The 57,799-nt window shown below is 39.7% G+C and overlaps 6 protein-coding genes and 1 pseudogene across 8 annotated transcripts; 3 read left to right on the top strand and 4 right to left on the bottom strand.

The window, feature by feature from the left end:
* Window positions 1–910: 910 nt before the first annotated feature.
* Window positions 911–9,854, top strand: LOC140940571 (putative E3 ubiquitin-protein ligase UNKL). The gene is made up of 13 exons (XM_073389563.1): window positions 911–1,068; window positions 1,149–1,358; window positions 1,478–1,746; window positions 2,478–2,613; window positions 3,031–3,148; window positions 4,153–4,237; window positions 4,840–4,889; window positions 5,419–5,634; window positions 6,075–6,152; window positions 6,487–6,864; window positions 7,191–7,520; window positions 8,625–8,786; window positions 9,304–9,854. The coding sequence occupies exons 1-13, from the start codon at window positions 962–964 to the stop codon at window positions 9,478–9,480; spliced, it is 2,316 nt and encodes a 771-aa protein (XP_073245664.1). The 5' UTR covers window positions 911–961; the 3' UTR covers window positions 9,481–9,854.
* A 1,806-nt stretch (window positions 9,855–11,660) lies between these two features.
* LOC140940569 (uncharacterized) lies at window positions 11,661–20,303 on the top strand. Of its 2 annotated transcripts, none has more exons than XM_073389560.1 (5): window positions 11,661–11,999; window positions 12,752–13,055; window positions 14,394–14,531; window positions 18,358–18,728; window positions 19,103–20,303. In XM_073389560.1, exons 1-5 carry the CDS (start codon window positions 11,704–11,706, stop codon window positions 19,548–19,550), a joined length of 1,557 nt encoding a protein of 518 aa, XP_073245661.1. In that variant the 5' UTR covers window positions 11,661–11,703; the 3' UTR covers window positions 19,551–20,303. The 2 variants fall into 2 exon arrangements, with proteins under 2 accessions (XP_073245661.1, XP_073245662.1); XM_073389561.1 differs by having other exon boundaries at window positions 18,373–18,728; window positions 19,103–20,287.
* Window positions 16,809–17,644, bottom strand: LOC140940570 (androgen-induced gene 1 protein-like). The gene has a single exon (XM_073389562.1). It carries the CDS (start codon window positions 17,538–17,540, stop codon window positions 16,860–16,862), a length of 681 nt encoding a protein of 226 aa, XP_073245663.1. The 5' UTR covers window positions 17,541–17,644; the 3' UTR covers window positions 16,809–16,859.
* Window positions 20,304–21,147: 844 nt separating the features above from the next.
* On the bottom strand, window positions 21,148–21,879 carry LOC140940567 (uncharacterized). The gene has a single exon (XM_073389557.1). It carries the CDS (start codon window positions 21,793–21,795, stop codon window positions 21,241–21,243), a length of 555 nt encoding a protein of 184 aa, XP_073245658.1. The 5' UTR covers window positions 21,796–21,879; the 3' UTR covers window positions 21,148–21,240.
* A 22-nt stretch (window positions 21,880–21,901) lies between these two features.
* LOC140940568 (uncharacterized protein SYNPCC7002_A1628-like) lies at window positions 21,902–28,593 on the top strand. Its single transcript, XM_073389558.1, has 6 exons — window positions 21,902–22,085; window positions 22,393–22,695; window positions 24,723–24,916; window positions 26,315–26,582; window positions 27,261–27,403; window positions 28,024–28,593. The coding sequence occupies exons 1-6, from the start codon at window positions 21,902–21,904 to the stop codon at window positions 28,045–28,047; spliced, it is 1,116 nt and encodes a 371-aa protein (XP_073245659.1). The 3' UTR covers window positions 28,048–28,593.
* Window positions 28,594–29,170: 577 nt separating this feature from the next.
* Window positions 29,171–44,162, bottom strand: LOC140940565 (inactive rhomboid protein 1-like). 2 transcript variants are annotated; one of them, XM_073389555.1, is made up of 15 exons: window positions 43,798–44,162; window positions 43,352–43,516; window positions 40,838–41,147; window positions 40,100–40,231; window positions 39,708–39,877; window positions 39,392–39,568; window positions 38,799–38,910; window positions 38,292–38,375; window positions 37,825–37,986; window positions 37,067–37,137; window positions 35,800–35,866; window positions 35,069–35,242; window positions 31,046–31,146; window positions 30,524–30,677; window positions 29,171–30,210 (listed from the first exon to the last, which is right to left on the bottom strand). In XM_073389555.1, the coding sequence occupies exons 1-15, from the start codon at window positions 43,977–43,979 to the stop codon at window positions 29,776–29,778; spliced, it is 2,496 nt and encodes an 831-aa protein (XP_073245656.1). In that variant the 5' UTR covers window positions 43,980–44,162; the 3' UTR covers window positions 29,171–29,775. The 2 variants fall into 2 exon arrangements, with proteins under 2 accessions (XP_073245656.1, XP_073245657.1); XM_073389556.1 differs by lacking the exons at window positions 43,352–43,516; window positions 43,798–44,162 and adding an exon at window positions 42,650–42,982.
* Window positions 44,163–52,065: 7,903 nt separating this feature from the next.
* LOC140942292 (uncharacterized) overlaps window positions 52,066–57,799 on the bottom strand; it is an 8,938-nt pseudogene continuing 3,204 nt past the window's right edge.

Here is a 57,799-nt window from a genome sequence, read left to right as displayed (position 1 = left end):
GTAATTAACGGAGCTCGTTCACTTCTGATCAACTGAAAAACATTTAATTTTGGTCACGCAATGCTTAAAACTTGGAGTTGCGTTACTAAAAATTTACTCAGCAACAGACCGAGGAAATTTACTCAGCACCATGTAGTTCCAGGTCCCCCTCCAATTTTCCTCCCATTCTCCTCCCATCTGCTTTATGGACGGTAAGTCGCTGTCTGTTTGTATTAATAATACCATGACATTAGACAATTTATACTTTTATTTTTACCGTAGCAATCCAAGTTACCTTATTTTATCGGTATCATTTTGTCATGTTTCTCGCCAGACTATTCAAATTTGGAAGTTGTTGATCAAAGCAGGTATGGTGAATTGCTGAATTATGAGTGTGCCAGTGAGCGTAATATGCAGTTACATAAATTGGGTTATAAATAGCGCTTTGTTTCTGATTTTTAAATTTTCATATTTTTTTCTAGTTTGGGCACTTTATCTCTTTTGCATCTGGGTTTGGATTATGAAAATTTTTTGAGTCTGTTATTTCACCCTTTGTTCAAGTACATGAGATGTTGATGAAGTCGAGTTAATAATTTCAGTGAAATTCTTGACCATTATTGGTAACAAATTAACTTTACTAGCGACGGGATTGAAGGGGTAGTCGCTGCGAAAATCTTGACTATTCGGCCCATTGTGGCCGGCTTCCGTATTGAAATTTTTCATTTTTTGATAATCAAATGCCTGAAAGCGGTAATCTTCATCATGCAAGAAATATGTTTAAAAAAATACTATTTGGACAAAAAAAATTTTCTGTGCTCGCAGCCTGCTCAGCATATTTGCCGGTTTTTTCTTGAGCTGATATGACAAGTCACGTGGTTGATTGAACCAATCACGTCGATTCCTCCTGTACCCTTCCCATGATGCTCTGGTTTGTCTATGTTGTGGTGCGCGCGCGTTTGGTTTTTCACGTCCCCAAAACAACATGTCGTCCTCCGATCCTGTAATGACTTCTCCAAGTACCATCATTTCTTCCGACAATAAATTAGCTGTCTTTTCTCAAACTCAACCTGAGAAGCCTTTCCACTACACGTAAGTGTGTTCGAGATTTTCTGTGTCTAGCTTTCGCTAGTATGTGTTGTCATAATTTTTTTTCCTTTCGAATCGTCCAGGTACCTGAAGGAGTTTCGGGTCGAGCAATGTCCGCTATTTCTACAACACAAGTGTACAGCTCACAGACCGTTCACCTGCTTTCACTGGCATTTCATGAATCAGCGGAGGAGGAGACCGAAAAAGAAAAGGGATGGCACTTTTAACTATAGTCCTGATGTCTACTGCACTCAGTACGATGAAACATCAGGGATTTGCCCTTCGGGTGATGAGTATGTACCAGGGATTTTCTCTTGCTTTTACCTCGTTTATTTGCAGAGTGAAAACGAAATGGCCGCTTGTTTGTGATGTGATCGATCAATTTGTGAATTAAGTTCCTTTTCTCTTTCAGTTGTCCCTACTTACACCGTGTAGCTGGCGATGTGGAACGTCGCTACCATCTTCGATACTACAAAACTGCAACCTGTGTTCACGAGACCGATACTCGTGGATATTGTGTAAAAAATGGCCCGCATTGTGCGTTTGCTCATGGACCTCTTGATCTAAGGCAACCTGTGTATGATATACGAGAACTGCAAGCCATAGAAAAGGAAGAAACTGATGTTGGACAGGCAGGAATCGAAAATAATAAAGCAGTTCTAGAAGATCCCCGCTGGCAAGGTCTGTAAAGTACTGTACGTTGCTTAAATGTACACAAGTGCTATCTCTTTTACACTTTCTTTATGGTTTGTTTAGCAGCCGTAAAATATACAGTTTAAGTCTTTTCTCGCGGGTATCCATTTTTTAATGTGTTAAATAAGTTTAACCTTTAAAGACCTATGGTGCGACCCCGAAATTTAGATAGAGTTTAATTGCATGGTAGTTCACTATATTTTTTTCCTGATTTGTGACGAAAACAACATTTATAACAGTTTGCTGCTGGAATCTCATTTTTTGTCCGTAAATTATAATAGCTGATTCGCCTCCTACGCGATAACAAACACTAATGTGATGGAAATTTTCTCTGCTGTTTAACAAAGTTGTAGTTCTAACAGTGTTATTCATTATTTATGGATTCTTCCATTGTCTTTACGGTTTAAATCTGATCGCAGTTAATCTTTAATCTCCACAAATTTTATTTGACGTTGAGGATTTCCCATGTTATACGCCGCCTAATGCCAAGTATATGAGCTTGTTCTTCTTTCTTTGGCCTTGTAAAAAAGGCCCAACGAAAGGCTGTTTATCAAACTACCGAATGGCATTGTTTTAGTGTATGTAATATTTTGTTCAAAAATTGTCTGTTGGTACAACGTTATATTGGTGTTTTTAATGGTATTATTGGTGAATTGCCTTGAAAAATCTCGAGTCATTCAGTTAAAACTAAACCAAAATGATTTGCCATTGCATTTCAGATACCAACTATGTTTTATCAAATTATAAGACAGAACCATGCAAAAAACCACCTAGGCTATGCCGACAGGGCTATGCTTGTCCTCATTACCACAATACTAGGGATCGTCGGCGCAGTCCAAGAAAATTTCGGTATAGGTGAGTGTGCTGAGACAGATCTTAAGGAGACTGAAATTTTATTGTCTATCAAAATCTGCTCACATGACCGTTATGACCAGGAAATTGGAGATTTCCTTTACAACTTGAGAGGCATTAGGGCATTGTTTTATAAGTGCCAGGGAAGTAAAAGGCTATGTTTTTTTCATGAGAGCCACATAATTTCACTGCAACACATGAGTACAGTGACAGTAGGGAACAGGAATGTGTTTTATTGACCACAACCTTCTTCTCTATTTACTCTCGTTTAAGCTTAGCACAAAAATAAGGGTGGTTTGTCTTTAGAATTTATTGACAAATGTGACATACGCAAGTGAGATTCACTTGTGTGGGAAAAATAAACTATTGTTATCACCTTGACCCATGCATAAGCTGCATAAACTTTTTTCTCATTGTTAGGTCCACTCCTTGTCCTCATGTTAAACATGGTGATGAATGGGGAGAACCAACAAATTGTGACAGTGGGGATAATTGCCCATATTGTCACACAAGAACAGAGCAACAATTTCATCCTGAGGTAGGCAATGTCTCTTTACGATACCACAAACCTGTACATGTAACATATACACAGTCAACTCTCTCTATAGAGGACAGCATGGGGACCTCTAGTTAGTGTCCTCATTAGCAAGAGTCCATAATAGCAGGAGCCTATTTCAGTCAAGCATCTGAAATCTATTTTTGTCCCAGGATTTAGCTGCTGTCCGTATTACTGGGGTTTCTGTTATAGTGAGGTGTCTGCAGTGCAATAGTTGACTGCATTTTTTGCACATTTTAAGATTGTAAAAGAGCGACAGTCACTTTGAATAAAGGCCATAACTAGACAATTACTCAGAGCTGTCATTAAGAGGCAAAGGGCCAGGGATTTATCCTGGCTTCTATGATTGTGGCCCTAAGCTACTTTCAAAAAAAAGTAGAATGAAAAGAAACCCCTTGCTGTTTGATTTCCCACCTACTTGTTGTATTTACCCAGCAACTTGAAATCTTAGTGACAACCCTGATTACTGGTCATACCAGACTTGAACGGTAGTCATCTACCCCATGAAAACAACTAGTCTTTTGATAAATGCTCTTCAGGTAATAGTCCTTTTTTGTTGTTGGTTAGTTTGTTTTAAGAGTACTTGTTTTCTACCATAATAATTTTATCAATTTGCCATTGAGTAGATTTGCACAAAACTACTGAATTTTGGGGGAAATGAGACTTGTCAGGCACCACAAAAAAAAAACATACTTCATTTACTGCATGTTCATTACATTAGTGTTCACTGGGCGGTGAAAAGAACATTTCAACACTTCAAAACAATGCAAACATCCTTTCTGCATTGTCTGAGAATTTTTTTGCTGCTTAAAGTTCATATGAAATTTGTTTAGCAAATTGTGTAGACCACTTTCTATGGGCATTGTTTTGAAATGGGCATAAGTCCTTTATAGTAACCGTTTATGTAAAGAAACATGAGTGCTGTTAAGAGTAGCCTTGAAAGAGTTTTAAAGTAATTTTGTTTCACTTTGTTCTATTATTAACAGATATACAAGTCAACAAAATGTAATGATATGCAGCAGACAGGCTATTGCCCCAGGGGACCTTTCTGTGCTTTTGCACATGTAGATCGTAAGTATTTGCTGTCTTTACTGTACAATGTCAAGCTGTTGTTACTGTAAATGATAAACTTTTGAACAAAATTAGTGGAAAAGGGAATATTGAGTGATTGCTTTAACAGAGATGTGTGTCGGCCCAGATTTATTACCAGTGCAAGGAATGAATTCTTTTATTCTGTGGTAAACAACTTGAAGAATCAGGCTGTTACTGTTTGCTAGAGTGATCTAAAAGTAAAAAGAGTTTTCAATTTTTGAACTGAGAAAAGTATTAGATCTTCTCCTATGCTTATTTCTTGAGTTTGAAGGAAAAACAAACAAACAAAATATTTTTTTGTTTAATTAAGTCTCTCACTCAAAAATCAATATGGTCTCTTATATGATACATGTAACTACAATCTTTCACAGAATAAAATAGAGCAGCAAACCCCCATCCCCCTAAATCATGGATGAAGCTTCGCAAAAAGCCAAAATGTGCCATTTTCCTTTCCTTGATTTGGGGGGAAGAGAGTGGGGAGTGGGGGATATAAATTTCTCATCTATTTTGTCCAAGATTGTAGTTCTGAATTAGTGAAAAAGTAGAATACATACTGAGTTTGAACATTTGTCACTCTGCAGAAGACACAACCACTTCCAGAGAATCTAATGGTGAACCAAGTTATAGCCAGGTACAAGACTCTTACACCAAAATAAGTAACTACAGACAAGTCAGTTCTTTGGATTGGAAGTACAAAGCATTATGTTGTCAGGGGGGTAGGGGTAAGGTAAAAAATTGGTTAAGCAGGTGTTAGCTTTTATACAGATGAATTAATATAAAATACAGGTTCTGATAGCAAGCCCCATTAATGGGCCATTTAAGATGGTGAGTGTAACCTGTCAGAGTATTATTTTTGTTTTTAAAAAGTTCCCTTTTCTCATCGCCTCAAAATTAGCGAAAGGAACAGCTGTTTTATCAAATATAATCTATCGATCAGGTTACTTCCTGAAAGGAACTCGAGCTTGTTTGTCTGCATCATAGAGAGATGTCCGTTTCATGGAAATGGGGATGTTTTTCATTTTTATATCTTTGAAGAAGAGTGTGTTGTAGGACAGGTACAAGTCTGTAAATTGTACTTGTAATATCTCAGTTAATATCCACGGTATTATTTTGGTTATAATACTCATGAATGGTTTGTTGTTTGTATTTTTCCCCAACAGCTTTATTCAATTCCCTCATCACCCCTTAGTCCTGTTGATAATGGAGCCATCATGATGACCAGCTTAGCACATGTAGTGAGCAGGCCTACTCGGTCCATGTCAACATCTTCAGGAGGGTCACACTCTAGTGAACCATCTACTCCCTCTAGTTTGTATCCGAAAGCTCCAGGGTCTGAACGGTCTGAGCGAAGTGGAAGCCGTGAAGATGAACAGCAGGTTGTTAGACAAAAGGACCTTCTTTTTGTGTTTTTGGGTGAAGTGCATTATTTTAACTCACTTTCTTTGTACAATTGAATGACAATTCAGGAAATTTTATTTCAAGCTGCCTCAGCTTGGCAACATTCTGTAGTTGACCAATTTTGTGAGAAAAGAAGGCATGTCACTTGATAAATTTAAGGAAGTTGCTAATCAGGGAAGGGGAAAATTCACTCACAGCCTGGTAAAAAAAAATGTAGGCAAGGTCAGTGAAAATTGTTTTGAAGTTAGGGAAAAGCCGATAGATTTTATTTTACTTAAATGAGTTACAACTGTGTCATTGCTCAAAGTTTTTGTTTCAGTGGTTACATGGTGGTTAAGTTCAGTATTGAAAAATAAAGGTCCAGACTGTGTTAGCACAGATGAGTGCTGAAATTCTTTTTACTATAATTTTTTTCCAGGCATATATAAGAAAACAGATCTTGCAAATTGAAAATGATCCAACTTTAGATGATATTGAGAAAGCCCGAAGGAAGCAGGTATATATGTCTTTTAGATCATAGTGTTATAATCATGTATTTTTCCTATTTAGACTGGTTAATAATCATCTATGTCAGAAGTGCATTCTTCTATTTCAAATGCAAAAATGACTACTTTCTCCTGCCAGCAGTGTTTATAGCACAGTGCTGGAGTAGAACATACGACTAACTCATAACTTCTAAGTACTTTGATGGTCAAGACAGCTGGTTTTTATATGGGGCAGGAAGTTTTGAAGATCAGCCAAAACTTGAAAAGCAGTTGCCATCTGGTTTTCTATCCCTGACTGTAAAAGAGTCAATTGTGGATTAACTGGATCTTTCTTTTTTATTCCAGAACATTATTGGCACAAGACAAGTATTTCCTACTGGTTCCTCATCTTCTTTCTCTACCGTGTCTGCCAGTGCTCCTCCATTCTACCCTGCTGCTGATACTGTAGAGTCTGTAGTGGAGAGTGCGCTGGATGACCTAAACCTAGATGATTTTGATGTTAGTGAGCTGGAAAAAGAGCTTAACAATGCATCTCCGGTATCATCTACACTCGGAGATTCCTTTTCAGCTCTTAATATTACTCCAATGTGTTCAGCTCCTGTCACTATCCCAGGAGCAACTGAAGATATACCACCCCAAGCCTTCACACAGTCGCCCACCTCACCATTAGGACAGTTTTCTTCTTCTTATGGCTCTGCATCACAGCTAGTCTCAGGGCAAAAGGTAATGTGTAAATATAAAGTTCCTCTCTGTTTCTAAAAATGAATACATGGCCTTTAATCCTTCACAAACTTGTTGTGGCTTTCTTTCATTAGCACTTACTACAGTTAGGAGGGCACACTGCTCTTTAAACAGAGTAGAAACTGAGATATTGTTTTCTAAGAGAAAAGGAAGTTTCTGTTATACTCAGAAAACTGTACAGAGACCTGTGATTAGACACAAAGATTTCTTGTGTCACTCTAGTTAAATTTGAACTTTTTTGCACTGAAAGCAAAATATGAAATGGATATGCAATTGCACTGGTTGACATGTTGATTTTTATTCTGAAGGGCTCTAATCCTTACCGTGCAAGTCCATTAGTGAGAGGAAGTAGCCTACATTCTACTGTTTTGGACCCACTCACAGCTCAGCTTCAGTCACCCAAATCTCTAGGTTCTCCCCAGATGGCTTCCCCTTTGGGGCTCAGCAATAGTGCAAATGAAATTCAGCGACTAAGTGAAGATCTTATGGCTGCCAAGAACAAGTTGGCTTCCTGGGAGGAGTCCTGGGCTCAAGCTAAACAAGCCTGTGATGCTTGGAAAAAGGAGGCAGAAGAATCAGCCAAGAAAGCTAAAGAAGCTGAAAAAAATAAATTAGAAGCTATTATGAAAATGGAAGAGGTAATGTTCGTTGTTTAATTACTGTAAATCCTCTATTAAGCCCCTCAGGAGGTTTATTTATTTCAAGCCCATTTGACGGGGGGCCTAACAGAGACAGGGGGCTTATTTGAGTGGGGGGTCGTATTTAATTTAGAAAAGACAATGGTATCAGTTCTCCTTAAAGAACTAGAATACAAAGTGAAAAAAAGATCAAGAACAAGCAGGTTGGAGGTCATGCAGCTGAGGATCAGAATCAAATCGGAACTTCCAGTTGGCGAATAAACCATCCCGGATCAGTCCACACGAAGTTTTACTGTCGGGATTGATTAATACAGTCTCTCATTTATTAGTGAAGAATAATTAGGGGAGGGGAGGGGGGCTTATTTACTTTCTTCCCCTGAAAAAGGGGGACTTATCAGAGGAAGGGGGATTATTTGAGAGGGGGTGGGGGTGAATAGAGGATTGACGATATTTATGTAACTATATATCTAAAGCCTTCCTCTGGGCTTACATGTGTGCTACAATCCCTTTTTTCAGGGTTGTCACTAGGATTTCAAGTTGCCGGGTAAATACAACAAGTAGGCGGGGAATCAAACGGCTAGGGATTTCTTTTGGTTCCATTTTTGCTCTATTTTCCAATAAAAGTAGCCGGGGACCACTCCTTTAGTAGCCGGGGAAAATCCCCGGCCCCTGGCTCTTAATGAAAACCCTGCTTTTTTGGTGGGGAAAGGGGATGCACTTTTATAAAATTTCTGTAAGGTGAACTTAATGACATCCATGGTCACCTTTATGCAGCAGTATTTTTCATGTGGAAGAAATTCCCCAACCCACTGTTTTATGGTATGTTTTGTAATGATGTTTTAGTGGAGGACTTAATCTGTTGTTTTTTATGAAGGTGATATGAACTGGGGAAATACAAATTTAAATGAAGATATGATTGTTGCAGTGATAATTGCAATTTAAGCAAATGCAAAGTAACCCGAAAGAAATCTTGGAACTTCAACGGCATTCGAACCCATGGCATCTGCATTAGTCCATTAGTGAGAGAGCCCGTCAGTGATAGTTGCAATTATCAGTGCAAAGATCATATCTTCATTTAAATGAAGATATTTTTATTATCTGTAGGGCGAATCTCAACTGAGCAGGTTAAAGCAGGAAATAGAAGAAATAAAAGCTGACCCTCATCTACGCACACTCAACTCCGTTGAAGATATCAGAGATTTACCTCTCTTGAAAATGAGACAGATTCATCGGCAACTTAGTTCAGATTTAGAAAAATTAAATCAGGTACATAAATTTTTATCTGATTATGTCTTGTTAAAATTTATTCTCTGTGTATCTGTTTGATAGTTTTATGTTTTTGGCTTATCTGTGTTGTTTAAGCTGCTTATGTGCATTTTCCCTGTATGTTTTAACATTCTTAGCGTTAATAAAATACCACAGAAAATGTCTTTAATGTAACAGGTTTAATGTAGTAGAAAGGACAGTGTCTAAAAGTACACATAAGTGTCACAAGAAATAATTTAAGATATTTTCATTATGTCATAGTGACAAAGCTATTTCTGGAGACAAAAATGTATAAAATAAATTTTTTTTTATTTATTTACTTAAACAGGAGCATCTGGTTGAGCTTAAACTAAAGCTTATTTATAAATTTAACCGTCTGGGTAAAAAAAAAAAGATTAAAGAAAAATTATAAAAATAGTACACCATGAAAATACATAGAGACATCCAAGGATTAACAAGACCAAGCGCACTGTAGCTTGAATTGTGATAATTTTCTTTTTTTCTGTTTCCTTTTTAGGTTATGTACAGTAGAATAGCCCTAGTTTGCAGTCTTTGTGAAGAACATCAGAGATGCATCATGACAGCTCCATGCTTACATTGTACCATGTGTGAGACATGTGCTTCACAGAGAGTTGAATGCCCAACATGTCATGTTCAAATTGCACAAAAAACCTTGATAAAGATACCTATTTGAGGTCATAATATATTACAGTTAGGCAATGTTTAGCCTGTTTTGAATTCTCTTTTAGGACTTGATATGATGTTTAAGAATCTATGAATTTAGCTTTTAAGGTATAATTATTAATGCATATATTATTCAAAGAATATTTCTTAGGGATTATGAATGCTTGTTTCATCTTCAAAATTATTAATATTATTAATATTATTTCCCTTTCCCAGTAATGAATTTATTGCAAAGTTGGAGGTTGAAACGTTTTGTGCTGGGTGTACATTACTTAGTGTATTTATATCAGCACTTCTTATTGTAAGGAGAAAACATCCAAAGATATGTTGTCTATTGCAATGACAAGCTGACTCAAGGAAATTAAAACAGCTGTCAGCACACGACTTATTGCCAGTTGTCATGAATATTTTTTAAACTTTAGTTACTCTGGACACAAGTAGACCGTTTCACGGTTTTTTCAACTTTTTATATGAACTATAGGGAAAATCCGTCAAAACCACTGCAAAGAGTGGCTTAAAATTAGTATTGCCAAATTGCAAATACAATAGTAAAATACCAACAGTGACATGGCCTTTTCTTTAATACACAAAATGGCCGCTTTTGAACTTCAAACTTAGGGACATATGACCGCCCAAGAGGGTGGGTACTCAACAAATGTTTAAGCCGAGAAGCTCCTTCCTGAGGTCCAACCCCTTACCCTTTTATATACCATTTTTTCACGAAAGAGGTACCCCTTTTGTATACCTTCTATTGACAATCTATTGACAAATGGTACCCCTTTCACATACCTTGTTTAGTACTTTGTATCCTTTGTAACTACTGTAAATGCACTGTCTTTTAAATAGGAATCAATCAAAAAAATAGAACGTTTCTCCACTTTTTAAAGCCATAAAATTAATCTGTGAGCCTTTTTGGGCCCTTTCACAGATCCTAATGACAGATTTCTCTACCCTTTTATATACTTCAACCAGTGAAATCCCCACCCTTTCATACACCTAAAGCCTGAAAAAGATACCCCTTTCAGGCGGAGCCTCGCCCTATAGGCCATTATAGGGAGTACCCCGCCCCCCCGGATATGACCCCCCCTCCCCAAACATTGTCTCGTTGATGAGAGTCTGGCCGGGGAACATTGTGCGGGTTGAATTTGTTGTTGGTGTTCCTCTCCATTTTTAGAGTTTTCTCCAAGTTCTTTGGTTTTTCCCTCTAGACACCTCTATTCTGGGGCACCTTCAGAGTAATTTATAAGGTTTGTACTTGGTTAACTCTACCAAAGTGACACCTTTTCAGTTAACACCTCTATTCTGGGGATTCATGTCCTGCTCGCGAGGGTGTTCTTGAATGAAGGGTCAGTGAATTACTGGAACCTACCTGTAACCTCTTTTTCCTTGCTGGCCCCTTTGTAAAACGTAACTCATATTAAGTTTAGTGACAGCTCAGTCATTTCCTCCAGAAGAGAAGACAACTAAGAAATTGTGCATCTATTGACAGCTTTATACAACTCGTAGGTCTTATGTGACATGATATTGTGGATGCTCACTTTTGTCCTTTAGTTTATGCCCTTAAAGGTGATGTTACACGAGACGATTCGCAACGACCATTTTTAGCACAGCACAGCGTTGCAACATTGTTTCGAATAGTCAGAACATTTTTGAAACATTGCAATGCTGTGTTGTGTTAAAAATCGTCGTTGCGAATCGTCCCGTGTAACATCACCTTAAAAGAGACATCTTTTTCTCTTGCTTTGTAGAGCACTTTTCTCGTAACGTACAGTAATCATTTGGATTTTTCAAACGAAAGACTGTCATGTTTACATGTTTTCGTATCTGGTTTGGTTGAAACATCCGTTTTTTTTTTATAACAGTTTTATTTACACCTTAGCTGAGTTAAAAAGATGCGGTTTTTACGAATTTAGGAAGTCAAGCGTTGTGCCAAAGGTCTGCCAGGTGGTGGAGAATTTAAAATTGTTGTAATTCATCTTTTCCACCTCTTTAAAGGGAGAATACATGAGATATAAAAATACGCAAGGGCAAGCTCATTAAAGAAAGATTTGCTTACTTAATGACACTTGAAAATTATCGCCCATAAAAGATTTTAAAAATCGTGGTGGTGCACCGACCATGCCCTTCTCCCCCACTTGACCGATTGTGTTGACCGTGGTAAACTGGACACTACTTTCATCCAAGATGGCGCCTTGTAGTGTACGAAAAGCCAGGAGGAAAGTAACCTTCTGATATGCAGACCGACAGAGAATATCTCACCGAATGGCCTCCAGTGGAAGATAAAAGTGACATTAAAGAGTCAAAAAGGAGGAAAAGACCAAAACTTGAACGTGAGCAACGTGAAGGTGAAACATATCACGTAGTCAGGGAGAATTCCTTGCGTGTGGAGGCTGAAAGTGAACGTGTTTTGTGGGCTCGTCCAGCTCTTGCAAGATGGTGGAGGAAAACACAACAACTTCGAAATGTACCAGATTTGAAGAAGCTTCCAAAATCAGATAATCCAAATACACTGTTGAGATATGTAGCCAGGTATGTTAGCTCATGATTGTGTCAGTAGTCACCAGGCATGACTATGACCCCCCTACTGGTTTAAAGGGGCAAAGGGGGAGTAAATTGAATCCAGGTAAATTGGTGCTTGGCCTTAATATCACTAGTCTTCTATCCCAGGACTAGTAGGAATTGGTTTACATGACAGGGTCGCCCCATGTAAGACAATCTGGGTTCTGGAGTCTGGAAATTTTTTGCTAGTGGAATTCCGGAATCCTAGGCTTTATAGTCTGGAATTCAGCCAGAAGATTGTGGAATCCTACTGACTGTTGGAATCCAGAATTCAAGCTCCGTTTACAAGGAATCTGGAGCCCAGTATCTGGATCCAGAATCCCAGACTATCTTGGATTACCTTTCATAGGACAATTGCTTAGGTGTGTAACTTGCAAAAACATAAATGTATTGCTCAGGGGCATGCATTTATGACCATTTATAAGGAAATAACCCTTATGAAAAAACCCAAACTGTGCTGAAGGCAACGTTCAATGTCTAAGATTACTATAGCACAGGTATAGTAATGGCGGTTATCATTGATGGTTTGCTTGCTTGAGATCGGGGCTAGAGTGGGATGGCTACCCAATGACACCATTTCATGATTAATTTTCAGATGTCAAAAGTCCATAAACTAGTTCGTTAGTCCCTAGGTATTGATAGAATTCTACAAAAATAATATACTTATTTAAAGAAATTTTGTCACAAGATTTTTATCAAAATAAACACTTTTATTTCAACAGCCTCCCTGCAGGAAAAGCATTTTTAGAACAACAGATTTGTGCTTTAAAGGATAAGCTAGCTTTGGATCCTAATAGTGCCTTTCTTCATGCTGCATTAGCATCATATCATGATCTGTTAAAAGACACGTCCTCTGCTTTAAAACATCTGAACACTGCTGTTAAGCTGGATCCGTTTGATAAGAATATAGCATGGCTGCATTTCAAAGTAAAGCGAGCAAAAGATCTAGAGGATAATCAATCATTACTTCAAGATCTTGTTTTGAAACACTCTCCACTTGATTTTAAGATGCCAAACCCAGTTGAGGTGAGTCAGAAACTAATGGCAGTACATTAGACTTTCTTACAGACATTTTTTAATAAGACGGACACCTAGAGTTGGTCCCTGCCTTTCTTTGCTTCCTTTATTTGACTCTCTAAAAGGCGGACTCTTAGATGGACACTCAGTGCCAATTTCAAGGGTGTCCATCCTAGAGAGAGTTGACTGTATTACCATGAAAATATTTTGCTGTAGTCATGGGTAGGATGATAGAATTATTCTCCTTAATGGTCCCAGTAATTTTTTTTTAAGCTACATTGTGCTGAGTGAAAATATCTTTATAAGTCTTTCTTAGAATGAAATTAAGGACTTTATTCATTGATCAGAGGCACATTAAAAGGTTGCAAAATTTGTAGAGATCACAAATTGCAAATAATATAAAAGCCTTAAGCCCCAAGGAAATGGACGCAACATTGTTGGCCAACAACTCCCAACATTCTTGGATGTTGCACTTTGTTGGGAGTCTTGTGCAAAGTTTGAAACTGGTCAAACTTTAAGTCCTGTGCAAACAGACTCAACTTTGTTGGCCAACAACCAGGGCTGTCGTTAATTTTTAGAACAGCCGTAGCCAATGAAGATTCACCTGTAACATTTCCCCAATACTTCCTAGTGTCACCTTTAGCCTCCCACTTTGATCACCTGTACTATCAAAGAGCTCAGCTGTACATAACAGGTGTTACGGGTTACGGCCCTTAATGAAAACTCTGAACATCCATTTGCACTTAGCTTTAATCACTTTTTTTAAAGAAGAGGAAATGGGTTCAATCACACTTCGCATAAAAAGTGTAGAACTCCTCAGATAATGGCCTTTGCTTGTGCTGGCTGTAAATTCAAACCCATGATACCCAAAAGGGCTACCTGCAATTTAGTGTTCTCCTTAACAGGGGGTAACTGGTAAAATGTATTGCTTTTAAAAGATTATATTTCCTAGATTCACCCGGTTTAAACCATTCCATAAATCTTTTGCTAAAAGGTGGGGACAATGTTGGTTTGCCAATGGTATGAATCAGTTTCATATTTTTACAGGTTCATTCATACACTCATGTTAATATATAGCTGATGTTTGAAAGTCTTCCATAAAAATGTTGTTGTTGTTTCCTGGCAAGACTAGCAGTGGGCAACAACAACTTGGGACTTTATGGAGAAAATATTACAAAATGACCAGCTCATGGGGTTAAGCTTAACAAGGATTTAAGCCCTGAATGTGTTCTATAATAAAAACAAAATCGGTCAGTATTTCTGTGGAATGGTTTAGCTTTCTTTCTATTCATTGTACTCTCCTGACAGTTGGTAAGATGTCTAATTTCACAGCAGTGCACATTATAGGTAGAAAGACGTCATTGTACAACACTTGGGGCCAAGGAGTTTCTTATTGAGTACAGTATGACTGGTACACCTGTTATCATCACAGGACTTGTGGAATCCATGACTACTGTACCATGGAGCATTCAACACATAAAAGAAGTAGGTGATGCATTCTATCAGTTTTACAATGCAAAATAGAACATTATTTTACTTGTGATCTAAGTGGCAAATTTACCTGTAGGATCTAGGAGAGGTGGTCAAGAGTTATCAGCATCAACTTCCTCCTTGCAATGTACAAACTTAATCAAGAGAACAGGTTATGGGAATTTAAAAGGATAAAAAGAAAATAACGTTTTAATCTTTCTCAAATTGTCTCCGCAAAATAATAATTCAAGGAAATGTATGGAAATCACTCTGGAGAATTTGTAGTTAGAAACTGGGGCTGTGAGGGTTAAAGAGTTTTCATTTATTGATCTCTACCTTTAATGACTTGGTTGTAAATATCTAATTGGAAAAATTAATATGGTTAAATTTTTTGCTACAAAAACAAACAAAGAGGAAAGGTAGTCACTTATGAGCTATGCTGCACCTGTTCAGTCTTAATCACAAGTAACCCAAAGCATATTTTTTCCTTTTCACTGGTCATTCACAAGACTTTTTTTTCAGAGATTTCTATACCAAAAACGACAAAATGCTTTCCACCAAAAAGTATTTAAAATGATTTAAATGTGGTTTTACAGTCTTCTGTAATTTTGAAATTAAATTTCACTCTTCAAAAATCACATCAAAGTAGATGACATACATGATAAAAAAATATAACAAACACAATCAGTTAACAATATTAGTAACTCTCCAAAGCAACTTTGGCATCTATCTCCCTTGATTACGTGATAAAAGTAGTAAAATGTGTCACGCAAGATCGTCCAAGCTCCTGTCACGCGACTCATTAGCCTGCGTAGCATGGCGGTTTTGGTTGGGCGCGCTAAGTAATAAAGGCGGGCGAGGGCAGAGAAACCGCGAGGAGATTGGGGCGGAAGCAACTTGAAAAACCGCCTGCACGGACGGGGGGCTTTTTTGAGTCGGTCCGTACGCCAGCGTACGGATCATTCCGATTGGCTCGGAATGTTCGCCTGTCAATCAAATATTTTGGTAATCTCCCATGGGAGAGTTTCGAGGGACTGAATAAATCATCTCCGCAAAACAAAAGCAAAATATCAAAGAAGCGTTGACCGGAGCGTCGTCGATCTTGAATATTTGACGGGAAAACAGGGCAATTGTATTGAAGCCTAAACAGGAAATGGCCATTTACAGTCTTCTTCAAAGGAGAGATGTCATGGAAATTTTGTCAACAAGATTTTGCAAGAGCATGATCTTTACTGTCTTTGCTATGGCCAAAGAAGAAATATCCTCATCGAAAACCTGTATGATCACAATTTCCCCTCTAAAAAGTACTATAGACGACCAGATATCTGAAATGTTGTCACTGAGCTGTAAAGCAATGGACCTTATGACAGAAACAGTAAATTTCAGTGCTTCGAGAAAGTTCACCTCAATTTTCTCTATTACTCGGTGTTACAGAATAACGCACTCCGGCGCAATACATCGAACGGTGTCCGCGATTGTGGTCGATGAATCGCATACAGTAGAAGAAAGACGCACAGCGTAATTCTCCATACTTTTTTGCTTGGTGTAGGTTAAGTTTAAGCTACAACTCAAATCTGAAGATCGCGCTATACGTAAAAATACAACATCCTGCAAACAACACTTAAAAAGCCGGGTCCAGCGTCAAAACATTCACGGACAAAGCAGTGACAAAGAAACTACAAACCAAGGCTCCCTGGTTTGTAGTTGTCCAGATCCAGGCATTTTAGTCGGAAAAGACCAAAGAAACTAAAATATTTATTTAGCCGTAATAAAAAGCTTTAGGCTTTAAGAGTGGTCAAAGAAATTAGTACTTTACAACTGCATCTGAGATCAACAAATTCTAATTAGCGAAAATAACATTAACCACAGGAAATAATTACTCAATACGGATTAAACATACCAACTTCATGACCTCTAAATAAATGTAAGACTTAGTGCAGCAAAAATAAGATCTACTCAGTCAAGTTTAGAACGCAGTGTAGTCACCTATGCGCGAGATAGCCACAAAGAAAAAACCTGTGTTTGTTCAAGCAAAGGTCACGTTTTACACTATATCACGAGCTTTTGTGTCGTGTTTAGGCTGTCAACACTTTATTTCCGATTGGCTGGGAAAACTGAAACCAAACAAGTTGTCAACAGGATGTCAAAATGAGTTGAAGGGGGCGGCAGTTGAAAAGGCCACGAATCCGGGCAGGCGGTTTTTATTTTTCTCGCGGCTTCGCCGCTCGTTATGGCGCGCTTCGCGCGCGAATTTCGCGGCTACGCCGCTCCTGCGCCCGGCTCGACAAAACCGCCATGCTACGCAGGCTAGCGACTCATAAGCAACGAAGTCTTTTCCATAAACTAGAGTTTTTTCTTTTCCTCGGAAACTTCTACCCCCCATCTTCTTATAGCCACCCACTCCCCAATGAGGTAAAGAAATAACACAAATGAAATAGCACTAGCGAAAAATGCAGCAATAGAAACCGCACTCATCTTTTCCAAGAACGGATACACCCAGATGCCTGCAGCGAAAGCGATCCACAGAACCCAGGCTATGTACACTACACCAATTCCTAGAACGGACAGCAATCCTTTCTTTCTCGGCGGGTAATTGTGCCGAATAAAGCACAGCTCAAAAATCGCTGATACGAACGGGAAAGTGTGCATGTAATGATTGAGCAACGCGGGAATGAACTTCGCTTCCTCTTTCGTTTGGCACGAATGTGGGTCGGCCATGTACAAGGCCCAGAACAATATACTCACAGTAAGTCCAAAAGGAAATGCGACACAGGTAAATGTATAATCGCAGACTGACGAGAACACTTCGTTTTTTCGCTTCTTCATTAGTTCATGAATTCCCGTGACGGCCGCCATATTGAAGTACAGAAACTGTACCAGCATGTTTATAAATGTCAAGAACTTGAATCTTCCACCATACGTTCCATGACTTTGCAGCTTAATCTCGGACAGATAATATGTCACACCGATCAAATGTATGAGGAAGCAGAGGTAGTGAAATGCAAGCGTTCCCCATTCGGCCATACTTTTACTTTCGTGTCACTAGGCGTGGACGGACGCTGTACACACGTATCGATGCTAAGGAGTTACGCACCCACCACGGGCAAGCGGAAGCAGAGCAAACGTCACGTGAAGACGTATGGGATCAGTTTATTCTATTTTTTTCTGCCGAACAAGTGTGAAAAATCCCACACAAAACACAAAACTTATAAAATATACCTTGTTAAAAGGGAATCAAGGAAACAGGAGACTGCTGTATAGTGCATGAAGAATTTGGAGGGTGTTTGATTGCTTTTGGTGGAGGGAGGGGTGCATAAGTGCCCCCCCCCCCCCAAAAAAAAAGCAGGGGTGGAGTTGCTTCCCTAGCTGCATAGCTGGTGGGATGAGCGGGTAGGTGCTGTAGTTTTTTGTAGCAGAGCCACGTGAAGTTTGGGAGCTAGTCATATTTTTATCCTGAGTGGACTTAACCAGAGTTAAGTTTCGTATGCGGCACAGGGTAGGAACCTGAATAACTTGCTGCATGTAGTTGTTTTGTCCGTAGTGTGTGTAATGATTCTCTGTTATGTTTAGCCACACTTGGTTCATTTGCAGGACAGTTTACCATTACACTGCTTTTCCTGATTGGGTAATCAAGGTGACAAAAGTGGGTGGAATTCAAAACCCCTAAGAAATGTGGCAGGTGGGATTTTCCCTCGTGGCATCACCGCTTCCTTTGCACGGTGTTTCTGCCACCAAGAAAGCACCCCCGGTATAACAACCCCACCAGCTACGCAGGCCATTGCTTTCCTAAAGGCTGAAGGATTTGCATTCTAAGTCACTATTTTGTTAATGTACAATACAGTTTCTAATTTCACAGGTTGTAGGTCACAAACAAGCTCCTCTGAAAAGAACAGTCAAAGAATCTACAGAATGGGCAAAACTTGAACATGCTTGCTACATGAAAGTGTCTGACTTCATCAGCTCACTGGGGTCATTAGAAGAACCTCTTTACCTATTTGACTGGAGTATACCAACATATGCGCCTGAACTGGCCAGAGAATTAGTTATTCCTAAATACTTTGCTAGTGATTTCTTACAAAGAACAGCACCTGGCTCCCTGTACAAAGATAGTTGGCCGAGCTTATTTATTGCACCTAAAGGATTACACAGTGATCTGCACATTGATGCATTTGGTTCCAACTTTTGGATGGCTCTTTTTCAAGGCAGGAAAAGGTAAGCAAGTTTGTGATATGCAAGCTCTAGGTATTCTCAAAGCTGACCAAGTGCCATCTCTAATTCTCTGTTCTTTGCAAACAAACTTAATACCTCCCTTAAAAACCAAGTAGCCCTGTACGTTCAATGAAACTGGCTTTTTTTAGTGCCTCAATAGAACACAAAATTATTAAAGGGAATTCTGAGACATGAGCTCAGTCAACCGTAAGCATATACTAGAGGATGATCACACTCTTTCTGTGTCTGGTTGCACTTGAAATAAACCACCACCTTGGTTTCAAATGTTTTGGGTTGTTGCACTTCTATTATCTTGATGGTTATCTATAATATTATGATGGTCAATTTATCAATTAAAATTATTTTATTTTTGGTAGGTGGACTTTCTTCAGCAGAGATGACACACCATTACTCTATCCGTATTATGAAGACTCAATGGACATTGTGTTTGATGTCGACCTGAGTTGTCCAGACTTTGAAAAGCATCCCTTATTAAGCAGGACAACCCCGTTACAATGTACATTGCAACCTGGAGAACTTCTTTTTGTTCCTTATGGCTGTCCACACAGAGTGGAAAACCTGGAAGATTCCTTAGCCATGTCTGCTAATTTTGTCGATTTATCAAATTTTCAAGTTGTTCTTGAGGAACTGAGGGCAAATTCTTTGTTAGATCCTCGAGCAGAAGACCTTTTAACTCAAATGATGAATGAGGACTTTCCTGTAAAAATGCATAGTCAGCAAAATGATCTGCCTTGGGACAAATTTAAGACATGGCCAAGACCTTCATACAAAGAGTATGATATTGACATCACTGATTTAATGTGAAAAAAATCTGCATGCTAAATTTTAAGAAGGCAATAATGATACTGTAATACTGTAATAACTACTAAAAACAAGAGATGTTTACCTTACCATAAAAAAGATCTAAGCAGACAAAGATACACTGACATCAGTTCACGTTTTCAATAAAGCTCTCAAACGAAAGAAATAACTGGCTCCAAAACATAAATAATGATTGTTAGCTAAGCTTCATAATATTATCTTGAAGAAAGCTCAGTGAGTACCATATAAATAACTAATACTGACCAAGGTTCTGTTAGGGTCTGGCTAAAATAGGAAACATTTGTATTAGAAGCGAATTTTGCATCCAAGAAGCACGAATATTCTTTATCACTTAATTCAGTAGAGTATTAGAATCCAGGTAGCCAGTGAACAGAGGCTTCCTTTTTCAGAATAAGTAGTGTCCTGCAAAAGTTGCCTCTACTGACAATTGTCCCATTTCTATTGTGCATGCCCAAGTTCCCTCACGTGATCTTCAAACATAATGGTGCAAACTATGCTGTGTTTTTTTGTGCAGCATTAGCTTGATCTGGTATGGATACAATTCCTCTGAAATGCAAATGGCTGTGAATGAAGATGGGGTTTTCAACTGCTTGAAACACAAATTGCTACAGTACATTGACCTAAAAAGTTTTGCATTCTACTTAGAGCTGGAAAGTAAGAGGATGAGGTAGCAACCTTGTTATTGTTATTGTGATAAGTCAGTGGGAAATTTCACAAAGCTTGTGGCCCAGGAAACACACAACAGCAGATCAAACAGTTACAATGTCCAACCATTGTAAGGCCCTCTTGGAGAAGGGGAGGGGGGGGTACGTTTGTCCCTAGTCTGAATTTCAAATACGACCATTTTGAGTTTTGAGAAGTAGGCCATGACCTTGGTGGTATTTAACCCATCTTTACATCATTTGTTGCCATTTCATCTACAATTGTAGTCTTGTGTTGCTGTTTTAAGACAATGTTGTTTGTCGGATTTGTACCCTAACAAAGCTTCATTTGTCTGCATTCCTGGATGGGAATGGGCAGTTGTCAGTAGAGGCTACTTTTTACACACAAGAACTTATCATGAAAAAGGTAGCCTGCAAGCAAGCTCTCCGGGGTGACCTGGTGGTGGGGCGGGAAAAGGAAGGAGAGCTTGCAACTACGTTTCTGAAATTTGAATATCTGCATCGAAATAGTCAATGTGAAATGCTGATTGGCAGATATGACATTAGTAAGACATTTTTCAATTCGTGCTCATTTCCACTTTGCGCTGATTGGCAGCAATCTGACAGCTCCTTCGACGGGGAGCCACAGGGGAATTGGGGGTGGAATTCAAATTCCAGAGACGTAGTTGCAATTAACTCTCCTTCCTTTTCCCGCCCTGCCGCCAGAGCTTGCTCGCAGGCTATGAAAAAGGAGCCTCTGCTCGCTGGGTTAAATATAGGAAGCAAAAAATTCAATTTGGATTTGTAACATTTGTTTTTGCTGTAACTGAACTAAGAAACATAAATTTATAGCATTTCAGCAACATTGCCTCCTTGTAAAATTAGTAGCCAGGCCCTAATTTTCAGTTACCATGATAATAATTAAACAAAAGTCAACGTCCTTAATATATATATTGTTCTTTTTCATCTAAACCCTATTAAGGCTACAACTCACACTATATTCTCATCATGTTTACGTTGTAGTTCAAATCTCAAATCCAGGATTTCCTTTGTTTAATCTGACCTGCCAGCCAATCTAGTCCTTCATATAAACCTTCTCCTTTGACAGCACAGGAAGACTGGACAAACCATGGTCTGTTTCGAGTGTTTACCAAACCAAGCTTTTCCCGGACCTCAGAAGCGCTCATTGCATCAGGCATGTCTTGTTTATTTGCAAATACAAGCAGCACAACATTTGCAAGGAGCTCCTCGCTCAAAAGCTTTTGCAACTCTAATCTTGCTTCTTCGATTCTCTCTTTGTCAGCGCTGTCTACAACAAAGATAAGCCCTTGTGTCCCCTGGAAGTAAACTCTCCAGAGATTTCTGATCTTGTCTTGCCCGCCAATATCCCAAACTGTAAAACTTATATTCTTGTAAGTAACGGTTTCCACGTTGAATCCTAATGTGGGGACCGTTGAGACAACCTCTTCGAGTTTTAGACGATACAAAATGGTCGTTTTTCCGGCGTTGTCCAAGCCAACCATTAGGATGCGAACATCTTCTTTGCCCAGAAGACGATTAAAAAGATACGAGAACGTACTTCCCATGTCTTTGAAAAACAGAATCTTTCTATTTCACAGGTTGTACAAAAATGAGTTGCTGGTGGCGAAGTTGACACATCACAACATTTTAGTTTGGTATGTTATGTAGTAGATGATAAAGTATAGCGTAGTCCGCTGTACAAGGAGCGTGTGCTCATGCAAAATGGCGACTGTAGTTTTGAGGAGGGATGTTGCAAAATCTTCTCTCTTTTCGTTTTTAAGACCCAAAAAAACTACGAGAACCACCTATCACATTTGCTGTAGACAACAGTGTTTACAAAGAAGTTTTCATTCAGGTATGGTGTGGACTTAAGACTTGTCTATTTTTCAAACCCAAAAAGTAACAAAAATTTTATAATCAACCCATACGGTAAGCTTATTTTCAAGCTTATTGAGAAACGTACTTAGAGGGAAGTTAATTTACGGATACTATCTCTTCTCCCCTCACCTAGTAGAAGAATGGGGAGTGGGGGGTGGAGGGCATCAACACCCCCACCCCCCTTGGTAGGGGGCACAGCCTGGAGTTTTGCAAGTGCTCATACAACCCAGGCATCAAACTATTCCTGATTCAATATTTTTTCCTTGTTTTTTTCTTTTTTTAAGGAGGACCTTTTTTCACCAAGTTACCACTTGTGCATCACGAAGGCTTCAGTTGCCAGTGGCCAGAAAAACACAGATTTAAAATGGCAAAGTTTGTTAAAGTAATGGAGTGGATTGTCAAAGACAAACTATTAGACTCAGTACAAGTCTTTCAGCCCACAGAACCTTGTTATGAGGCAGTTACACAGGTTCACACTAAAGACTTTGTGGATAGTTTTATCAAAGGAAGTCTTCCCTTTGATGCAATGCGGAAAACAGGATTTCACTGGTCTGAAGGCCTAGTGAAAAGATGTTTTCTAGAAGTGGGTATGTAATTTTTTGAAGATGGTGAAATTGAGTTTTTCCCACATATATGTGAATATGTGTGGGACAAAGGAAAAAATGTTGAGTTCGTGACAGGATTTGAACTTACGACATGCCGAGCACCAGACAGGAACTCTATCCTCTGAGCTATGAAGACTCATGGAAACCAGGGCTATATGCTACGTTCATAGTTCACACATGCCCTGCATACTGCAAGGATCAGCAATGTCTATAGCATACTGAATGAAATGGAGAAAGATTGTGAATTTTAAGGTCGGTGACTGAATGTGAAAGTTGTGATAATCAGCATATCACGAGCATGGGACAAAGAGAAAATCTAGAGTCCTTTGCAGGAATCAAACCAGAAGGAACTCCTGAACACGTCATAGGTGCTGCCCCAGAGGGGAGGGGGAACTCAAGGAAGTTAACTTCAGGGAGGCTCTGCCCTGAGGTCCAACTCCCATAGCCTTTTATATGCCACTTTTGACAGGAAAGGTAGTTCATAGCCTGCATAGCAGGCATTGAAAGGGGTTAGGGTATTGGGAGGAAGGAAAAAAGGGAGGGGATTGGGAAGAGAGGGTAAGGGACGCCTGCTATAAGAACCCTCTTTTGCTCATTTCTGAATTCCTGATTGGCTGAGCCGTAATGGGTAACTCATTGACATGTATTAAAAACCAAAATTGCAGATTTCCCTACCCTTTGACATACTTCAACCAATGAAATTCCTTCCCTTTTATATACCTGTATCCCCCTACTGCTGCACCCATTTGTAACTTATAGATGTAGTTGGAACCTCAGTGATTTTCTAGTTAGAGCCAAACTTTGCAATCTTACACAACACAGCACCAACATATCTGATGGACAAACCTCAAACACATTCCACTCTACAGGGGAAACCAGATCTATCACCCATCACATCAACTGCAACTCTAGAAACATTACTTACATGGTGCAGTGCCACTGCTGCTTTAAACAGAACATTAGAGAAACTAAACAATGATTTAAGGCCTGTTTACATGGAGTTAGGGGACCCTGGGTAGGTTAGATAACCCACATCCAGGGGTACACTTTCTTATGATTATTGAATGGTTGCTGAGCATGTAAAGAAAAAAATACCAGGCAAATGACATGTTTTGGTGGTTAATGCTCTTCTACTCTCACTCTACAACTTGCTCTTGCTACAACCTTTCAGTGTGGTGCCTTTGTATTATCACTTATAATAATGCAGATCCTCCACCAAAGACAGTTAGTTGTTCAGTCAACAAATTTGATGTGACACATATCCAAACTAGGCAGGTTAAGCAGCCTTAAAACTTTAACATGGCCAAATTTGACCCTGGCTAAGAGGGTAACGTGGTCTGGCAGACCGCGCAACCCACCTCTGCGGGTATCGCCACCTATCATGTGCACATGATCAGGTGTGGACAGGCAGGCTACCCCACCTCCATGTAAACAGGCCCTTAAAATACCATTTCAAGGAACACTGTAGACCATTTGACAACCCATCTAATATCTCCAAACCCACCACTGTCTTAGAACATTTTCTTACTAATGATCATTCTGCTAACAACATTACACTCATTCCACTCGAATTCATTAAATAGAATGGAGACAGTGTGCAAAAAACTTGAGAAGCATACCTCATTGAGAGAGGCAAAACTCTTGAACCTTTAGGTATTAAAAAGAAGGATGAGATGTAATACATCCCTTCAGTTTGTGTTTATTTATACTATTTTTATATTTCATCCTTATTTAAAATTGCAACGTCTTAGCTAGTTTACCTAGTCATTTGTTCATAAGACCTTAAAAAAGAAAGGCTGTGCCTTTCGAAATACTGGCAACATAAAAAATCTATATATTTCCAACTGTAAAATCAGCATTTCTTCTTGTCGTTACGTCGTGGTTCCCCTTTCAGGCGGACCTTCCCTTTTGGGGAGTGGTACAGAGAGACTTATGGATATAGCAAGACCATAAACTAGGCTCATATTTGACCCGCATAATGAATAATGCTTTTTGTTTCTCCATTGAAGGTGGTACTATACTTGCAGCTAAACTAGCCATGGAGTACGGACTTGCTTGTAGCACGGGCGGAGGTACTCATCATGCATTCCCTAGTCATGGCTCTGGTTTTTGTATGTTAAATGATCTTGCCATCGCTGCTCAGGATATGATTGACAGCAATGTAGTTAAAAAAGTTCTTATTGTGGACCTAGATGTACATCAGGTAAATTAACGCTCCATGAAATTAAGATATTGGAAATTAATGCGACTCAAATAAACGCCAGTTGTGTGGAAATGACTTTTGAATAAAGTAAATTAACGCGAAAGACTGGAAAACATTGCAAAATGAGTTAATTTAAGCATCGTTCACAAAGAAACAAAACTTGATGAGACAGTAGGAACAAAGGTAAAGTAATCTGAAATGGAAACTTTGTTCGTGGTTCTTTCCCTAAACGTCCAAAAGGGATCAAGCGAAGAAATCTGGCCACTTTTAAGGGTTCTTCACAGTTTTACTGATACTTTCGGATCTTTACCCTGTTAAAATACTTCTCTTTCTTCGGTGTAGAGGATGTCAAAACTGTATCGAGAATTTGGGGCTAAAATAATGGGAGTTACGGTCGCGGAAGTTAATCAAAAATTCGCGTTAATTTCCTATAATAGAGAGATTAAGATTCACGTTTACGCCAAACGGCAAACGTGAATTTGTACCACGTGACCAAGTTTTCCTCTTGTTTTTCGTTTACTGTTTATTGCTTCTACGCAAAAATAAGTAGTTTTATGCCAGTTTTGTCCACAAGAATCGTTCTGGACTGTTTTTATCTGCTTATTTTCTATTCTGAGAAATTTTCAACTGACGTTTGCCGTTTGCCGTATGCCGTAAACGTGAATCTTAATCTCTCTATTAAGGTGTATATACATTGTGTATAAGCTGGAAAGAAACGGATCAAAATGTACCACTCACTTTAAGAGTGTTCACAGCCAATAACATTATGCGTTGACCTCATTAACCAGTCAGGTCAATAACAAGAGTTTTAATAATAAAGATACACAACTCAATTTGACTCTGAAGAAGACTAAAAAATCCGGTCGCTGTCAACAACAGTAACCCCCTACCGTAGAAACTCGGTAACTCGGACTCTGAAGGGAGGTAAAAACCAGTTCGATTTAGGGAGGGGTAGCAGGGGGCGGTTCCAGGGGAGGAGCCCTGAGTAGGCATTTTTCATTTTTTTAAAACGTGACCTGTTTGTTTCACCAATTGAAATCAAATTATACAGCACCGACCACTGTGACCAATGTTAGTTTAATTTGTTGCTTTTACCCTTATACAACAAGAAGAGCTAATGGGATAGCATCCGAGTGGAGTTAATAGAACCAGAGTTGGAGTTGTTCGGGTAAATTGCAGTGAATTTTTGATCAAGGGAACGGAAATTTAGTTCGAGTTAGCGGGAAATTCGAGTTAACCGAGTAAAAATGACTGAAAAACAGGGTTAAACCCAAGGGAAATTAGTCTTAGTTCGAGTTATCCGAGTTTTACTGTATTACTATCGATTTTAAAAGTAGTGAAAGTACTTCATAGCTGTTTTAAATTTTCTGATTTTTTAGCGTTGTCCTGTTTCTTCAGGGAGATGGTACGGCTTTTATCTTCAAGAACAATGATTCAGTCTTCACATTTTCCATGCATTGTGAGAAGAACTTTCCTCTTAGAAAACAGCAAAGTGATTTAGACGTTGGTCTAGAATGCGGCTTGAATGACAAACAGTATCTGAACACAGTCAAGGATTATTTACCGTGGCTTCTTGATTTATTTAATCCTGATCTTGTGTTGTATGACGCTGGAGTAGATCCGCATCAAGATGATGCCCTGGGGAAACTTAATCTCACAGATCAAGGTACAGTCAAGGAACGTTCAATTAGCAATAGATCGCTTCAGTATTTGGGCGTTGGTGTTGCCCGATTTATGGTAGACGATTCCCTATAGACTCGGCTCTTACATGGGATGTTGTGTATAGGGACATATATGTTGAGACCAGGAACAGTAGAACGCGCGGAAACACCCCCCAACAACCCCGGAACAATTCGGAAAACCGGCAAATAAAATCAGAAACCTGAACACAGTCTGTAAGTCATTTAAAACGTTCTTTCTGTTCCAGTTCGGTTTCATCTTTTGAATCGTTCCAGACTGTTCTTTGTTCCGATTTTTAGCACTTGTGATGTGTAGATGGGAGGTCAACTAGCTGGAGATTTGTCACAAGAGAAGAGATGATTGTACTTTTAGAAGTGTCAAATACTTATTACCTTATATAACAGTCCCAAACACAGCCAGTTGCAAGGTGTATCAAAGCCCTGTTTGATAATCCATTTATGAGGCAGCAGGGGTAGCTCCTAAAAAGACTCTGATGCTGTTTCGGTGGAGGTATAAAAAAAGGTGTGTTTTTAAACTCAGTTGATAAAGTCAACCTTGCTACTGAAAGAGTGATCCAAAGCAAATTATTTGAATGTCTTTTTGTTGGCAAATTTTACTGTACAGACTCAGTTGACAAAACTAAATTATTGTATTTATGTGCTAGGACTGTTTGAACGTGATGTGACTGTCTTACAATCGATTTTGAAAAGGGGAATTCCCTGCGCTACTGTGATTGGTGGAGGCTATGATGACGACATCGAAGTTCTTAGCAGACGGCACTCCATCATTCATAGGGCAGCAATTAAGGTGGGTGTGACGTACCCTGCGAGCGAGCGACGCTACCTGCGAGAGAACGCGCGTGCTGTTCTCGCGTGATTACTCGCGACTTGCCCAAATGGAGAGCTTACTCGCAAAGAACATAATCAACAGGAACTTGAAGGGGCAATCTGTAAAGCGCGGCCGGAAAACTTCCACTCTCTTACAATGGGCTGGCGTTTGCAACGTCATCTCTAGCATCTTTTTACGGAAACAACAAATTTTTGTGTAACTGCTAGCTACTGCTAAGGGCTGAAAATGAGCTTGCGTAGTTGATGGTTAAAAAAAGGCAGCCAGCAGGTTTGTTTTGATTAATAGCAGCTCTTCCTACAAGTATTCACAGCCTCTTTTATAGAGCCACACCAAACACCAGTCAGTAGACATCTAGTATCAAATCGAAAATCACCCTGGAACTTCCTTTTAGAAAGCTTAGCTTTAGTACTTTCTTATGAACTGAATTTAAATTTCGGTTCAAAATACTTCGCAGAAAGACCCTGCAATGTACAGTTTGCTTGTTTATCCAAGCTCAGGTAAGGATTATGGCGCCCGTAATTTATCCTGCAAAACAATTGCAAAGTTTTTAACTGATCCAGGATTTTATCCACTTTCAGGTTTGGAATGACAGGAATCTCTGAGATCTGAACGTAGCACTCAGCTTTTCTGAAATGAACCCTTTGAGGGATAGAACTGAGGAGAGTACGGTAAAACAGCATATTTTGAGATCGCACCATTTGCAAAGCGCAACCTGTTCCAAATCGTCTCTTCAAGTAAGGACCGTTCCTCTAGAATAAGGGAGCGTGATAAACAGGAAAGATCAAGAAAAATGTGGCACTAATAACTGAATGACTAACCTTCTGTTGGAAGCCACATGGACCCAAGAAGATAGTATTACATCTATTTCACCAGAATCGTGAAAATAGTTGGTATAAAGGGGGGATCACCAAAAAAAATCCTTCAATTAGCGTTTGCCTAGTGCTGTGTATTGTTTACCAAGAAATGATATTTTGAGTAGTGTAGTGACTGTCGTAGTATTCAATAATGTGTTTTGTTTCTTCAACCTCCGGGCAGGCACAGACCGTTTTAAAGCAATAGAGCTACACAAATCTGGCATCAGGTGTCTCTTTTTCCGACACTTATCATTCGTTTGCGCGCCGTCATATGTACAGACCAAATAAAAATAACATTTCCCTCCTCACTTGGTTATCATCTAATACAGTAAATATTTAGTATAAAATAACTAAGTTTGCTATTAATTGAAGCTCAGAAAGTTTCTCTTGCGGTTCTTGTTGTTAAAAAACATTCCTTTGCAACGTCAGCTACAACTCCCTTGTTCTTCTCCGTCTTCCTTTTTTTTGTGGGGGGGGGGACATATCAATTATTTTCGGATAGTTAATTGGAAATAGTTGATATACTATTTATTGTATAAGACTCCAAATATATTAAACATGTATTTATGTATGTATGGATAGACGGGGGCCACCTAAAAAACTTCTGATGAAGAGAGGGCGTCATCATATTCATCAGGAGCTACCCGTCAAATTCCCCCACCCCCCCCCCCCCAGAATAAATGAACGGTTCCTAATCAAGCGCTTACCCCCTTTGCTAAACAAAAAGCTGCATGCCTGTGTGTATGCAGTTTTCATTTTAAGCCTCTCCAACAGTAAAAATGAGTTTTTCCGGAAACCCCCTTTCTGCCTCTTAAATTTCAAAGAATGACTGTTTACCGATTTAAAAACATTTCCTTAAAAACACTTCATATTCTTTCATTCCATATTTTCTTCAAAATTGTATTTCAATTACTGTACAGCTAAGTTGTTCGTACATTGGAGATCTTATCGATAAACTTCCTTTTTAGCAATTTTTATTGGCAAAAAGTACACACTTAACTTACTTTACATCCGCCATAACAAAATGCAAGTATGTTGACGGGGTGGGACGAATGCTCGCAAAGCAAAAACCACTCCATGTAATTATAAACAAAAATTCCAGTGTTAAAGGTGAGTCACGATCGAGTGACGTCACCGGCACATTTCTTTGCACGTGTTTCGCACGTGTTGATGTGACTACGCCTTCGACGGATTTAAGTGGGCTGTTTGTCTCCTAGTGACACCTGGGTTTGTAGTGTTCACGCCACAGCGATTCCTATTTGTTAGACTCTGAAGTGCACCGTACGCACTCTTGTGTATCCCGTAGGAAAGCGAGCAGGGGCCATCGAAAAGACTGTCATAACCACAGCGTACTCATTGAGCAGCGAATACATTGTTACATTGTGCAAACAACAGGTTTCATAACCCATTATCAATCTCTTATTCCAAATAAAAAAAATCCTTTTTCTACTCTACGTCTAGTTTGTCTGTAGGCGTCTATCTCGTTCTCGGTTGAAGATTTTGTCCAAGGGTGTAGGGCTTGCAGAAATCAGGCGTGAACGGAATGCAGTTTAAGAACTCACAACCGTCACAACTAGACCCCTGATAGATGTAAAACACTAAAAATCCTACGACATACAGCGTAATAACCAGCGCAAAACACACAACTATCTGAATCTGCTTCCGTCGCCTGTCAAACTCGCCAAATGATACGTACGGAAGAAAGATAAAGGCCAACAGAAATCCAAACACAAAACCGATCATATGCGCGAAGTTGTCGACGTAAGGTAGAAGACCTATGACCAAGAGGAGCAAGACTAATCCACATAGTTTGAGTAGAGCTGTTACTGGTCTGGCTATCATCTGCCAACTTTGAAATAACTCCACAAACAGACAGGCAATTACACCAAAGATGGAGCCTGAAGGGCCGACCTGCGAAAATAAAAAGGCTTTTAAGTGGGGCAAGGTCCAGTGCAGCCCATTCGCCGCTTTAGAAACGAGAAGGGGACTGGAGCCGAAATGCGTCCCGCAATTGTCTATGGGATCGTTACAGAACAAGCACCGGTCAGCTATTGGCCAATGTCCCAAGTTACCGTCCCAGAAGTCTTTGCAAAAGGTCACTCGCCCCAGTTTCCCTCTCGTTTCTTAAGTGGCGAATATTCGGCAAAGGCAAAAGCGATGGATGATAGAGTCGACCAATTAAGCGCAAAAAAGAAAAAAAAATCCAAAGGACGAAAATGATTACCTCAGCCTGGTACGGGAGAAGTATTCCACTGTAAAGATAGCCGCCAATCCCGCTAAATATATAGATGATGGCCATGCGAAGCCAACCGGCCATCTTTTCCATGTCGCGCATGATGGTAAAGTGAAAGATCAAAGTGCAGCAAAGATGAATTATCCTAAAAACAGAGTGAAAAAAATTGTCATGCAACACATTTAATTTTTCCCTTCATGGGAGTTCAAACAACAGTGTTAAGTGAAACTTGTGAACTACCTCTAGAAAATACTCAATAGAGTGTTTTCACATGACGTCACGGCGGCCATATTGGTGTCCCAAAACAATGAAACTGCGGCCATGTTGGTGTCCCAAACCAGTCCTCTGGGAGTTGAACTCTTTTCTTATGTAAACGCTTTCTTTTGTTCCAATAAATTTGCATAGATGCTGGCCACGTGAGTGAAAACACTCTATAGGTTCAAACCTTCAAGAAAATTTCGCTGTTTTTAGGCAAACATTTACAATTGTGTGCACAGTAAGTGTCAAAATTACCCTGCATGAGCAAAGATTGCCATCCAAAGACGATAAACTTGGTCAGGCTTATCCTTGCGATGAAAATCCAACATACCACAGGTGTCGCTAATGCAATCCACCTAAAAGAGAGAGACAACATTCTCATAAGCACGGTCGGGTGGGTGATACTGAAAAGGTGGAACGGGTGGAGGGAGGGGTGGAAAACGGGAACAAAATAGAGAATAGGTAATGAGGTTCGGGGACAAGGTTAATGTTACATCTTGTTCTCGTTTTTCTTTTTTCCGTTCCCCGTTCTCGACTCGCGAATCGAATTTGCTGTTTTCTGCTAGCGACAAATCTTACTGAACTGATGGCAATAATATTGGAGGCTTTTTACATGCAGGCGATTTTCGAGTTGCAACCTAATTGTAGTTCCCGTCGCGAGACAAATTACGCAATAAAATCGCCCGTGTAAACGAAGCTAGGAATTTCGAGGACACGCGCGCACGCGCGAAAAAAGGAGAAGAGGCCTCCTTCCGCCCTGCGCGTGTTGCCGCCTTCGCGCGCTCTGAAAAACTCACCAAAGAAGTAACCGGCGCCCGCCGAGCAGGCTGGTGTAAACAAGGCTTAATGAGCAAACCAACTTGGCACGTGCAGCACACTTTTTGGTAAAGTTCTTAACACCGCAGCACTATTATCACAGCAGCAAGTTTTCGTTGAAAAAGAAACCTCCCTCATATAAAAGGAGTTTTGTGGAGGAGGTGGACACACAACGACGAGTTCTCCGGACGACAAGTTTTTTCCACCAAATGAGAAGTCTCGATGGGGTGGTGGCTTTAGAGTTTCATAAATGTTCGCGTTGTGCCGTCGTTTTGCAAGCTCACTATTCAACGTGAAAAAGGATTATTTTTTTACGTAAACAACCAATGGAAAACGTGAGTATCATTAACATCATTGGCACTATTTCATTTATTTTTTGTTACGATATGAAGAAAAATTGTTGAAAAGCCTACTAAGTGAAGGAAATCTGCAGGCGGCTTCAATGACAAAGTTGACAAGAAATATTAAGGACGTTTTTTGAAAGTCGTTGTTGGTTTTCAAACGTTATTTCCTACTGTATGTAAAATAATTTGTTCGTGTTATATGCAATCTAATATACAGATTTAGCCAGGGCTAAAAGCGAAGCTGTCAATAATATCTATAGTTTGCTCAAACAAAATATAAAATCGTGTAATGCTAGCGGCGAAGGTAACGAGAACGGTGAAAAAACAACAATAGGTCTAATTAGCAAAAAAGTAACTTTACACGTGCAGCACACTTTTTTGTACATTTCTTTGCCGTTGTTTTGCACGACTACATCGTGAAACGTCCAGAAACTTCCTGGTTACACGTTTTATGGAGGAAATGTCGTACGTGTTCTTGTTCACTTTGTTTTTTCACTGCCGCTCATTTTCATCTTTGTGGCCGCTAGCATTTCTCATTTTCTCCCCGCCGCTACAAAATTTTCATGTTGTTCTTCCAACAATAAATAGGGCAATTTATACGAGGAAAAATAAGACGCGAACTTTCCGTATAAACGGCACATTTCGTCTAAAATAAGACGTGACTTAGCTAAGAGGCGTCTTATTTTAGAACAGCCCTTAACACCTGTTTTTAGCTAAGACGCGTCTTATTTTAGAACAGCCCTCTGTTCTTAGATAAGACGCGTCTTAGCTAAGACGAGAAAAACTTCGTAAATGACCTTCGCGTCTTACATAAGACGCGAACGCATAGTACGCAGGCGTTAATTTTTGGCGGGAAAATTATCGCTTGCCCGGTGGACTGGCAGGCCACTGGCGGGGAAAAATTGTTTACAAATTACAACGCGTTTTCATTTCCTTGTCTTTTCTGCTTTATATTTTTCTTCGCTCAAATACAATGAGAACGCCAATAAGGGAAAAAAGAAACCAGGCTTGGTCCATCGCGGAGGAAAAAGATTTTTTGTTATTATGTAAGGAGAAGGCGATAACAAACCTCCTGGACAAATGCGTGACATCTGCTGGTGTAAGTAGACCCTTTTAACTTTAAACTATCACAAGTTATAATTACTAATCAAATTGCTATCTTCGTATTATAAACTTTACACTCTAAAAGTAAGTTTAAGTATACAGAAGACTTAGATAAGACATGCGCGTATAAATGGTCCACTTCGCGTCTTATTTTTCCTCGTATAGAGTGGTTTTCGTTTGAGTGTCTTAAAACCAAAACCAAAGTAATTACTCTGGCCAATCACATAGGACACAGACAATACATTGAACCAATCAAAACTCGAAGTAATTACATGTGGCTGACGCAAAGCGCGGGAAAATGCATGCGAGCGCGTCACAATTGGCTTTGGTTTTACTTCTGATTGGATGAAAAGGTGGCGCGAATCTTTTAAGCCAATCGCATCGTGTAGAAAGTGCAAAACCAATTACTTTTCGACACTCAAATGAAAACCGCTCTAAATGGCCCTAATGTCTCCTTTGTTTTTTATCTCTCGTTCTAGCTCTCTATCGCTGTTTTTCTCGTTGAGGTTCTCTGGCCTGTCGCCTACTTTCTCTTTTTCTCTGTCTTTCTCTTTCTCTATATTCCAAATTTTTGGACGTGACAATTAATCTAAGCCAGGAGCTGTCTAAGCTTAATACCTTAGGCAATACGGATACAGAAACAATTTCAGCTTCCCGTTTTCGTCTTTATTGACTTTAGTTGTCCCTGCTTCACAAGACGCGGGTGGCTATGCGATTTCCCGCCAAAATAACAACGAGTTGCATTTGGGTTGCCATACCTGTTGATTGAGTTATTTTACATTGGTATGCCTGTGGTGTGGACGGGCGGGCGGGCGGACGGTCACGTGATTACCAAAATGTCTCAGATGGGTAGATTACCACATTTTCTTGGGTATGGGGCTAAGGTCGCGCGCGCATGGAGTTCCGCTATAAAGAAAGCGCAAGCGGAATGCTGAGCTTCACTGGCATGAACAGTTCGTTTTAATTCGAGTCAAATACGATCGACGGACGAAATTTCAAGCAACTGTACAACTGCGAACAAGCTAAAAGCGGGCCATCTATTTACACGAGTTGTACGAAAAAAATTCCGCGCCAATTTAACCTACAACTTACTTGAATGTCGCATAAAAACAAAACAAATATGTCGAACGATCGATGTTTTACACCTACAACATACCATAGCTCTGAACAACGTCGCACAGCCATAGTGTAGATTGCCTTTGGGCATTAACTGTGTTGGAAAAGCTACAAGGTAGAGTCACTAAAGCTAACAACAAACACCGTATGTGAATATCCCGTCGGCCGTAAGATTGAACCCTTTTCAAAACTCAGAGTGTACTATTTTCTTCTCATGACCGTCGGATAATTTACTTATTTCCCGGCTGCTGTTTATATTACTAACATTTTGATATAATACAATTTGCCATTGGCTGCAAAAAATCTTGAATTTTGATTCTACCATCCTTCCCACGAAAAAAAAGATTTAAAAGGACAGGTTCACGGTTCAGCGCATGCTCATTTGGCAAAATGCTGTTTTTCTACCGGGACATGCTGTATTGTCTATGGAAGCAATATGATTATGTCAAAATATTGTCAAGGTATCAATCTGCACACTCCCCTGGCAGTCACTTGCACTTGATCAACTTAAATATTTGCAAATAGCTGTAAATTAATCAACCATGGAATAAAACCTTCGGGTCAATAATAAATTCAAGGTTGGTAGTGTTGGCATACTCCACTAATTTTTTCTGCGATTTTAGTACTCCTCCATCCTACTTCAGGTTACTCTGAAATACAATTCTACTTTGAAATACACTCTGAGATCGCTGAGATACCTGTGAGTGGGATTATTAACCGACAAAATTAATAATAAATTGGAAAGAAGTAATTTAATCAATGAGCATGCGCTTAACCGTGAACCTGTCCCTTTAAAAACAATTTTAAAATATCACCGTTTCCCATTGCCTGCGTACAGCCCCCGTCCCCTCAGAAGGAGGAAGGGGGGTGTACACAAGCTACGTTTCTCACCACTTACCTGTGAACAAAGTGTAAAATTCTCGTGCCATGTACCATTATAAAAATCGCACACTCCTTTGCTGACGATTTCACATCTGGCTTCGTTTCCCATGCAGCAAGGCCGACCAGTGATTTCACAGGTCATGTGATGATAGTCCGTAGGGGATAAATTCGGCTTGTTCTTTTTACACACCTACAATATAGCAAAAACTGCTCTTAAATTTTCTATTCGTTATTTCCGATAATCTCACGGAAACTTAACTTTGGATGCCGCCCAATTCCCTACACCGGGCGCTGGTTCGTTGGAAATTTAGGACAGGCAAAAAAATTGAAACTCTCTTGCCAAGTTGGCAAGTAAATTTCAGTTTAGATTGCCTTCACCTAAAACTTAGTTGCCCGACTCCGCGAGGGGAATACAATGCCTATAACCTGCAGTTCTAAGGTTGGAGAGCCTTTTTTTATATAAAGACACTGCCCACCCTACACTAACTTTTGCTATTTGTGGGTAGTGAGAAAATAAAATTGTAAACTTTGAAGAAACAATAAAAATGAACATGATAGATTATAGAAAAGCCAATTGTTAAACTCCTCATAGGTAATGAGGCTTAGTGCACTAAAAATGGTGCTTAGAGCTCTACGCACTAAGCATTTCTAGTAACTTTAATTATTTGTATAAATATGTCAATTATTGCATGTTTGGTGTTAAACTCTGTTTCAAATGTACAAATGTAAGTGGCCCTGACAACATACCGGCCATTTGGTGATATCCTGCGAATCCCATCTATCAGGAGCGACATCTGGTGGGTCCAAGCACGTTCTGTTAAGGAACAAGTAGCCAACACTATCAATAGATTGCGACCAGTCTATCTTTTTCTTCAGTGCACGCGCGCTTTCTCGTCTCGCGCCTTCAGTCACGCGAGTGGTCATTTTTGTGTCTCGCAAGTTTCGCTCGACAGACTACGAAAAAAAGAGACTGTTCGTAGTCTACACTTTGAATAGACCTCTTAAGTTAGTACGTTTTGTTTTCCGAATGATGCTTCCGGGAGAATTTGATTCTTTGCCTTTTCATAGATTATGCGTACATATAACTACGTGAAAGGAAACTTTTCTCTAGAGTATTATCACGTGACCTGCATTGGAAACGAACATACAACCTAAAGAGACCTGTTCAGCGTGCAAAGATGGTAGTGTCCGATAGCCCGGGACTACTGGATTTTGCTATCGGGCTAGTGAATTCTGTTATTAACTTGCCCGACGGGCGAGTGAAGTTTTTGAGGAATTCAAAATACAGGAGAACTGTGAAACCAATCTGCTCATCAAAACGTTTTTGGGGCTGGTTGAAATGATGTTTGGGCTAGTAAATGTTAGCTTCAGCTTGCCCGAATGGCAAGCTGTAAAAATGACTTTCTTTGCACCCCGCCTGTTGCGATCTAGAAAAAAAAACCGGAAGGGAAGAAGGATACCCATTTCCAGCAAAAAACTCCGGGAGAAACTCCCACATGAAATAAACAGGGATGCTCGTCGGAAAACTGATTTAAACCTCCAAAGGAGAAAAACATGAGGCCTTATTTGACCTCTAGAATGAACCACACTACAACACGGTTTCACAGCATTTTACGTATAACGCTAAGCAATACTTTTATAGGGAATAATAGTGAGATCAAGTTCTGCATATAATATACCCAAAAGAAGGACGACGAGCATTGCCGTCTCTTTCATACGTGAGTCTCCCCCAGGAGGGTGGGGGGAGGGCGGGCAAGAATCATCATGGCATCATCATGGCTGAGTAACACTCCTTTTAAGCTTGAAAAATTTTTCTGATTTCTGTTAAGTGTCATCAAATGTTCCCGTGAGTTTATACACACCATGAACTTCATGGTTTCTGTATTCACCTTGAGCTGAATCATCAATTGAGACATGCAACAATTCAGCTTGATTGCAATGAACATTAATACTTTTTTTCTTTTTCCAGTTAACATTGATATTCTTTTTCACTGTAAGCAATCTGTGTAATTACCTTGGATCTTGTCCACACACGATCCTTGTTTTGTTGTCTTTGGAGTATTTAAAGAAGGAAGCAAATGCTCTCTGGAATTAAAAACAAAATGCCATCATTATTATCAATGACAGGCAGCTTCAAGGCATTAAAAAAGAAAACTTTACATGCCTGAAATTGCCAAATGGCACCAAGTCTATTCCCAACAAAAGTGGAAAAACATGGCAGGAGTATTTTGCAGAATTGTAAATGGCCACCGAGCACCAAACAACTCCGAAGTTTGGTTTAAGAAAGTGCATGAATCAGGTTCCTTTAGGGTCATTGTACAGCGAAAAAACTGAGATACTTGATTCAATCAGTTTCCTAACCCTAATCACTAAACTTCTAGGGAAAAAGGGCAAGTTGTATGCATAAATACTGGATTTCAAAGATGGAAGCCGAGTATATTCCTTATTCCTCAGAAAGTTAGTTTCAATCTACTCTAGCCTTAGCGCAGAAATTCCATACTGATGACGCATCACTACCCAGATCTGGGTGGTGATGTGTCATCAGTATGGAAATTCTGCGCTCGTTCTTCAGACGATATTTCGTGGGGACACCGTTGGTGGCGTTGCGAAATGCTGGTTGTTTTCTCAGGCTACTCTGGCCTGTAAGCAGGCTTACTTGTGCTAATAAAAGAAAAATTTTTGAGATTTAGCTGCCATTTATGCCAACATTTTCCCCTAATTCACTCAAGTATGCCTGCTTACAGGTAAAATCTACCTTTCAGTCAAACTTACTGAACACTCTTTCTGCGATGTCTGAATGCATCCTGATCCATCAGACTTTATACAGCATCCTGTATCGCTCTCATTTCTCCTTTCATCCTGGAGCACGTCTTGCAGTTTACTGTCCACGCGCATGCAAGGAGCAAACTTGGCCCCCATTCTGATTAATCCTCGCTACAAAGTAAAATATTGTCATGAAGTCCTGGTGTGTGTAGGTTTAAATTAAAGTAACTCAACAAAGATCCTGCTAATCTTTACTTGCAAAATATCTATGGCTTGTGCTTTATAAATATTCAACCAATTACATCTTGTAATCATTGCACAAGCCATACAGATTTGAATCCCCCACCCACCAAATTATAACATGAGTGTGGCTTAGGACATGATAAGAAGTTTTACATGAAGTACAGACTATCAGACATGCTACACGTATGATGTCTAAATTATTATCTCACAGTATCACTGCTAAATGAATGTACCTGATTAGGACCAATCCAGAAGTTCTCATGTTGCATTCGAGATTCCTTAATTGGCACAAGTGTTCCAGCCAGACTCTTGTCAACCTAAAATCAAAAAGGCCAATAAGGACTAAATTCAGGACTGTACACTGTACCATAAGCCCTTGGTAATTCATGTTTTCTAATACTTGTATCCTGCCGTGTCAAATTGTTCTGTAAAAAGCTGCACCTTTTATTCCCCAACTCCATATTTTCATTCAATGTAACGGAAAAAGTTTCTAGGCACCAACGTGACTATCAACAGCATATGGAACAATATTCAGCAGTTATTTTTTAAACAAGGTTCTGATCAGTTTTGGAGATCGAAGAGCATGATAAAACTTTATTCGTTCCCTTGTACAAATCTAACTCTTATTGCAATGCCCAAAAAGGTAGGTTTAACCTATACACAACAAATAAATCTTAACTATATAAACGCTTAAATATTGCTCCTACATGAAATAAACTTAAAGGAACAAAATCACTTACAACTCCTTCTATCTTTCTCTCTGTGAAGCCAATGGGTGCAAAGCCATAAACAGCTAAGCCAACAATAAGTACAACTGTCTGTACAAATGAGATCCAATATGTAAAGAAAGGTCTGCAAAGAGAAAAGCACACAAAAGGAAAACATACTGCTTGCAAAAGACTTACTAGTAGCAGCCATTTCCTGAACTCTACCAAAAAAAAAGATATCACCACGGCATTATCACATTATCAGACTACTGTGACTGAATTTAAACTCTAGCACATTGTCTACTACATAAAGAAAGGAGGCAAGTGGAAGATGGGCTCATTTTCAGCTTCAGCACATTCCATATGCATGGACTAAACACAGGTTTTAACTACACTTTTAAGCTTTATAATTTCTGTGGGAAAAAACTGTTTGCATTCACACAAAAACATCACCAATGAAAATTTGAATGCATTAAGTTCATAGGCAACCAATGATGAAGAGGCAGAAGGATAAAAATGTCTGGTCAGGGGCTGTTTTAAAAGAGCATTATATTATTTTCATATTCACAATCTCTGATACTACACATAAAAAGCCCATAAAAATTTCTGAACAACTGTTTACCAACCTATGATCACTAAGAGATTCCATCTGTTTTTTGACAGTGCTTGTCAAACGCTTGCGCTTGATGGTTCTATTCAACAATCTGCCTACCATGCCCTTGCCGTACTCTCGGCGATTGGCGTTGGTAACACGAGGTCTGTCAGCAATTCTTTGTCCTCTCCTACTGCGGATGGGTGGTCGACTGAAAAAATATATCATTATAGATTACATTAATTTATACTCATAAATGATAAAAACAATGAATGGGCAAAATGTATTGTGATCAGTAAAATGCAATTTTTTTAAGAACATGAAAAATGCAGTATTTGACTGATACTTACGGAGCAGGGGGTCCTTCAATTTGATCTCTGCCCACTGGTGGTACAGCAGGCACAGGTTTTTCTTCTTCTTTGATTCCTGGTAAAAATCCTGGCTTCTCCTTTCTTCTTCTTTGTTTTTCGGGTGCAAAACTGAAGAACACTTCATCATCAACAGAACCTTCCTCAATCCCCTACGATGAAAAAGAGAGGGTCAGGATACACAGTGACTTAGTCACATAAAATAACATCACTAGGAATGTTTTGTAAAGAAAAACAAAACACCTTACATCCAAAACTTTACAGCTAATTCAAAGAAGCAACTATACTAGGAGCTTTGCCGTTTTAAGGAGGCATCAACAAAACCTGATCAGACCAAAATTGGATAAAATGCATATGTACAGTAAAAAACTTACACGAACACCTTCAGCATGAAATGCACTGTCCACTTCATCCTCATCAGTCTGGGACATAACAGCTGGAGAGAAGCTCCGCCCAGCTTCCAGCAACAAACATGCTGGCTGAGCCTTGCCTGGCGATTTAAAACCCTGTTGACAAAAAAGCAGTCTTCATATGGGATAGTGGCAGCATTATAAAGCAGTTTTTAAATCAAAATTACTATTTACTGTCCACATGCAATAATTGATTAATTATTAGTTCTGCATTCACTTATGTCTGTTTCTATTCCAATTACATCAGTTTGTCTTTCAATTAAACCTTTATTCACAAAAATATTAATTTTGGCCATCAAATTATTATGGTTTGTACACATACTTTACATAAATACAATTTTAATTTAAACAATCATCAAGGCCTTGCCTATTATCAAGCAAGTATGCCTATTTCTACATCATTTAGTTATGGCTTGTTGCCATTCAACTATTTAATATTGATAGGCCACTTTTATCTCAGCCGATAAGAGCATTACTGGATACTAAAACTGACTGTAAGCAAGATAGGTACATGAGGTCAAACCAATTCTCCAGACTAGATATGGAACCGTCTCTAGGAAATGTAAGAAAACCACTAGGAAGAATATAAACATTAGTGAATTGGCCCTGTTGTAATAAAAGATGTAAAAAAGACAAAAAAAACTTAGTCCTGTGAAAAAAAAAAACACAGAAATAAATTCAATGAATTAACAAAAAAATTACCCCAGGCTCCTCTCTCATTTTCCTGACTTTTTTCCAAGCCAGGCTTGCCACTGACTCTCTTCTGCTTAATGTGCGGACTAGGTTAGGGTCTGCTTGCATGTGACGAGAGCTTTGATAGCTACTGATGCTACCTGCACCACTTGATTTGCCACGTTGCACGGCACCATCCTCTGCATCTTTTTCCACCAAAGCCCCATAGCGCTTAGTGTAATGTCGTTTTGTTCTTTGAGTCCATTTCTTCTTTAGGTTTTCATGCTGTTCTTCACAGTCTCCGAGACCAAAAAAATTCTCTGTGCTTTTAATGATTTTCCTATTCAATCAGAACATGACAACTTTAGTAGACTACTAACTGTTATTGAGTTTTTTCATCCCTTGTGAAAAGGAAACATGAAATGATCACCATCCTTAAACTGATGTCTTTACTTCACTCTCTTTGTGGCACAGAGTATGGTTTTGAGCACCTCTTGTCTGAAATTTGCTATAGGTTTTTTTACCATTGTGCTCTGAAAAAGGGTCTTGAGAAGTCTGCTGTAGTTTTATTCGAAGACCTTATAATGACGTTGATGCAAACTCAAGCAGCTACTAGCTAAGAACATAATTTCATCATGGAGTACATTCTGCAACAGTTTGTATGAATTATTATGGTATTGAATTCTGAGTTACGCCTGCAGTAGGATGAGAAGAATCTCATACTTTGGTCTGAAATGGGTAAGAATTGAGAGGCGCTAGTCGCTTTTCCTCAACCACATTTTCTGGGAATATCTCTCCCATGGCACTCGGCTATGAGTAAATAAGTAGCATATGTAACAAAGCTGTGCTTTAATGGTGCCCAGTAGCAACGGTGACTTAGTTTTACTCTTAATCAACAAAGGAATGTTAGGTTTTTTTTCAGAAAAATCATTAGCTGGGCACCATGGATTTCACAGGTTGAGAGCAATGACCTGGTGTAACCAGTGGAATAAATATTAATGAGTCGATTAGCCAATCAAGCCATGATAAAATTTTTAAAACACCAATCTTTGACTTAAAAATATATAATATTTAGGTAGAGAATGACCTCTATAAATTTCCATGTCGAATGAGATCCGTTTCATGCAATATTCTACCGACACTGTTAGCTGTGTGTACAGAGCTCATTATTGACCAAACAATATTGAAATATTGGATGGAAAGGTACAAATTTACTCAGAGTTTGAAACTCAAGTTTCAAAATCAGTCATTGTTGCAAGAAATTAAAAAAATATGACTGTCCCAGTAACTTTCTTTGTAAACCATGCCCACTTGAAATGTAACAACAAATGTTCCATTATTGTCTAGGTCATAAGTTTCTGTTATTTCAAGGGTTACCATAACATGGTGATAATTGCTATGGTGATTTGATTTTGTCTCGGTTATTCAAATAACAAAAAAGTCACATCAGAGACAAAGTGGCATTTAAAACAGTTCTCTTTTCTGTAAAGATCTGGTTTGTGCCATTGAGTGTGTTGATGAAAACAACTGGTTTATGCAAATGAGTGTGTTAGTCTTTAAATCAATCACTTATCAGATTTTCTAGTCTCATATGTACTTTGTCATGGATCGTTCTCCTTTCAAACAATAAAACACTAACAATTCCATTGTTTAACCACACACTGTGACTTGATCATGAACTAATTGCTTTATAATTCAAGGTCAACACCTTTTGCAAACACAAAAGTGTTTCTAATGGAGTCATTTCTTACATATCCCCAAAACAATTTAGTGTCTCCACCTAGGGGCAAAGATTATTCGATTATTCGATTTACCGGGTATAAAATACCTGTCGACATTTACCCTTTTCCACGTTTTAGAGTATGTGAAAGGCTCGCTAAACTTGCCCTCGGACCCATTCGTCCAAGAGTCGTGAGATCAAAACTGGGTCTAGGACGCTCTCTCTCTTGATAGTACTGTATAAACTGAGGATAAATTCCGTCATCGTTGAAGTCTGTGCCCTCATCCAAGTCGTCGAAGTTGTAATGTTGCTGGGTGTAAAAAACGCCTGTAGCCCTAGCGTCAAATGAACCACGGCCTTCATTCGCATAAGCCATTTTGGCACGTTAACACAACGAGTGGATTCTAAATATTGTTATGTTCGGTCATTTCACATTCCATCAAATATTGTTTCCGCGGTTACATTGAAAGAAAATGTTTCAAGATATTTTATGCAAATTTACAAGGTCAACTCGAATTGAAGTGTAAATTTCATCACGCGATTTTCACAAGCAGGTTACCAAATGATAATCAGAACTAATTTAAGAATTAAACAGAATTAAAGTCACATATAAACTTCATCAAAACAAACAAATCTTTGTTTTAAGCGAAAAGCAATCGATTTCTGTTAAAAATTTTATGTACCGGAAGTCAACAACATCAAAATAGCTGTACATATTGAAGTGGGTACGTTGTTCGTCATACTTTCATTGTAATTCCAGGGACAATACTGAGACCACAGAAAACCTAACATAAAAAGAAATATCAGGAGCAATCGGTACGTACTTTTTAATCGTCTGGGCACGGTTCAGTTGGCTCGGATGTACAGTATCTGTTACGGCTGTTCCTCGACCAGGTAGATGATACTCAGAACCCGCAGGAGTTGGGACAGCACTGCTCGCTCCGTCGTCAACTTGGCCATCTTGCCGTGAAACACAGCGTGTAAACAACCTTCAATCGAAGGAACAAACATGAGAAATTCTGCTTAAATTCTAAATAAGCGCGAAAAGACTGCCGTTAAGCACTCGTTAGCTTAAAACTGCAACAACTCGATCGATTAGCAAAAATGCTTCGTGCATGATCATTAAAGATCAATTCACAAGATCGAGATCATGTTGGCTGTACAATCGCGCCAGATATTGGATCTGTCGAACATTTATTATCTTCAAGACCAAAATAAACTAACTGCAGAATACCAAAGCAACGAATAAACATTCGATCGAAGTAATTACCACTGATTCACACGTTCTTGCCCTTCAGCATCGAAGTCCTTTTTGCTTTGGCGCCTTCGATGTCCGCGAGCCTTTTCTAGATCTCCCTCTCTTCGACCATGGAAGGGATTACAAAATAATGTCCTTTCATCATCGTCTATTTCTTCATTCTGAACTGTTGTTGGTTGATAGGCTCCCGCCATGGCTGATTTTCCAGCCAAAAGCAAGGAGAAAATCGACGTAACTTTCTGCGCGACAACGGGAGAAGATTTGAAAGTTTTCAGCAACCCTCAGTAACCTCTCGATTCTAGGGAGACTGGTGACGAACAATTGAACGCCGCTCCCGGAAGGGGTGGGGTTGTTTTTCACTCAATCATATCGCCCTTATTTTGCCTTAAAATTCCGAATCGCGACCTTCAAAGCTCTTTATTTAATAGAATAATATATAGATTTAGCAAGGGATAAAAGCGAAGCTCTCGATAATATTTATAGTTTGCTCAAACAAAATATGAAATCGTGTAATGCTAAAGGTGATGTTTCATGGAACGATTCGCAACAACGATTTTTAGCGCAACACAGCATCACAGCATTGTTGCGACATTGTTTCGAATGGTTGCAATATTGTTCCAACATTGCAACGCTGTGTTGCATTAAATATCGTCGTTGCCAATCGTCTAGTGTAACATTACAGGTGATCTTACACGGACGATTTGCAACGACGATTTTTTGCGCAACACAGTGTTGCAATGTGGGAACAATGTTGTAACTATTCGAAACAATGTCGCAACAATATTGCAACGCTGTGTTGCGCTAAAAATCGTCGTTGCGAATGGCCTCGTGTAACAATACCTTTACAAAATTGTTCCAACATTGCAACGCTGTGTTGCGCTGAAATTCGTCGTTGCGAATCGTTCACCTTAAAGGTGATGTTACACGGAATGATTCGCAAAGGCGATATCTAGCGCTACACAGCGTTGTAATGTTGAGACAATGTCGCAAGCATTCAGTTTTGTTTTATTTTACACTTTAAGTGACGTCTGGCTACAGCATCTCTTTAATTAGAGATCCGGCAAGAGGAACCAGTCAGTTATATTTACGCGTTGCGTGGACCTTTGCATTCAAAGAGTTTTTCCTATTTGCTTTTACAAGCGTCCACTGGTCCGATATCTGGATCCGCTAAATCTGACAGCTGGCTCCAAATTACATCATGGGCATTGATACTAGTACCTGGAGGAAAATCATCGGCTCCTTCTATTTTAGGAGACGTTAAAAGATATTTCCGTCTCAGTAAAGATCTGGCCCTGAGGAAGGCTAATTTTGTTAGCCGAAATATTGGCCTATAATTTATCAGCCGTTTGCTGTAGTGCCAGCCTTGCGTCCAGTTTTGTATTACTCAAAACAATGTCCCAACAATTTTGCAACGCTGTGTTGTTCTAAAAATCGTCGTTGCGATTCGTCTCGCCAACATCACCTTAAAGCCTGGTTTTCATATGTCGGGAAAATTCCAGACAATCTCATTTTCTCACCGTCGCTACAGAATTTCATGTTGTTCCTCCATCAAAAAATGTCTCTTTTGTTTTTTTCTCTCTCGCTCTTGCTATTTTCTCGTTGAGCTTCGCTGGCCTGTAGCCCAACGTTCTCTTTTTCGGCTGTCTTTTTCTTTCTCTACATTCCAAATTTGTGGACATGACAATTAATCTAAGCTCAATACTTTAGACAACACGGCTACAGAAACATTTTCCGCTTAACAAATCGACCTCAATTTTCCATGTTCTACACTCTTATAGACGATAGAAATGACGCCATAAAATGTCCAAATCTCAAGTGGAACCACGAGCCGCAGGTAAGTGGTATCACTGCAAAGTTTTGAACATTATGGTGTCATTTCTATGGTCTATATGAGTGCAGACTATGGAAAATTGTGGTCGATTTATTTTTTACAATAACATTTATTTTTAGTTTCCTGTGAAGTTTCTCTAAAAATAACTGCGCGAAGCGCCGTTTTTCTTATTGTTTTTTGTATTTTTGCTCTACCTTTGTAGCTTCAAGCACCAACTCACAGTCAGAAATTTCTCCCCAAACGTTAAAGTTTGGTTATTCTTTATCCATGTTCAGAAGTAAAATTATTTTTACGAAAAACCAAAAACAAAACAACCGGCAGTGCGTGACATGTTACGTCATTTCCATGGTCTTTACTCTCATAGGCCATATATAGCTCTAGACCAATCAGGGCGCGAGGATTCGCTCAGTTATTGTAAAATTTCCGTTTTCCTCTTTATTATAAAACAAAAGAAGCAAGACTGGTTTTACATTCGGGAATATATATGTATATATATATATATATATATATATATTTTTTTTTTTTTTTTTTTTTGTCAACAATATCTCGGAAGGCACGGACTCTTTAGTTGTCTCTGCTTCACAAGACGCGGGTGGCCATACGCTTTCCCGCCAAAATAACCTGACATTTGGCATCGAATTACATGAAGTGTGTGTACGGAAGGGTGGGCAGGCGTACGCTACGTCATAACCAACCATTTTCTTGCCTTCATGGGTTTCCAATTTATCTCAGCAATGGGGCTCCGCCGCCCGCGCCTCACGCGCGCGGAAGCTCCGCTAAGATTAGACACCCTACGTTACAACAAAAGTAAAAAACTGTATAAGCTAGGACTTGCAATTTTAAGCTAAATAACTAAAATTATTATACACATCCAAACTACAATGCCTTTAACTGCCTTTTTAAAAATGAAAATATTGCGGATAGTTTTTCCGCTCCAACCCACCTAATGTCTGTGTTAATTTAATTTATTAAAAGCTACATAAAATGACAAAAAGACTTAGTAGGTATGTGAGAAAAGCACCATTTTGGAAGGTAAACGAAAGCGTTACCTCTTCTGTCAAAAAATGATATATTACTTAAAGGGTAAGGCGTTGGACCTGGGGGCGGAACCTACTCGTCTGTAACGTTAGTGAGTAGCCTTCCCTAGCTCTCTTGCTGATGATTGGTAACGATATTAGACTTGCTCCGTCAGAAGTAGCTTTTGAGCGACGAAGTCTTGAGAACGAGCATGAGGGCGAGAGGAATAATTGTTTTAGCAAAATCCAACTAGTTGGTCAAACTAATCGAGACAAAATAACTTTAGCTGTTATTAAAAGCTAGACTTTAATCGTTTTTTGGCCGCCAAAAAGCCGGCGCTTTTCGCTACGAGTGGGCTATAACATATAGCCTAGTAGTAGCTCAACCTATTAGAACGCAGCATTGATAATAGACCACTCGCTGGATTTTACTAAACTCTCATAGACCATAGCTCTCGACCAATCAGCGCGTGAGGATTCCGTAACTTATTGTAAAAAAACATATTCAGCTTACTCATTTTTATAAACTTGACGTTTCGTACGTTGATTACCATTCGAAACGTCAAGTTTATAAAAGTGAGTAACTTGGACATGTTTATCACCGCTGTTTGTGTTCCGTTTCATAACAGTTGAAGTTTTAGACTGCAAGCAATCTTTCTTTTTCTTCAGATTTAGTAAGGGGAGTACAAGCGCGAGCTAGCGTCGAGCGTGTCTGCGCGTTTCGCTCGACGGACGAAGAAGAAAGAGAGACTGCTCGTGGTCTAGTTGAGGCTCCCTTGAGCTGACACTCGCGGGAAGCTTAAAGGGAAATTAATTTCCGCAAATGGTGCTGATCGCCACCATGCGGGAATGGTATTTCAAATAGCCTGCAAGGAAGCTCTCCTACGTTGGGAGTCCGTGCAAGTCTGTCTTTGACTTCCTTTCTAAATAAGGGGGGGAAGGTCACGTGACTTGTTAATTAGTTAAACAGCTAATAGGATAAATAACATTTCCAATCATTCAAGGCAAATTTACGATTTACACCGTTTATGTAACATTTTGGTGGTGAAAATTCCTAAGATTAAGATTTGCAACTTTTCCCAGTTTGAAAAACGTGTTTTGTGACGTCTTTGACAAAGCAATGTCACGTGTTATTTGAAATTGCGTTTTACATGTTTTTTTTTTTCATTGAACCACATTTGTAGTTCACGTTTCAGAATCACTGATTGAAGCAAACCGGTTTAAATAGCATTTTACAAAATATGCATATTTGATCGGGTAGTCATGCCTTAAGTAACAATTAATGAATGAGGCTGAGTTTCATATGAAGAATTATGGAGATGGAGGAGTGTTATCTGTCGAGGCCGTAGGCCGAGGTGGATAACACCCTCCGAGATCTCCATAATTCTTCATATAATACGAAAGCCGAATTCAATAATTATTTTATTCTCCATTCAAAACAATTCCTAGTTTAAAAACATAGCTAAAACAGGCTTTCCTCCATCGTTTTTAAGTTCATCTTCGATAGTGCACGTTTAGGGTTGTTCAGCTCCGCAAATATTCTCCAACAGCAGATGTCGCCCTTCGAGTTGTCTTCCTGCTGTTCTTGCCATGTTTTTAGCTGTTATTTCGCCTAGTTCTTACTCTTAAAACGATTGAAATGTCCGCCATTTTTATTTTCACAACCAAAACAACTCAACCTCGTCCCTAGGTCTTCTCGGTTAACAGTGCATTAACCTGCAAGGAAGCTGTACTTTTGACGTCATCGGTTCATTAATCGCAAAATTCTTCCAAATTTGGCCATCAGTACCTGGTTATGGTGAATTATGCTTGTGCTTTTAGCCAATCAGAATCGGGGAAATATTTCATGAATGAATAATAAGTCATGATAAGTGGCCTGAGAAACCAAATAATTGACCCGTAACATTGCTCAGGATTTATTACTTTTAGCCAGCCCAAAACAAACCCTTAAAGAAAGAAAATTTGTGCAACTTTTCTCTGGAATGAGATTTTTTTTAAGTTTTAACTTACGCGGCAGACTGAGGTAACAGTTCTTTCCTTGAATACTTTTAAAATGCTGAAAATTCTTACTGTTTGGCAGAAAAAAAAGCTGGCAGACAAAAGAGTAACCGGAACAAAATAAGGAAATCTTCGTATAAAACAACTGTTGAGGGAATGAACGGGAAACCGTCCTATTATTAGCTAAAACTAGTTTTCAGTACGGAAGATAAGCTTGTGTAGGTGTGAGACTCTCCCTTTCACAGTAGTTTTACTAATTTATCTTTAGAGGAAGCTGAAAGGATAGTACGTGACCGATTTCAAAGGCCCTGGTTTGATCAGTTTCCTAGTTTCCCTCCACCCTGTCTCTCTTTTCTCCCAGGTGTACAAGTTAGTACCGGCGAAATACTACTGGGGATAACGGATGAGGTCGCATGATGCCGTCCATGAGGGAATATACTAATATACCCTTAATAGGGGTTAAAATTTAATTTGTCAAATTAACTTCATAAAGTGTCAAGATGCTTTCGTCAAAATGGGTTTATATTTCTAAAAACAATCCAACTTTTACCCCCTCCCCCCCCCCCCCCATCTCCCCCTTATCCGAAGTTGGGCTTTTCAGTATTGTTTTCTACAGCAAGAGATCCTCTCTTGTCTACAGGTTGCTTGCCCCCGGATAGCGGCACAACATTGTTTAAGGTGGCTCGATACAGTTTTTCAGGGTCAATACCTCCCAAGATTGAGCATAAACTACGTCGCCATAAACAAAGATTTGGAAAAATTGCTACCAACAACAACGAGTTTTATTTGCATGACCATACAAGCACATACAGTATTGGAAAAGTTATGTTTATAGGGATCAAAATTACAACACAGGGCAATTACGTTACTTTGATAATAATTTGTCACGAACATCAAAACAAGCTGAAATATATTTTATGAATTATATATTGATAAAGTAATTAGAAGAGTTCATCAGTTCATTGATCAAACCGTTTATAGGTATCTGGAATCAGAGTATTTAGGACATTGAAAAAGAAAGTGAACTTCGTCTTCTATTATATTGCATCCACAAGAAGGGCAATGCCTATTATCCTTCGCAGTTTGATTGTCTGCCTATTTCTATCATTAGTTTGTGATTGCTTATTCGTAGTTTTACTAAAGCCCTTTTCCCAGCTGTTCCTCAGTTCCTACCATAGTTGTATTAGATGAAAAGGAAAATTTGTTATGATCAGGGTTGCAACGACATCGGAGTTGTCATAGCAACGAAACGACGCTATTACCTATACATACTAATCAAATCTTTCTTTCTACAATCGGCGGGAGCAAGACTCGTACCCGGTCGCTATTTAATTTTTTTTGGGGATGAGAGAAGATTGGGGATTAGGTTGAGGCGCGCGCGGGGTGTCATGGGAAGGGAAGAAGGAAAAATAGCGACCGCTATTTTTCCTTCTTCCCTTCCCATGACACCCCGCCCGCGCCTCAACCTAATCCCCAATCTTCTCTCATCCCAAAAAACAATTAAATAGCGACTGGGTACGAAGTCTGGGCGGGAGCTATCTCCATGATCTTTCACGCACGTTTTTAAAAAGATTGAAACTACTATGAGGTGAAAGTGCATGTCAAAAGCGCTTCGTTTTCTGCAGATAACGGCCAAACATCAAGATTGTCCATTTTTTTACTGTTTTTCTTCCCATGAAAACCTTATCCCAAAATATCTCGATAACTCTCTTACAGATTTCGCTTAAACTTCACGAACATCGAGGCGGCTATTCGAGAAAAAAGCTCCCGTTAACGATTTTAAAAGAAAAGTTCGAGTGCCGAGAAATACTGCTGCAAGTAAAATAGGTAATAGCGTCATTTCGTTGCTATGACAATTCCGATGTCATTGTAACCCTAATCATAACAAAATTTTCATCTTTATCTGATACAACTTTGGTGGCGCTTTTTCCCAACCTTTCTTTATGGCGACGTAGTTTATGCTCAAACTTGGGAGGTATAGATCCTGAAAAACTGTATCGAGCCACCTTAACAAGATCGAGTAGGGGATCGACAAAAAGCTTTTCCTCTGTCAACGTAGAAACTGTCGGGGAAAGGTGACTGAAAATGTCGATGAGGGCCAAGTTTCTTAATTAGTATTTTGTAGCCGATTTAAGTGCTTCACGGCTACAGAAACTCGCTTAAGCTCCGACCTTTGGGGGTCTATGGGCTCTTGTACGCCTTTACCTGGTTTCTCGTTCTTGGTTCTTTATATTTTGGCTGATTTGATCTCTTCTCTAGAGATCCAACGTTTACAACTAGCAGGATCTTCGTCCACGGTTTTTGCAGCAAATTTAATCCCTTTTAAAGCCTAGTTTGCATAGTTATCAGCATCATCTCGATCGCTTTTGTGATCGTCCCCCAAAAATTAAGGCCCCGTACGTACGTATCCATTTTTGTTTGAAACGGGGATTTCTCAGTTTTCAAAACAAATATGCGTCAGTACATTGCGTTTATGAATCGTTTTGACCCGTCCGCACGCGCGAAAACGCAATAGTGACTGAAATGATACATTACAGTACAGTACAGAAGTTTTATTAACTCTCCACAAGGCTTTCAAAGTCAATTTACAATTTATGAAGAAAAAAAGGAAAATAAGAGTATAAAATTACAATATAATTTTACAGGTAAATGTGTTAACCAAACAGATATAGTTATACATACTTATTACACAACAATATCGAAAATTATTATTGGTTGGAATACCTGTAGTCCCCCATTTTTCCTCAGGGATAGTAGAGGGAGCGAAACGCGAGCGCGCGTGAAAATCACCCCACGCGAGAAAAGGCGACACGTGGGGTGATTTTCACGCGCGCTTGCGTTTCGCTCCCTCTACTATCCCTGAGGAAAAATGGGGGACTACTGGTAGTCTAAACATACTCTGATGTTATCGAGACGATTATAAGGAAACCAGGCTTAAAGACACTATGCAAGCCATGAATATTATATTCTCTCTAACTCAATAATAACTTATCCGCACAAAACTAAAGAGGGAAAACTGACCGCAACCATGAGGTACACTGGATACTTCGTACTAATTTTACTTAAAATTCGAAAACTTCTTCTTTGAATTATATCTTCCAAGATTAATATTTTTTGAAAAGTTACATAAAAACGCTGAAAACAATGTTCTACTACATGATACGTGCTTTAAGATAGTTTTCCGACAATCCTCTTACATTTTAATATCCTGATAAGGCACCTCAAAGTTTTCTCTTGTTTTAAAAAATCAGTTGTTACAGAGAATCGCGCAGCTGGGTCAAGTCAGTCTGGGCGAGACTATATGAGCGTGCACTAGCGCTGTTGGCTCGGGGAAGGGGGTCAACTCTCTCTCTGTGAGGGTGGCTATTGTACCCGGAACAGATTTTCTCCATAAACGGGACCTCAGATGTTTTAGGCCGTAGAATTGAATGACCGCGAGAACAAGGAGAATCACAGTTTCTTGGTCTTTGCTGACCCGTCTTCACGCCTTGACGTATTGTCAACCAGAAAATGGACTGTGTTAGTGTCTCACCGTTTTCACATTTCTTTTGTTTCTTCGTGGTATTCATTGCTTACCCTCATCACAGCCTCATACCGCAGGCCACCACTGATAGTAAACGTGCGGAGGGTTGGCGGAGAGTCGTAACAAAAGACATGCGGCTGGTAAGGCTTACACCAAAGGCCAAGAAAACGGTCATATTTGCAAATGTCTCCCCAAAAGGGACGTCGCACTTGAAATTTAACTTTGATATTCCTAGCAATGGACGGAATATCAACTGACGATCCACTGCCGCGAACTTCTTTAACAATCTCTTTCTTGTTTAGGACATAGCTGACGACCATTCTGGAGAACCAATCTCCTTTAGATATGTATTTGACTTTTCCACTTGCTTCTTCAAGAATGATTTTGCTGGCGCTTTCTTTTCCATAGTCACTCAGGTTGGAAGGCAGAGATTGGCTGGATGTTTCTTCGTTATCAAGGGGCTGGTAGCCGGAGGGCCATTTGGCAGCCCTGCGGCAGTTACTATCTTTGTTTTCTTTTGGTAGATCAAGTTTCTTTTTGAATTCTCTTGTGAGTGCTGAGGTAGTTTCGTTAAAAAGTGGCTGGTATTTAGCAGAGCATTCACCATCTCTCCATTTGTGCAAATGTTCGTTGTTTTCTCTGTCCATCTTAAGTCTTACTTTTTTTTGGCCTCGGCGCACGTGTTGTGTGACTTCATCCGTTTTGTTCATAGCTTCAGTGGAAGGCGAGTTTTGCAACTCCATCTTTAATTTTCGATGCACCTTTACTTCGTTCCATCCATGAGATACACCGGCAGCAGTGCATTGTCGAACAGCACTCATTACGGTATTTGCAGCCACGTTCTTAATTCCATCCACCACATGATCACAAGGACTTCGATTTTCAACCGAATCATCTAGGCTTTCCTCAGCAAATCGAGTCACAGTTCCCATGGAGGACCATGCTCCTTCAGATATGTATTTGACTTTTCCATTTGCTTTTTCAAGAATGACGCTTTCTTCTTCTCTTTTCATTCTTCGAGTTTTGCTGGAAGTTTCTTCATTTTCAAGCGGTTGGTAGCCGGAGGGCCATTTGCCAGTCCTGCGGCAGTTACTATCTTCTTTGTTTTCTTTAGGGACATTAAGTTTCTTTTTGAATTCTCTTGTGAGTGCTGAGGTAGTTTCGTTAAAAAGTGGCTGGTATTTTGCACAGCATTCACCATCTCTCCATTTGTGCAAATGTTCGTTGTTTTCTCTGTCCAACTTAAACCTTACTTGGCCTCGGCGCGCGTGTTGTGTGTCTTCAACCGTTTTGTTCAAAGCTTCAGTGGAAGACGGGTTTTGCAACTCCATCTTTAATTTTCGATGCACCTTTACTTCGTTCCATCCATGAGAAACACCGGCAGCAGTGCATTGTCGAACAGCACCCATTACGGTATTTGCAGTCACGTTCTTAATTCCATCCACCACATGATCACAAGGACTCCGATTTTCAACCGAATCATCTAGTCTTTCCTCGGCAAATCGAGTCACAGTTCCCATCACAGCCTCTGCTCCATTCTCGGTTAACATTCAGGGAATGGTTTTAGCCAGAACATTACCGACACGCCTTCCTCCAGTTACAATAGCAACTTGTTCAACTACCTCACCTTCAATATTGGCAGATGCAGCAGACGCTTGGCCTGCCACAATGGCTTTAGTGACAGCGCCTCCTGCCATCCCTGTAGCAACACCTATTACACCACCGAACACTGCATGTCCAACAGCCTGCTTCAAAGTAATCTGTTCACCATCAACAAACTTTCGCCCTGCATCTGAAGCAACAGAAGCTGCAACACCACCTGTAGCGCCACTTGCTGCTCCAACGCCTATGTACTGACCGGCAGTGATGGCAGCTGACTCCAGAGCGGCGCTTCCAAGACCGGTTATCGCTGCCGTAAATCCTGCAGCGGCACCCCCAGTAGCGGCTCCTCCAAGGAAACCAATGCCTGCTTTCATCAACCATTCTTTAGCCAGACACTCGTCTACAATGGCCCGCTGATTTAAAGTGTGCTGGAAGGACTGCAATCCACCTCCGATAAGTCCACCTCCAAAAACCGCTCCAATTGCTACCAGCGCTGGTGCTGCCAATCCAGCGGTGCCAAGAGTCAGACCAATACCTGCAGCTGTTATCGCAAGTGACGCAAAAAACATAAACATTCTATTTCTGTAAGCCTTCTTCTGTTCGTCATTGACACGCTCGGGATAGAAAATTGCTTTGAAACGTCTCCAGGAAAGCCAACCCCCGTCGTAGTCAGCCAGATTGTTGTAACGCGCACGTAGAGCTTCATCTTCTAAGACCTTGTAGGCAAGGATGATCTCTTTGGCGATCTTGTCATCTCCACAATTGTTATCAGGATGCCATAAACGTATTTGTTTGTGATATCCTCTTCTGACCACTTGTTTCTGTTCTTCCTTTGACATTTTACGTACCTTGGCCATATCAAGCCCCAAGATTTCGTACAGGTTAGGTCCTCCGCTAGTGACTTTAAGCTCTTGGTCTCTTTGTAGTTTTCGAAGGCATATTCGCTTATCTTCAGGGTAATGGGCAAGATCTCCCTCGTCGACCTGAAGTGACTCTGAACCAATATTACCAGTTATCTTCAATAGTTTATCTTCCTTCCATTTTTGAACTTCCCTGAGGACCCGTGTTTTCTTTAGCGGCTTATCTTTCTTGTCTTCTTTGTCAGCTTGACTTTCTTTTTTGCTTTCCTCATCTTTCCGGTCGTTAAGTCTGGCGACCACCTCGAACTGAAATCTCTTCTTACTACGGTAGAGACACTTTTCGCTGGGATATATTATTTTCGACTCTTTGGAGATCCAGCAAATGCGATCCCATTGGGCATACAAGTACAGTGTTAGAATAGCATCAGACGAGTCGTTCCGGATTAACAGTGATTTGTAGTCTTCATCATGATCCATATCTGAGAAGGCTCTAAAAAATAATGAGATGATAAGGCCATATTGACTATACCAAATAGCTTTTCGTGCTGACACAATAAGCTATCTGGGATAGAAGAATAAAATCAAGCAAACAAAAGGTTATCATTTTATGAAAACTTTTCTTCCTTTTCATTAGCCGAAAGCCCATCACGTGACCTGCAAATAACTGCCTAAAAATAATCGCTGCTCATGCGGAATGTCGTGCAAGTGTGCGTGGCTGTAAATAATATTCTGCTCTTGCGTAAATGAAATCACGCTTTTCTCCTTCTTGCGATCGATTCGCTTCCCGAAGATATTCATTAAAAAACAAACTTGGTGATCAAATGAAAAAACAATTATTGAACTCGGTTATCGCAAAATGTCATGATTTGTCAGTGTCTCACAGATCAATTATTTGCCTCAGTCTTCGGCTGCAAGCCACCGACAAATCATGATATTTGCTCAACATCGTCCAATAATTGTTAATATCTTTTGGCTCTCGTGATAAAGAAAGCGGAAAGTCGAAGGCGAAACCTCTCTAACAAAATGAATTTTATGTTTCTGCACGTATATATTTCTATCTTTACAAAGATTTAAAAAAATTACCACCACAGCTGTATTGGATAAACATGAAAATTTGTTATGTCCCAAAACAATGGCACGACGGCGATGTTGGTGTACCAAGACAACCATGTGGGAACTGAACTCTTTACTTATGTAAAAACTTTCTTTTGTTCGTATAAATTAGCATAGATGCTAGCCACGTGAGTGAATACGCTCTATTGACCCTGAAAACCCTACCAAGACTCCTTAATCATATAAAATATCTCATAAGTTCAGAATAATTTGAACAATTTAAGTATGCGACATTATCTGTGTTGAATCCGTTCAGCGTCGTGCGGCGCGCTTTGTTTGTAACGATTACTGTCGTTCCAGTAGCGTTTTTACAATGTTATCGAACTTGGGTTGGCAAGATCTTGCGACACGTAGGAAGATCACCGATTTGACAATGTGTTTTAAGATAAAGACAGAAAATGTACGGGTATCTTTCCCAAACGACCTACGCGAGTGCACCGTCCCTACTTGACCCGAGGCAGTGCACAGCACCCATAGACTTGCTCACAAGTCGAGCTTTTGAGCGCGTAGCGCGACAGTGACCGCGAAGCGCGATCGTACGAGCGCCGAGCGCGAAGTGCGAGCGAGCGAGCGAGCGAAAAGCCTGGCCGGGTCCTACCACACCAGACCAGAAAACCATGCGAACGACTTTGAGAAAGTCTAACAGCACCCATTCCAGTTCCAGCGTTACTCATCTACCATTAACGCGCACAAGTATTCTTTTTTCGTAAGAACTATTCCCGCTTGGAATGCTTTGTCTCCTGTTTCCGTACGTACTGATTCCGTTGCTGTGTTCCATTCAAGTATTTGTAATAATTTTATGTGTTGACGATTTTTATTTCATTTATTATTTTTTTTCATATGACTTGTAATTTCATTTGTATTTATTTACTTATTTGTTTTCATTTTGTTTATTTATCTCGCTGTCAATGTCACTGACCGTCCATTGCCATTTTGCTCGCTAGAGGCAATTATATCAATTAAAGATTAAAAATGCATAGCTTTTTGATAAATTTGCGACTCATTTATCTTTAAGGCCCCATCTACCCGCAGCCGGATTCAACTTTTTCTTTCCTAATGCAAAAACTTCCACGTCCACTCGTATCCGCATTCGAATCGAATTTGCCCGTATAAAACGTATCAGGACATTTTTAAATCCGCAAATTTTTCCTCGGTCGGACCGTCTTGAATATTCACGGTGAAGAACTGGGCTTGATCTGGATAGAAAAATATCCGGATTTAGCGTCAACACACTCATGTTTGTTAAGGCTTGTATTTTTCAACTTAAAGGAGTCCCCAGCAGAGATTTTAACAACCTTCGTCCCCAGGGCGCTTTTCCCTGGCTTGGAGGTGGGGCGACAGCGCCCCACCTCCAAAGGACGAGGTTGAGATTTTAAGACATCGTCCTTGCAGCTCGTTGGAATAAGTTGCTTCGGTCGTGAACAAATAGAAGAATTAATATTTACGTTTTTGGTCGTACAAAAGTGTCATATACCGTCACGTGATTTTCCGCTCCTGATGACGTCACAAAATGCGTTTCCTCAAATGGGGTACATTTGCACATTAAAGATTTGAAACTTTTCGATGTTAAAATGGTCTAACCCAGGAGTCATTTCAAAAGTAGGTTGAGTTTGATCGTCCGGGTGAACGTAGTCCTGAATAGGACTGTTGTTGTTGACAGTGACTGACGTTTCGACAACCTGTGTGGTAGTCATCTTCAAAGTCAAAGCGAGTTGTATCACGTCAGTTGATGGTATTATACTCTGGTTATTGGTCTGGTTGGTCAATTACGTTTCGATGTAGTAATATATTTGTCAACTCACTTGACCTGTTTTATTAACTGACAGTTTCTGATAACTTATGCATGATTAACAGGCCACCCTCTCTTGCAATGAGCCATAGAAAAATGATAAAATAAGGCAAATACACTTTGAGTAAGTATTCCCCATTTTCGTTGAAACATTTTGACCGTTACAAGGCGAAAGTGAGTCACGTGACTTATCACGTGCTCATCAAATGGATGCAAACGTGGAAAGGAAACTGCATGCCAAGTTTCACAAAGATGAGAAAATTTTTTCCACTTGAAATAAAA

This window comes from Porites lutea, chromosome 6, assembly GCF_958299795.1.
Source record: "Porites lutea chromosome 6, jaPorLute2.1, whole genome shotgun sequence".
In the NCBI taxonomy this organism is placed as follows: domain Eukaryota; kingdom Metazoa; phylum Cnidaria; class Anthozoa; order Scleractinia; family Poritidae; genus Porites; species Porites lutea.
This window is presented reverse-complemented; position numbering and strand designations above follow the sequence as displayed.

What these genes read in the sequence shown, in the direction of transcription:
- LOC140940571 (XM_073389563.1), top strand. Translation starts at nt 962, where the DNA reads ATGTCGTCCTCCGATCCTGTAATGACTTCTCCAAGTACCATCATTTCT. An exon ending in GAGAAGCCTTTCCACTACAC is followed by an intron (nt 1,069 to 1,148) that starts GTAAGTGTGTTC and finishes CGAATCGTCCAG; the next exon opens with GTACCTGAAGGAGTTTCGGG. An exon ending in AGCAACAATTTCATCCTGAG is followed by an intron (nt 3,149 to 4,152) that starts GTAGGCAATGTC and finishes TATTATTAACAG; the next exon opens with ATATACAAGTCAACAAAATG.
- LOC140940569 (XM_073389560.1), top strand. Translation starts at nt 11,704, where the DNA reads ATGCAGACCGACAGAGAATATCTCACCGAATGGCCTCCAGTGGAAGAT. An exon ending in CTGTTGAGATATGTAGCCAG is followed by an intron (nt 12,000 to 12,751) that starts GTATGTTAGCTC and finishes TTATTTCAACAG; the next exon opens with CCTCCCTGCAGGAAAAGCAT. An exon ending in CTTTTTCAAGGCAGGAAAAG is followed by an intron (nt 18,729 to 19,102) that starts GTAAGCAAGTTT and finishes TATTTTTGGTAG; the next exon opens with GTGGACTTTCTTCAGCAGAG.
- LOC140940570 (XM_073389562.1), bottom strand. Translation starts at nt 17,540, where the DNA reads ATGGCCGAATGGGGAACGCTTGCATTTCACTACCTCTGCTTCCTCATA.
- LOC140940567 (XM_073389557.1), bottom strand. Translation starts at nt 21,795, where the DNA reads ATGGGAAGTACGTTCTCGTATCTTTTTAATCGTCTTCTGGGCAAAGAA.
- LOC140940568 (XM_073389558.1), top strand. Translation starts at nt 21,902, where the DNA reads ATGATAAAGTATAGCGTAGTCCGCTGTACAAGGAGCGTGTGCTCATGC. An exon ending in TGGACCTAGATGTACATCAG is followed by an intron (nt 24,917 to 26,314) that starts GTAAATTAACGC and finishes CTGTTTCTTCAG; the next exon opens with GGAGATGGTACGGCTTTTAT. An exon ending in TTCATAGGGCAGCAATTAAG is followed by an intron (nt 27,404 to 28,023) that starts GTGGGTGTGACG and finishes ATCCACTTTCAG; the next exon opens with GTTTGGAATGACAGGAATCT.
- LOC140940565 (XM_073389555.1), bottom strand. Translation starts at nt 43,979, where the DNA reads ATGGCGGGAGCCTATCAACCAACAACAGTTCAGAATGAAGAAATAGAC. An exon ending in AAATGAGAGAGGAGCCTGGG is followed by an intron (nt 40,232 to 40,837) that starts GTAATTTTTTTG and finishes TTTTGTCAACAG; the next exon opens with GGTTTTAAATCGCCAGGCAA. An exon ending in GCAATCTTTGCTCATGCAGG is followed by an intron (nt 30,678 to 31,045) that starts GTAATTTTGACA and finishes CTCTGTTTTTAG; the next exon opens with GATAATTCATCTTTGCTGCA.